At 40.3% G+C, this 51553-nt stretch overlaps 2 protein-coding genes across 2 annotated transcripts; one reads left to right on the top strand and one right to left on the bottom strand.

The window, feature by feature from the left end:
* Nucleotides 1-2868: 2868 nt before the first annotated feature.
* On the bottom strand, nt 2869-29377 carry LOC119734935. Its single transcript, XM_038208576.1, has 24 exons — nt 29190-29377; nt 26193-26280; nt 25062-25163; nt 21906-24531; nt 20856-20923; nt 20339-20467; nt 19078-19170; nt 18602-18697; nt 17671-17856; nt 17104-17211; nt 16288-16474; nt 13977-14096; nt 13016-13060; nt 11854-11933; nt 11638-11685; nt 10599-10718; nt 9542-9755; nt 8389-8534; nt 7118-7208; nt 6157-6305; nt 5490-5575; nt 4999-5074; nt 3833-3951; nt 2869-3173 (listed from the first exon to the last, which is right to left on the bottom strand). Exons 2-24 carry the CDS (start codon nt 26211-26213, stop codon nt 3014-3016), a joined length of 5070 nt encoding a protein of 1689 aa, XP_038064504.1. The 5' UTR covers nt 26214-26280; nt 29190-29377; the 3' UTR covers nt 2869-3013.
* Nucleotides 29378-29687: 310 nt separating this feature from the next.
* LOC119734975 (protein canopy homolog 4-like) lies at nt 29688-50599 on the top strand. The gene is made up of 6 exons (XM_038208639.1): nt 29688-29950; nt 32925-33045; nt 36783-36869; nt 47835-47967; nt 48199-48319; nt 49984-50599. The coding sequence occupies exons 1-6, from the start codon at nt 29821-29823 to the stop codon at nt 50265-50267; spliced, it is 876 nt and encodes a 291-aa protein (XP_038064567.1). The 5' UTR covers nt 29688-29820; the 3' UTR covers nt 50268-50599.
* The last annotated feature ends 954 nt before the right edge of the window (nt 50600-51553 follow it).

Below are 51553 nucleotides of genomic sequence, written 5' to 3'. Positions count from 1 at the left end.
AAATATGAAACTTCTAAGAAAAAAAAGGACAACAACATTTGAAACACCAATTTTTTAAAGATAAATTTGTGAATGTTGACAAAGAACAAGACCAGTTTGTTCTTAGAGAATGCATCCAAAGCTAACGTAAAATCAGACACCAACCTTCGCAACAAAATTTGGCGCAGCAGAAATACCTTGCAGCGCGAATGCTTGCTGTGACAAGAAGTTTGCATTTGCCTTAAGTATAAACTGGTCTATTAAGATTGGATGAATGAAAACTATGAGCTATTGGATTCGCTTCAAAGATCTTGAACTCGAGCAGGCACTTTGCATTGACAAAAGTTGAACGCCGTCTCAAATTTAATTATGACGAGTGTTTAAAAGGTGAAATGTCGTTCTTCCAAAAATTGAGACAATCCTTCCAAAGGCTTCCACTTTTTCACAGGATAAATTTACCTTCAACTTTTCCTGAGATATGCAACCACTGTATAAATACTTGTACCTCAAAAAATATACGTACATAATTATGTAGTTCAAACTTCTCTGCTGAATAAAAAACCCAATAGGCCAAAAAAAAAAGACTCCGGTTTCTGGTATGCGCGCGCGTCGCCGTAGCCATGCGCGTCGGCAAAATGAAAAAGTTTTTTTCCAATGAAAGATGATGTCTCAAAACCGCCAAACTCACTGGTTTGACTGGAATCCTGCTGCTGCACAATTTTAACATGTTTTTAGATGGGGTTATGATCGAGAATAAGCTTTATGTGGCCTCTCTGGTCTCCCATAATATTTGCACTAAGTTTAGTCGGACACCATTTGCAGTCATCAGCCGACATTTGAAGCAAAAAAAAACAGGTAAAAAAAAAAAGAAAGCCGCGTCGCCACACCACTTTTTGGGCAAGCTCCATACCAGAAACCGGAGACTTTTTTGTGTGGCCATAGCCATCAAAACTTGTCAGTGCTGTCATATTTAAAGCATAATTATCAGAATCAAAGCATTTATTGAGAACTACAGAACTTCATGCCCATAACTTTGTGAAAAACTTTTAGAAAATGTTACCACTACTTGAATGTTTACTTTAAACACTTTTTTTCTGAACAACATCATTGAAATACAAACTGTAGGATTTTCCAACTTTGACACAAATAATTGTTCTATTTCGCCCATTTATGCATGCATCTAGAAATCACATCAATACAGCAATACAAAGACATCAACAGACAAAAAGTTGTAATGAAAGGCACAACTGATTTCGAACTGGTGAAAATTTACCCAACTGTTCATGCAGGGAAACTAAATGATAATTGTAACTTACTGCAAACACAACACATCTCATTGCTATGGACCAGTCGAAACATTGTTCCAGCTATCGTTCGGAAAAAACTCACTGAGTAATGGTGGAAACATTGTGCCAGTGATCGTTGTGAAAAACTCACTTAGTAATGGCGGAAACACTGTGCCAGCTATCGTTCGGAAAAACTCACGGAGTAATGGTGGAAACATTGTGCCAGCTATCGTTTGGAAAAACTCACTAAGGAATGGTGGAAAGACTGTGCCAGCTATCGTTGTGAAAAACTCACCAAGTAATGGCGGAAACACTGTGCCAGCTTTCGTTCAGAAAAACTCACTGAATTATGGTGGAAACATTGTGCCAGCTATAGTTCAGAAAAACTCACTGAGCAATGGTGGAAACACTGTGCGAGCTATTGTTCAGAAAAACTCACCGAGTAATGGTGGAAACACTGTGCCAGCTATCATTCAGAAAAACTCACTGAGTAATGGTGGAAACACTGTGCCAGCTATCATTCAGAAAAACTCACTGAGTAATGGTGGAAACATTGTGCCAGCTATCGTTCAGAAAAACTCACTGAGTAATGGTGGAAACATTGTGCCAGCTATCGTTCAGAAAAACTCACTGAGTAATGGAGGAAACATTGTGCCAGCTATCGTTCAGAAAAACTCACTGAGTAATGGTGGAAACATTGTGCCAGCTATCGTGAAAAACTCACTGAGTAATGGTGGAAACACTGTGCCAGCTATCATTTGAAAAAACTCACTGAGTAATGGTGGAAACATTGTGCCAGCTATCGTTCCGAAAAACTCACTGAGTAATGGTGGAAACAGTGTGCCAGCTATCATTCCAAAAAACTCAGAGTAATGATGATGTTGTGCCAGTTTTTGTGCAGAAACACTCATTGAGTAATGGTGGAAACATTGTGCCAGCTATGGTTTAGAAAAACTCATTGAGTAATGGTGGAAACATTGTGCCAACTATCATTGTGAAAAACTCAACGAGTACATATTTTGTACATTAACAGCTACGGTAGCACAATAGTTTCACATATTAGAGGCCCTTTTGCATTTTCCAAAATCTCAAAGTGGACCGAGGTCGAACCATGATATTTTGGCTACTCCTTTAGACTAGCAAGAGTTCAACACAGTTCCTACACAGGTCCGGCGCTCTACATGGGAACAGTTCAGCCCTGCATGGGCCCAATTTCACAGCTCTGCTTACCGTTAGCGAAATATCCCTGCTTACAGTCGCAGAAAACTCTGTGCTTACGGCAAGCGTATTTCACGGGTAAGCGAGGAATTTTGGCTTGTGCGCATGTGTACATCCCGTAACTAAGGATTCTGAGCTTACAGGGTTAGCGCAGACTTTTTTCTGCTAGCACTGTAAGCACAGAATGGTGATCACAGAATTCTGTGGTTAGCAGTGCCATGAAATTGGGCCATGGTTGGGGCCAGGAGTGACAGGCTCTACCTGGGTAGAAAGCGCAAAATCTAAGGGTGACCTGTTGTGTACGCACCGGTGTATGTGTGAATGATATGCCATGTCGATCCGTCTTCAATGAACCGGGTTCTACTTGCAATGTTGATTTCAACACAGATAGGCCAGACCCTAGTGTGAAAAGGCCTTATCGGTGTCCATAAGTGTACAGTAGTTTTTGTGCCCAGACTGGTCTATACGGCTAAAGAATTCCAACTTGTTACAATTTGGACAAAGGGCAGATCAGAAAAAGCTCCATATTCTTAGGCTCTCTCCTCGTGGGTCTCACAGGCAAAGTACTCCTTGAGCGGAGCCAGTAGGTGCTTGATAACAGGCACGCTCCATGCCTGGCCAATCAGCTTGTGTCGTGAGGAGCGGCTCATGTTGGCTATGTCCGTGTAGTGCTCTGGGAAGCCGAAAATCCTACCGAGTCAAACGGAGACAGAAGTCTCATACTTGTGATCGCAGGGAATAAGCCGACTTGATTTAGCATGATTGCCCAGTACCTGGCAAACTCTAATCTCTTTGAGCGCTCATTTGATAAATTAGAATTCGCTAGTGACCTAGGTTCACCATTTCAAAAATACATTACCAGATGAAATTTTGTAGATGTACATTGTTTGCAATTTGTTCCCTAATGATTTTTTGCTGAGCGAAATACAATAAATGTTATACAAAGGAAGCTCTATGCCAAGTTTCATTTACATACGAGTCTGTTAAATGTTCACAGTGCCAGTTTGAAAAAATTGTAACAGGGGTGTGAGTGACCACTGATAAAAATAGCTGAAAACAGCTGAAAAAGGTGTAAAAAAGCTGAACTTTGGAAATCTCCTATACATTTGTACACAGCAAGTGAGGGAAAAAAGCTGAAATCCAAAACAGAAAAAGCTGAAGTCAGCTTTAAAGCCGAGATTTCACACCCCTGTTGTACAAAATCTATGGGATTCGGGATAGAACAAAAAGAAAAACAAGAAAAAACCCAAATCTGAACAAAAACAAAGGCTTTCCCGCTGCTAGCTTTTGTATGTGGACAAGTCACTGACACGTCGCTAGCGCCTTTGGATAAGTGAAGTAGAGCTCACCTCTCCATCTCTGTACACCAGAGGGCGTCCTCCTGACCATTCATCAGGACGGGGAGGACCTGCTCGCTCCTCTGCTTGATGGAGTTCAGCTTGGAGGTGACGGTGCGGACCTTGGAGAACTGGGAGGAACCAGATTCAAAGAGGAAACTCAAATATGCAGAGTGCAATGTTGTTCCGTTTAAAGCTACAGTCCATCATTTGTAATTTGTGCATTTTGTTCGTTTGAAGCAACAAGAGAGTTCAAAATCTAATGAAGGATACTGAGCAACTAACCTGATGAAGTTTCAGCTCAGCTTCAGCTGTACATATCGAGAAAAACAGCATTCTAAGATCTCAATTTCAAATCAAAAGTTACTAAATCATGTTTTGAATTGTTTTGAATTGCAGCTATACGCGACGTCGCGCACTGATCCGACGAATTATAACAACCGCGTGCGCGTGTGCGTCGTTTCCAATACTTGTGCGCGCTGCGCTGAATAACAAAACGAACTACTAATTTAAATTTTCCTACGGTGCTTCTTAAGAATCACCGTTGGAAATGCCTTCTTTCGTTGATTACTTCAAAATGACAGCTTCCCAGAAAGAATAATTTCACAGGGAGTTTAGTTCCCTTACTATCTTTCAACCAAGTTTGTTTTTCAACAATAATTACGCCAGTTACTTTTTGGATGGCTGCAAATGATGGACTATAGCTTTAAAGTAGCTTTCCCGGTGCTCTTCACCGAATTTTGCAGCTGCGAATCAACTCGGATTTCCACATTCACGGTGGTCGCCATCTTTATTTCCGTTTTGCATTTTGTCCACTTTGGCATCGTTTTACCCCCAAATTTCCCACAAAAAATCAAAACCCTGCCCTCTACATCCACGACACTATGGTGTTGGTTTGAAATGCCGCTAACTAGTTTGGTACTAGTTCCATAACCTAACTACACAATCGCCATTGTAATGTATATTGTACACCAGAATGCGTATGCGTAAATGGGGGGGGGGGGGGGGGGCTTGGAACCACTACGTACGCGATACGTACAGGGTGGAGGGGTCTAAAAAGTCGGCATTTCATGCATACATACTTTATGGACGGTCCCTTTCAGGTGGAATCAAAAAGGGGCCTAAATCATTACAAAACATCAGGAGGATGGTGTGGAAATGACCGCTACCCTTCATACCTGCGCTTGTCGGTTGCAGTTGGGTTCCAGGCAGTCTTGCAGGCACAGTGCATTGTGGTCTGTGGCCACGTTGGGTCTACATAACAAAATAAGGGAAAATGGAGGCTTTTTGAGAGGAAACATAATTTGGTAACAAATGGGATTCTCAAATTAGAAAATTTGATAATGTAATCACCTATTAAAGGTTGGCACAGTGCTTTCAAGTAGACCCAGGTGAAAAAGTAGGTGAACAGTAGAATAAAATTGTCATAAAAAAGGACAAAAGTAGGACTTTGGAGGACAAGTTCAGGATAAAAGTAGGACTTTTAAAAGTAGGCTTTAAGGGTTTCAGAGTGTGAAGAATTTTCACAGAGTACAGCACAACTGGGTACAATAATGTCGCTGATTATTTACTTGACAAAATGCTCCGAACTTAACAAAAAACTTGGCACCTATTACCCATAAAATATATCTGTGTTAGCAGGTTTTTATTCGTTGCCATGGATACTGACCTATTCATTCCTGGCAGGTTTCCCCAAAAGTAGCGTGCTCTGTGGGCCGGGGAAACATCCTTGGCATCGACTACTACCGGGTCACACTGACAGAAAAAAGAAAATCAAGTTGGGATGTTATTAGTTTTTATATGATGGTTGTGTGGACGTATATATTTCACTTTTAAATGCTCTACTTTTAATAATTTTTCGTTTAGAACGCGTTTTGTTGCCCAATTGGCGCATTCCAGGCTGTAATCCGTAACCACACAAATCCTCTTTGCCAAAAAGGAGGAATTTGGAGGATTGAGGTTACATGGCAAAAGTGCATTACTGATTTTGTAGGATGCACTTTGTCAAGGTCTTGGGCCAGACCTTGTGTTGTTTTTGCTTAGCCATGCATTAATATAGGCCTGGATTATGCTTGAAATCCTCTGTACTGCTCCAGGATGTCACTGGCCAAGCCTCAACATATCGACAGTCAGTGCCGCAGGATTTTGCAGGATTCAGGCAGTGGTCACCCCTCCACGGACCATATTCAAGAAATAATGGAGGAATTTGCAGGATTGAGGCTATATGCTATTTTTCCATGAGGCCAATTGGAGGATTTTGCAGGATTGAGGCTACATCCTAGCAAACAGGCCTAGGGAGTTAGGGTTAATTAAGGGTTAATGACATGTTCCCCTACCTGCAGGAATCTGGATATGTCCATTTTGTGCTTGTGTGGCATTCCGACGACATTCTCAAACAGCCAGAAGAAGGGGCGTTGGCTGTCTGCCTCTGGACGGACGGCGGTCAGCAGACGATAGAACTCAAAGAAGAGAACACCGGTTCCTTCTGATGTGAATAGGTATCAATGGAAGCACAACAAGATAAAAACCTACTGATGTCCCTAGCCTTTTGACAAGGCCATCATGAATCAGTCCGTACTGACTGGGTATAAAGTAAAGTCACAATGCTTACTGAGTATAAGTAAAGCCACAATGCTTACTGAGTGGAGAGACTATACACAGGCTGAGTAACTTGTCACTATGGTCTTTTGCACTTGGTAGAAAAAATTATGTGAGCAGAAAATAGGCCTAAGCATAATGACATTTGTTGAACACATTTGTTGTGCAGTAAGTTTCCCCTGGTAAATTGCCAAGTTTTAGTTTCAGTGCACACACCTTAACTTGCTGTGGGCAAATTATTTGTATAAATACAAAAAAATTGTGGCATTGCATTTTATGAATAATTCAATAGCAACCCGGGAAAAAAAATGTCAAATAATGTCAAAATAAAGTTGTTTTTTTGGGGGGGTTGTCTTATACTTGACTAAATATGCACAGCAAAACACTATAGGGCAAGTCCAAGATTATGCTCACGCTATGTCCCATACTTAACAAAAGTTTTGCCTTCTAAGATATTCATGGATTTCAGTGTTTTTTATATTCTGCTGTTGGGAATCTGCAAGGAGAATAACCATAAGAATTGTTTATGTTATTAGTCTTTGCGATGATTATGTAATTAAAGAAAACATGGCGTTATGTATGTGACAAAAAAGGGGACCTTTTCTTGGACTTACCCATACTGAGTGGCTGAGATATCAGTTTTTAGCCCTAGCAAAGTGCAATAATAACGTTTTTTGGCACCAAAGAATGGTAACTCACCAAACAGTCCCTTGCGTGCCGGGTTGGCAATGGAGAGATCGTTGCATGGACTGCCTCCGATCAGCAGGTCAAATGGCCCCAGGGATTTGATCTGTTTCATTGGAGATAAACGTATCCATTTCATAGACCTCATACTAATACTTGAATCTTAACATAATAATAATAATTACAGAAGTCATACAGGTTAATTCTTCAAGAGTATAATGATGTATGCTGATAATTGTGGGGCGTTCGGGCAAAATGTGACAGAACTGGGCACAGGCCCTAGTGGAGAAAACAAAAATAAAGATTTTCAGTTTTTTTTTTAAATTTCTAATCTGTGATATTTCTACAACACATATTGTAAATAAATACTCACAAATACCTGAGACAATTTACCCATTCCTATTGGTCGAGAGCCCGTCACGTGGCTGGTTTTAAACAGTTGATAAAACACCGACTGTCTGGTTTTAAACACTTTTCCAGTGTCACATGATATTTCGACTCCTAAGAAATCTGGTCCTTTAACCCTTTTATTGGTGGAACTTTCACAATCTCCACTAAGGCATGCGTAAAACTTCCATTGAGTCCATCTGCATAGAGCTCCTAAATTCACACTTCACTGGTACCACCGCGTTCTGCGCCACATCGCACAAGTATACGCCACATGCGCACCAATCTCCAAATAAGGAGCTTTTTAGTACTACTCGCGAGAGGCACATACCATAAACATATCTAGAGGGGTGTTTAAAAAAAAACATTAACTAAAATTGTTGAACAAAACCGTTGGAAATTTATAATTTTTGGCTTGTGTTTTTTTGACCGAAATGTATTTATGAATGGGAATAAATATGTGCTTGGCTGGTATTAAACAAGTAGGTTTAAAACCAGCTTGGGGCCTGGTCACCGATAATGTCCAGGCCCCAAGCCGGTTTCCAGCCAAGCAGATATTTATTTCCTTAGTATAAAATTGTTTTCAAGGAAAAACAATTGGAATTTCATTTTCAAGACCTCAAAACTGTCGAAACTTTAAAGGCCTTTTTCTCAGTACATGTACTTTACTTTCTTGACATGTCAATAAACATTAAACAGCCATAACTTATCAACGGAATGTCCGATTGAAGTGCAACAAACAGTATTGTGAGGAGAATTTTATTCTCTTTCCTAATACCTGCAAACTCTTATTTCAACCTCTGCCCTGATTCTGTCTCATTCTGCCAGAACGCCTCACAATTATTCTGTAAAAGATAAGATTCGGTTTGTATGAAGTGACAAACTAGCTCTTGTCCTACCTCTTGCTCTGTGATGCCCCTGACGTCGTTCAGTTGTTGGATGACGCCGTCGTGACGCACCGAGGAGACCTGCATAGCTTCCTCGTTGATCTCAGAGGCATAGTAACAGTCCACCTTGACACCTAGCTCCTTCAGGACCAACATGCCTGAAAGGGACAGGGAAGAAATGATCACTAAAACAACACAAAGTACGACAGAATTCTTGGCTCCAATTTCATTCAAACCACTATAACTTTTTCTCCCGCGATGTTTGGCAGGTTATTGGTTAATTGTAGCACAACTCTGCCCACAGGTATAAGCAGAGTTACAGAATATTTTCTGTTCTAAAAACTTTGGTGATTTTCACGATGTATCCTGAACTAAAACTGTGTGCACACAATGGGACATGTACTTGTACTGTGCACATTAATGTTTTGCATCGGGTCGGGTTGACTAAGCCAAACCGGCCGGAAACGTTATAGACCTATGTAAACCGAATTCGAACCGTCACCAATCTGAATTCCCCAAACCCGACCCAATCCGACCTCACAAAAATCTAGCAAAAAACGAACTGAACCTACCCGAAACCGAACAGTTTCGAAACCGAACCGAACTGGCTTAAATGACTCGACACAATACGAAAATTGCAAACGCCACACCGAAAGGGATCCGACCATGGGCGTAGCGAGGGGGGCAAGGGGGGGCACTTGCCCCCCCCCCCCCCCCCCCCCGGAAAAGAAAAAAAAAGAAAAAAAAAAAAGGAAGAAAAGAAAAGAAAAAAAAGAAAAGAAAAAGAGGCGCGAAGACAAAGTGGTGTAAATTTAATGAGTGTGGGGGGGGGGGGGGGCCAAATGTCCCTGCCCCCCTCTAAAACTGATAAATCGAGAATGTTGTGTTGAGAAATACAAGTATTTTTTGGCAAAAAAATGTTTTGCCCCCCTCTACAAAAAATCCTGGCGACGCCCATGGATCGGACCCGACTGAAATGATGGACAAACTGACCTGACCCGACCCAAAGTCAGTTTCGGTCCTAGCCCGGACTTGCTTCATGATTTAGCTACATGATATGACCAGAGTACAGAGCCAAAAACCTGATTGAAATGTGTCCTGTTTCCTTCATAAGAAAAAAACAATGAAAACTTATTGAAAATATGCAGGGGTTGATCATCCCTACCTGTTCCAATGCCATCAAACAACGAGAGCACCCTGACGGGTTTGCGCTGATCCATTGCCACGGGGGGATAGGTCCTGATTGGTGGGAAGTTCTGGCTGTGATCCTGCTGGAAAAACAACAGCAGTTTCTGGGGCCAGTCTTCGCGTCGAGTCAGCAGGCCGGCGGTGGGCTCTGGGTTGCACATGTAGCACTTCCATTGGTCATCAGCGAGAATCTATAGTGAATAGAGAGTAGAGCCCATGCATTCGGTTCGTGAACATAGAGGGTACTTTTTTTACCGCTAATGATGACAGGAGCAGAGATGAAACTGGTCAATGGAAAAAAAACTGAAGATAGGCCGAACAAAAATCTGTGTCCGAAATCTTGGCCCCACGCATGATGTACATGTATAAAAAGTTAGCGCTCGATTTCCAGACGCTGCCTACCATTTTATTTTACATCCAAACAAAATTTTACATGTGGAAAAATGTTCAGTGTTTCCTTAATCAAAAAGTCTGGATTAATGTCAGTGTAACTGACTCGTCAATAAACAAGTTCACTTCTTTTCTTACTTGAAAAAGTCGAGGAAAACTCCAAGTGCACCATCCAAATCAAAGAGCTTCACTAACGTACGTGGAAAAAAAAAAATTGGCAATATCGTCTTTTCTTCCAACAATCGTCAAATAAATTTGTCTTCTATGTTCTCTTCACCATTCCCAGATCATCAACGTGATTTTTAAAGCACTGCATTTTGTGCAACTTTTTGTGAAACCTCCGAAAATCGCCCGATCTTTTGGATTTCACTACCATACTTCTACCATACAATCTGTGTGCTGACAAACAGATTAAAATTGCTCTAGCGATACAGAAGTTGCTGTGCTGTTTTCGACACCTTCGTTGAAATATCATTTAAAAACTCAGACTTGGCAGGGGAAAGATTGTAAGAAAACTCAAAATGTTTGAATTAAATTTGAAAAAGTCAAATTTCCGATTATAATCGGGAAAGTTTCATCTCTGGTGAACAGTAGAGGGTGCTCTTTGACCACTTATGATGACAGGAGGCAGTAATTAAACTCACTGTTTGGACTTCGCCTGGCCCTACCAGACACTCAATACAGTCATGGCAGAAAGAGCGATAGCATTCTGGCTGGTCACATAGGATGATGTCGCTTCCCTCAGCACAGATGCAGCAGAAACACTGGTAGGAAAACAGTTATCAAAAGCTCTCAGAAAGACGACAGTTTGCTTCAAAGGTAGGGTAGATATAGGCATGCGTACTTGTGCATTTTTTTTTTCATTTGAAGCAACAAAAGTGCTCTGACAACTAACCTGATGAAGTTTTAGCTTTGTGAATGCTGTATATTCCGAGAAAACAATATTCTGGGATCTCGATTTCAATTCAAAGGAGTCATGTTTTGAATTGCGCCCGAAATCAGCATCTGGGACACGTTCGCATTCAGCCAATTGCAGCTATGCAATGTCATACAAATATTGAGTGGCTCAGCATGGAATGGGAGGAATATTATCGCAAGGTACAATCTGGACTTTTCCATTTCACGAGGCAGAGCCGAGTGCACTGGAAAAGTCCAGATTTTACCAAGCGATAATATTCCTCCCATTTCACAATTTAAAGCCACTCAATATTTGTTTTATATAACCGACATATAGATCCTTGTCATTTGATATATTTGAACTTTTATTTCAATACAAAACTGGAGGAAAATGTATTTCTCTTTTTGAAACCACTCTTTCACGAAATGTTTGAACCCAACGCTGTAGCGCTTGCTCTTCGGAACAATACGCGCAACGCTGAACCCGCAAACCAGCATGCATTTGCACACAAATACCGCGTCATGATCCTTACTGTTCAATAGTATTTCCCATTCCCCTTGGGAGAATGGGACTTTTTGAGCCCCGGCGTGAATGGGCGCAATAACGAATGTCATGTGATGTGAGTTCCACCAATCAAATGACAAGGATCTGTATGTCAGTTTTATAATTTCAAATAAAACCTTTTTAGAAATATGTGTAATTGTACTATTTTCTGAACTATTCAATATTTGCATGGCAAGTGGGGGGGGGGATTGTGGATGCTAATATATTCAACTACTGCCTACCTGGTACCCGTCCTCATCAAACACGTAGGCCATCTCTGCATATTCAATCTGCAAGAACATTGAGGAATGGAATGGTTACCAATGCAAGAGTGGATCTAGCAATGTCCTGAAATATATCTTTGTAAATAATGACACCAACATTCCTCAGTTGTTAAGAAGTTTGTAAGCCAAAAGGAATAAGGAACCTAGAGCCTAGCTTTATGACTGAGAACTCACCCTGCAGACTTCACACAGACCCCCAATGAAGAATGGATGCTGAGCCGTCAATTTGGAACTCCCACAGCCAATGCAGATATCTAAAAATTTTATCCAAACATATTTTTTTTTAATCATTATCCTATGGAGAGCAGGTACTTAGTATACAAATATTGACTGCTTTGAGCAGTGTAGTAAAACTAGCTTCCTGAGGTGATTCATTGTGCGTTCTATTTTTCTCAAGACGGAGCCGAGGGAAAGTAGAATGCTCCATGGATCACCGAGGGAGGCTAGTTTTACTACACCACGATATTCTGCTTGATTTTAAGAGATAACTGATTAATTTAATCTCGATAAATACAATTAAAAGGTACTTTTTGTTTTAATACAAAATTGTTTGAATATTTAATAGCACTTTTGCAAAATACCCATTCACGAAATGTTTGAACCCAGCTCTGCAGCGCTAGCACTTGGGAACAATACACGCAACACACAATGCGCACGCCTATATGCATTTGCACACAATACTGGTTGCTGTGCGTATATCCCCCCACTTTTTAAAGTGGGGGGGGGGGGGGGAGATATGGATATCATATCATATCATTTGTCCCCCCACTTTTTTCGTCCCCGAATAAAAATTGAAGCATTTTATTTGATTCAATATTTTATTTGATTCTTTAGCTCAGAATAGCTGATTCAATGACTCCAAACTCGAAAATGATGTTAAAATGATGATCTTTTGCTCAAACAAATTTGGTTAAAGTGGTCAGAAACCACAGAGCATCTAGAATCCAAATTTTTTTTCGGGGCCCTTAATCGTGCCCAGAATCCCACGTTGTAAGGGCTTTGTGCTTGCATTACTTCTGATCAACTTTTGAGAAGTGATTGACGCCCTTGATAGTACTTTGGTTGCTACGGGTATTGGGTAGGCCTATATAGTACAGTGGCCATACCATGTGACTAGCTCTCGGCCAATCAAGATACAGACAACATACAGGGTGGGTGAGGTGTTATAATACAAAAGAACACCTTAATATTTTCAAGGATTTAGAAAATTCAGAACAAAGTTGTGTGGGTTTACGGGTATAATTGATAATCTAGAACAATAATATCAAATGATCATTTTGCTCAAAGACAATCATAAAATGTTTAATTAAAAAAAAAATTACAACTTCTCACTAACCTTCAATGCATTTCATCCCATTACGAACTTCCGGAATGACAACATCTGTGGGAACAAATTTACAGAGTTTAGAGTGGACCATTTGCAGCTATCCAAAAAGAAACCGACCAAGTTATTGTTAAAAAGCTTACTTGGTTAAAAAGACAGTAATGACACTAAACTCCCTGTGAAATTATTCCTTCTTGCATGCTGTCATTTTGAAGAAAACAATAAAAGAAGGTCATTTCCAAAGATGTGTCAAGTGACATATTTTTGGAAATTTCTGTTTGTGGTTGGTTTGTAAGTGGGCGAATCTGTGAATGGCTGCAAGCGTTGACACGACGCACACGCGCACGCGGCCGTTACTATTCGTTGGTTCAGTGTGTGGCATCACATACCTACAATCGGCTGAATCATGTCCCGAATGCTGATTTTGGGATCGTAACACGAGAGGGCGCAATTCAAAATATTACTCAGCAACTTTCTAACTGAAATTGATATCCATAATATTATGTTTTCTTGAAATGTACAGCATTCACAGAGCTAAATCTTCATCGGGTTATTTATTGGGGTGCTGTGGTCCAATGGTTACGGTGTTCGACTTGTGTACTGTGGTACATGGGTTCAACCCCTGACGGGGAACATGGTGCTTGTGTTCTTGGGCAAGGCACTTTACTACAATTGCCTCTCTCCACCCAGGAGTATAAATGGGTACATGTGAAGGTAGAGACCATATTGCACAGATCTTGAGCTGCTGTAGGGTCTCATTCCTGATGAACAGGGATAATAATTGCGATGCGCACTTGATCATATTCTTTTGGCATTTGCGCAAAATAAACGTATAAATTATTATTACTAATTACTACTTGTTCAGCCCCCATCTTTAGACTTTGAGCACTTTTGTTGCTTCAAATGGGAAAAAAATGTACAAATGGTTCATTCTACCTTGAACATACATGTCACAGTCTAAATATTTTCTTACCTCTTATATCCTTCCAGGTACCAGACGACTTGGACGGGGAGCGGTTCGACCTCTTGGTGGGCGTGGACAACGCAGGGCTTGGGGGCGGGGAGGCTGGCCTTGGTGGTAGCTGCTGCTCTACTGTCATGATGGAACAAAAACAACCAAATTTAAGGAACAAAAACCAGTGAAAATTAACTTATTTCAGAAAAAAAAACTAAGAAACTCGTAATCAGAGTGATCCAACATTTGTTGACTGGGCTTGATAAAACCTGGCCAAGGAAACTCAGAAAAATTGAGAAAAATTAAAGCCAATTAATTGTGTACTGGTAAGTGAAAAAAAAGCTTTTCAATCTTTTTCGATAGCTGTTGGACAACATTTGAGTATACAGTGGTTAAAAAAATTACGAACGTGAAGATCTAAAACCCAAGATCACAATTTGAATTCAGAGAAAAAAGCAAATATTTAATTATCATAAGCCATCCGATCCTCCCTGTTAAACTTTAATCACCAAACACTTATAAGGCACATCCTAGCTATCACCATCTTCCTAGCATTATGATGTATGGTTTTTGCAGGACTTTTTTCCCTTGAAATACCAACTTTCAATGAGTTATTGAAAAATGACTTTCCGTGTATAGTTTTGAATTCCAGGATTTTCCAGGATTTTCCATGCCTATGGGAACCCTAATTAATAAATAAATTGTGAGGCGTTTTGGCAAAATGAGACGAAACTGGGCACAGGTCACATTGGAGAAAAATGCCAAAACCAATGGGGTGATTATTTTTCCCAATTTTCAGATATTTGTAACCATTGATATGTTTACCACACATATTTTAAATAAATAATATATACAATCATGGAATACAACTTTTTTAAGGAAAACCAACTGGCATCTTTCATTTTCACGCTTGCAAAACTCAAAACATTAAAGGCCATTTTCTCAGTATTTTACTTTTTCTGACATGTCGTTCAATTGCGAACATTAAATAGCCACAACTTGTCAATTGAATGCCCAATTACCGTAATTGTCGGAATATAAGCCGCGCAGCGTATAAGCCGCAGCACGCAAAAATCTGCAAATTAAGATTTGAAGTCGGCATATAAGCCGCACCGGCGTATAAGCTGCACCGACCGCTGCGGTTTCAATTTTGTAAGGCCTCCAAATTCTAGTCAAAATGCTCTGAACCAGTTCCATTTACACTACAGAAGCTATTAAAAGGACCACAAAAGATATATCAAATCATTTACAATCGATACTCATACAAACAAATATGGGAATTGATGAGAAATAAACACCGGGAACTGCTGCCGGCTGCCCCGTCATAGCCCGGCAGCCTGCGCCACGCACGCCGGTGAATGACAACATTTTCCCACAGCACGTGAGAGAGTATGAAACCCACCGTGTGTTGTCTGACTGGAGCGCTACAAATCTTGCTTTGTGGCAACAGATGCTGATTTGTTTTGTCCTAAGAATAAACAGGTCCGTTTTTACCTCAAAACTTATCAAATTGTTGCGATTACTAACGAGTAGTTGCGATAAAAATTCAAGTTTCGATCGTAACTTTCTTCGGAAATAGTCAAAACGAAGCGGACATTTTAATAGACAAATCCATTAATTTTGTAAGGGGTGATTTGGTCCCTCTTTTGAGTTTGACATCGTTTCTTGAATACATTTCAAGAAAACAAAATATATTGTGACGTTGAACAACTGATTATGTAATAAATAAATTTTTCGAACGCCATAAAAATTTTAGTCGTCTTTTTTCTGTTTTTTTAAACAGCGGAAATATTGGTTATTATTGTTCCCAAGAAAGAACACCCCTTGTTTACCACAAATGGTGTGGTCCACTGGGGGAAAGCATGCTGCATATCGCTGCTGCACTGTACCAGTATCACGTACGGCTGGTCGCAAGTGTCGAAGACAGCTTTCATCACCGTACTTTTTACCGCTCGACGGTACCTTTACGTGAGACGTGGTTTCGGTTTGTTAATGACTTTCTTAATTTATAATTCATTTCAGCAACACATCTCTTCTTGTACCAGTACATTAAATACACATGTGAATCTTATTTTTATTCTTCAAGGCTCGGCGTATAAGCCGCCCTGTGTATAAGCCGCAGTGAACATTTTCATGGGCAAATTCAACGTATAAGCCGCGGCTTATATTCCGAAAATTACGGTAAGTAAAACAAACAGTATTATTAGTGTAAGTTTATTCTCTTTTCTAATACCTGCAAACCCTAATTTCAAACCTCTGCCCATTTTTGTCTCATTTTAGAACGCGTCACAATTAATTGACAGTATTTATGGTCGGTCGTGCAGCAAACCTTCATCTGGCATGATAGCATCCTTGCCGCCTGGTTCGAACCCATCCTTGGCCCATCCGATCATTTCGTTGCACAGCTCGTAGAATTTCTGCCAGGCTGGGTCCGAGCGCCGGCTGCGCTTGGGAACCTCGGTCTTATACTGGGTCGGATCGCTAGCGTAGGTCTTGCCTGCACGTGTTGACGCAATCTTTATTGGGGGGGGGGGGGGAACAAAATTGAACAGGATTTGAAGGTTTGCATGGTCAGGTCAGGGATAAAACAAAGTCGGCGGTAACGGCAAACGACATTTGATCATTCTGGATTTTGTCATTATAAGTAAAAAAAAAAAAAGAAAAAGAGTAAAATAGAAAGTCGGTGGTAAAAGCAAACGACACTTGATCATTCTGGATTTTGTCATTATAAGTAAAAGATTAAAGAGTAAAGTCTGTCACGAGCCAATGTGACCAATCAAATGACTGAGAGTATTTCTATTATTCCCCCTGTATGGGATGCCAGACCATCGCAGGTTACTCCCCAGCTAATGCCAGAGTGATGAGGCGAGTGGGGGTGAAGCGGCTTGCCCGAGGACACAACATATAGACTAAATCGGGCCCATTGTGTGGACCAGTTGCAAGAAAAAAATCCCAGTGAAAAAACTCCCAGCTCTACTAGGCAAGGAGCTGGTCTCAATGCAGACATTTTTTTTTCAAATTTCAACTATTTCAGAATGGCTGTTCTGAATCAATTGAGTAGAATTGTAATAGAATTGTAATAAGCTTGACTTGTCTTATAATCAAACACATATTTTCTGTAACACAACGGGTTCAACGACCTTACCAGAAGAGCTAGGAAGACTGCTCGCCTGTAGAGGGCAGTGTGCAGAAATGTAGAGTGCGAGAAGTGGGCGGAGAACTGGAAAAAGGGGGTTACCTGGCTGAGATTCAACTGATGAAGACAGAAAAAAACATAAAACCTGATAAATTTGTGCATGAACTTTTACGAAGTATGAATAAAGGGCTAAAAAATAAAATATACCTTAGTTATTTCATATTTCACTTGAAAGAAGCAAATAAGGTTTTGATCGGCGCAGAAGAATTCTTACTTTTTAAGACTGAAAATGTTTGGAGGTGTTTCTTTTGGGACAAAGTTTGAAAAAGTTTCAAAAGGGTGAGGGTTAACAACAATCTTCTTAAAAATTATGGAAATTTGCAAAAACAATTCCCAGGTATTTTAATGCATATAGCAATCTATCTTTGCTTACAAGTTCAAGACTGCCATAAATATATGAAATATGTGTTGGAATTTTTTAAACGATGGTTTTGACTTTCAAAACTTCCCTTTTTAACAAACAATATTGCATAACAAAAAAAGACTAGAAGTTCAATGATAACAATTTTAGCGTACCTTTGAAAACTTGTCATCTCCGTACCACTTTACCCAGCATGCATCGCTGGGCGCGGCATCCCGTCCGCATGCGTGGTGGTGCACCACCGTGCCGGGCCACCAGTTGAACCCTTTCATCTTGCCCCAGATCAGCTCGCCGTAGCGGAACTTGTCTTGAAGAACAGGAGGCGGGCGTGGGGTTGAAACCTTCAAGTTAGTCACAGGAAATAAAAGATCGAGTCCAACAGAAGTTAATCACAACAAAAGTAAAAAACAACTTCTTTTACGAGTTCAGTCACAAGTAACAAGGGATTAACAACAGGGCTCTCTCTCGCGACCAAGCCTACATCTGGGCACTGCAGAGTCAGCGTCGCCATTGTAGTAGGCAAAGATCGTATAGCTCCGTGAAGTAGGCAGCAAACAAGCCAAAGTTTTGATGGATGGCAAAAACTGTTAGAAAAAGGCCGAGCTAACACCCAGTGCTGGGGCGGCACGATTATGACATCTGTATGAGCTCCGTGCGCCAAGGAAAGAGGGTGCCCTTTTACCTAGCAACAACGTCCCATGGGCGGGACATTCAGCTGGTTGACGCGCACCGTTCCTTGTACTTTGGGTGTGACGCACGTACACCAAGGGATTTGTATTATGTACACAAAGTGGTACAGCTGCGCGTCGCGGCAAAATTGCAGTCAGGCAAGATGGCGTCCTTCGGTCACTCCCAACTGTACTCTGTTTGCCGGTGAGGGGGTACTTGTGAACGGAGCGGATACACAGCACAAGAAGTGACCATTTTGCAATCTGATAAAGAATTTGCAGGTATTTATGTGGAAATAAGCCCTACTATCTAGTTTACAGCGAATGGCAAAAAAAACAGTAACGGGGAAAAGAGTTTTGAAAGGTATGAACATAAAATTTAAAAAATTCTAATTTGAAAAATAAGTGTCAATCTTACATGGGTTGTTATTGGCTTGCTCAATTCCTCTTCTTCACTTGACTTTTGTGCATGATCAGAGCCTTCATATAACTTCATCTTCTTTGACGGAGGAGGCTACAAGACAAACAGACTGGAATTAAGTCTAAATATCAGTCAGCTGCAAAATCACATTGCTTGCTGAGTGTATAAATATAACTCAGAGAGTTAAAGCAGTGTTTTCCATCCACTGGGCTGTCAAACGTGGTAAAAAAAACTCCCTCTCTTGTTTGCGCATCAAGCCTATCGGGGCGGAGTGACATCATCCAATGAAAACATCTGTTCATTTGCACGCAGGTTTTCATCGGTTGCTACGTGTTACCATTCAGCACTCCAGACTCAAGAACCATTGAGTTTCAAGAGCATAGGTCTGGGAACTAGATAAGCCAATGTAAAAACTACCCATATGTCTGCACCCACCTATTGTGAAGTAAACTGTATTTCACTGAAAAACTAACCTTCCAAACATCTCTGAATGGCGATTTGGTTGCCAGGTACGACTTATCACTGTCAGCTTTTGTAGGGCTCTGAATAATGTTCTTCGCAGGAGACTGTAGAACAAAAAGTTTTAACAAATGTACAAAAATAATATAATAAATTGAAACTGATTTGAATTATAACTGAACAGAAATTATTTTGAAAGTTCAATCAATTTATATAGTCTTTTTATGTGTACAAATACTTGTTGTCCTACTTGTCAATTGTCTTATCTGTTGCCAAGTGTTTGCATTGTGGATTTGATATTTCAGTCATGCATTGCCTTGGTCTTAATTGGGGTGGGTTTTTTGGTTTTCTAAGAGCAATATTTTCTGCGATGGGATTGGGTATTTTTCTATGAACATGCATGTTTCTGTTTTCTTTGTACTTGATTGCATTTTAGGGAGAGCCACCAGATAGTGATTAGGTTCGCTTTTGGCAATCCTTCAGGGATGTTATCAATATTGTTTTTTGTTTGTTTTGTTCTTTGTTTTTTTTGTTACACTGGTTTAATTGTTACCTTTATGTTTGTATTGTATTCTGTGTTTACGTGTGTGTTCTTACCTGAGATATAATACATGAAATGAAATCAAATGAAATACTTGGGTAGCCTTTTCACGATACCCAGCACGATATGGGACGGAGGGGTACCCCCCCCCATCTCCCTATACCCTATGCAACCCTAGACTATTGTTACCTAACACATCCCCCCCCCCCTAGATATCTCAAACGAACTCCTGAGATTCTGGTAACACAATAACCAACACGAAGGAAGGGGGGGGGGTTCCTCTGTCCCATATCGTGCTACAAATGCTTTTCACACATTCACACACATTAATTCAGTTTGTGTTAATGAGACCGGTTCGTACTCGGCGGGAAAGCAAACGCGAATGCGAATTTGTGACGTCATGGGCAGTTTTCGCGCTGCAAATTTGTAAAAGTTGAACACATTTAAAAGCGAATTTCACAGCGTTACTGTCAACAAAAAAAGTGGCATCCAACAATAAACGGGAAATATACGAGAACGGGAATTATTGTCAGGCAGCCAATAATTCGAAATTGTCAAAGTAATAATTCAATAACTAAACATGAGCCGATTATTTCAATCGATGTCTCATTCAAAAGGGAATGACTTTTGTATTGCTGGAAAAATAGAAATTTAGAGAAGGAATCTGTTTTTTTGGGATGAAACTCGAAAATAGCCTGGGTTTTATTATTGGCTCGTCCATCAGGGGTATTAACCTGCCATCTTTTCTTCTCTGTCTCTGGTTTCTTTGAGGTCTTGTGAGATTCGCCGGCCTGGAACTTGGTGACGGTTGCCGGTTTTTGCCGCAGACTTTCTTCCCAACCACTGTGACCTCTCATCTGACTCTGAGAAAAGAAAATGGAAGTGAATTTTTTTTTTCTGAAATAGCTGTGAACCTGCAATTGAAAAGTGGAAGTGAATATATTTTGGGGTTTGGCAAAAATCCTCCACATTGTCTCAAAACTCAATTTTGCAGGAGAAAAATCATGTGTTGAATTTCTAGGTGTAATTTGTGGATCATAAATCTATGTTGATGATTTAGCACAATTTCAAGAAAGTTTTTTTTTTTAAAGTGTCATTTTTAGAAAATTCTGATGTTTCCATTGTTTTCAATAAAATGCATGTCCTAGGTACCATGAAATATTAGCAGCCGTAAAATGTATAATGGAAACTACAAAATTACAAATCTATGAGCAACTTTTGAAAAAAAGTAATACATGCTTTAATGCAAACCTCTTGTGAATCATTCCGCTTTCTTTTTCTGGCACCTGTTTGACCACTTGCCCAATCAACTTGTTTAGCTGTGAAAAAAAAAAAGAATATGTCACCGTAACTTTATTAGTGTTTTGTTTCACATACAAAAAAAAGGAAAACTGGTCCAGGTCAAAATTTTCATTTAACCTTGCAACTTTAGGGGATTCCATTTTTTGAGGGACATTTGAAAAATTAATTGCACTGATTCATTGTGTCCCAACAACATAAAAGAAAATCATTGGCTGTTTCGGCAACCAGCCGAAACACCCAATGTGTCTTCGTTAAGATTTTTATTTTTGTATTTTTTTTTTCAAACAACAAACAACATCTCTGTCATCATAAAAACTTACACAAAAACATTGATTTTTTTTGGCATAGTAAATTAGTGATACAGTTCTGAAGCCGGCCTCGACTCCATGGGGGCGTGCGCGTTCCTTCACTAACCCCTGGCCTTGAGGAATAAGTAAACGACGCTGACTGGCTATTCAGAGCGTACTGCGCGCGTATTTGGAAAGCTGCATGCCCTATATACGCTTGTATAATCTCCTGCATGTCACGTCAAGCACGAACCGTTTTTTTTTTAGACTGCGCGATGCCTGTACGACATGGAGTCCAGAAGCCTAGTTTTTCGCAAAAAAAACACACCCCTGTATCTTGTTTTGTAAAAGGGACGACAGAGGTACGCACATTCAACATAAACCATTAATTGCTCTATAACACAACATCAAAATGTCATCTTTGAAAGGATCGATTCAAAACAAATAACTTTCAAAATTGAAAGCACTACGTTGTGCGTTTAACTCATCGACTGCAGTCCTTATTTAAATCTCCCAAATAGTGGCACATTTAAATTACACAATTCCAGGAGTTAAGATCATGCAAGGCATGATGGGAACCAACATGGCGCAGCAAGATTGTACCAATGGAAACAAGATTGTTCTGAAGCATTCACTGTACAACTATTACCTCAACCAGAAAGGATAAATAATAGTTTCATTTAAAAATATCAGAAGTATCGGTAGGACTTACCTAACTTAACTGGAGAGAAGAGGGGTTGATGCTCCTGTTTAAGCCCATCTTTCTTTTGGTCGGGGAAATTGGTATTGCCTTCTTGGTTTGACCATCGGTGCTTCTTTTCGGCAGCAGTTCTGATCTTCTTGGGGACCACCACTGGTTCCTCCTGCGGACGAGGGTAGTACATCTCATCTTTTACAGGTGTCTCAATGGCAACGCCTTGATCCATCTTCTTGGTCTGACCATTCAAGCTGTTCTCCGTCTTGATGTCTGTCTTAACGTTTGAGTTTTTCTCTGCTGGGAGATGTGGTGCCAGCCCAGTGCTTGTCACTGCTCCTGTATTCAAAGTAGTCAGGCTCCTGACCCCGGTATCTACAAGCCGGTCCTTCTTGATTACCGTGGCGACAGGTCTGCCTGAAGGGCTGCGCCTTTGTCTGGGACCAACTTTCTCAGTCTGTTCTACTTCTTGTGGAGTCTCGCGGTTCTTCGTTTTCCAGTTCCCAACTGGGAAATTTGTCGGGGATGTGAATACGTATCCGCGGCTATCCCAAGATCTGCTTCTGGAAGTGGGGGCAGTTTTGTTCGCTATCTCAACTTGTTTTTCCTTGCCTGTAGGCTGGTGGAGCAGACCCAGGACTGGGATAATGGGAGAGTTGACATAAGGAGGCTGACTCTCCGTGGGTAGGTTGCCATGAAGGCGCGAGAGTCCTGGAAGGTAGCTGCCGATGGGAGAGGTGCTGTCATCATCTTCCACAGACTCATCAATGACCGAGTCATCGTTGTCATTCTCAGGCTTACAATCTAGATCCTCATGCTTGGAGGAGAATCCACCAGGCATCCATTCTTGAGTCCCGGTGGTCACGTCCCGCTGAGTTTTTGTCGGATGTCGAGGGGCATCTGTTTCCTTCTGGGACGACTTTCCTTTGTCGTCGTCTTCCAACAGAGGGATGTCCTCAATTGCAGAAACCACTGACAAGTCCCACAGATCCTCGTCGCGTGGATCTTGAGATTCCTGGCCTCTCAGACTGACATCATCACTGCTTGCATTACCCTCCACTCTCTTCACTATCTCCCCAACATCAACCATGGCTTGTGTTTCATCGTGACTTCCAATCTCAGCAGGACAGCTATCTACTTGGGTTGTCAGAGAACTTGGACTGCAACCTACTGGCTCTTCCAATCTGTGAACCTCGACAGAAACACGGCGACTGAAAGAAGCAGAATCTAGCCTCTGATCACTGGCAAGTGTAAAGCTGAATGGCTGTGCATCAGCTAACCGGCTTCTCTTGCCTCCATACTCAACAGCTGCACTTTGGCTTAGATTTGGAAAGCATTTCCTTGCAGTCTGTCGAAATCTTATCACCCTCTTGGAGGCAACAGCTCTTTCCTGAGAAGGGCCTCCTTGCATCAGCGCTGTTGAGCTACCTTCCGCACTATCTGAGACAGATTCTTTTACTTCTGATTCCGAGGTGCTGCTGGGCTGTGATGTTGTCACAGTATCCCTGCTGTCAACCTTATAGCTTCCAGAGACATTTCTTGAGGAGGTGAACCTTTGACGGGTTACTCGTCTTCTTTGCTGAGGAGAAAAGGCTCTTCTGTTTCTGGTACGACCTCTCAGCCCAAGAGCTGATTGTCCAGTCACTCCTGAAATTTGTGATGACGACAGGGCTCCATCTTGGTCGTCTTCGAATTGGTCATGAGATTCACTTGCTGTCGTCATTGTGGATTCTGCAACGGCATTCAGAGCTTGTATTTTCTGAATGTCACAACCTGCCTCGCCGACAGGAAGGTCAAGTTCTGTTCCGTCAACATTTCCTGAAGGATAGCTTTTCCGGGAGCTTTTTCTCTGTGTCCTGGATGTAATTGCCTTTTGTTCCGAAGAGGGTTTATCCTCAACAGCTCTTGAAGTTTCGGGGGCATCTGAAGTAGCCGTTTCAGCATTACCTCTTGGGAGAGTCTCTAGAGACCTCTGTGTTGATTGAGCTCCGAGGCTGCCATCTGTCCTGGTATCATCTCTTTTACCTTCATCATTCCTCTCACGGATGCCTCTAGAACGTTTTGTTCTGGTAGAGATAAAAGCACCCTTGTCTGGATTGTCCTGAATTGTGGAAGCTGCCTTACTTTCAGCATCTGCCTGAAGTCTCCCTCCTTGCTTCTTCGTCGAGGCTTCTCCTGTACCTTCTGTTGTGGAAGAATCACTCCTAGAAGGGATAAATGCATCCTCTTCTCGGTCCATTACGGCAGGGATGTCTTGGTCTGTGGAAGCTTCCTTCCTCTCCCCATCTGCCTGAAAGCGCCCTTCTTCTTCCTCGTTCTTAGAGGTTTCTCCTGTCAGTTCTGTCGAGGATGAAACATCCCTGGCATATATCCATCTGCTTTGGCGTCTTTTCCTTGTCATCAATCCACTACTAGACCCTGCCTCCCTACTCTTGCTCCCATGTGCCAGTGGAGCATAACGCTTGCGTCTTGGTATTTCCTTGGTGACGGTTTCTTGAAGATGGCCTTCATCCTCAGCAGCATTTCTTGTCTCAGAATCGGAGGGCTTCTCCTGTTTTGATGATCCATTGACTGCTTTTTGCGGCTGTTGTGATCTTCCCTGGGCTGCAGTTGATTGGTCTTGTCTCTTCTTTTCAAGATTCATCTGATGTGAAAAAAAAATGAAATCCTCACAGTGTAATGAAAGAAAGTTTTAGCTACAAGCATGCATGCAGCAACAATAGAACAAAGGTCTGTTATTGGGGAATCAGGCTGGCGTAGCGGTACTTTCCTCGCCTTCCACCGCTGTGACCCGGGTTCGAATCCCGCCTGGGCCAATATATGGATTGGGTTTTCAGTCCCTACCTGATTCCGTGGATTTTCCCCAAAATATTCTTCTGGGCTTTTCCTCCCACCTCTAAAACTGTCATATCTTCTCATTGTCTCCTCTCTACAGGTTTCGTCAGGCTTTCGGGCTACAGTGCCTAGGGCGCTTTTGAGGAATCCTTGGTTTCATTATCAGAAAGAAATAAAATAAAATAATAAAATAACTTAACTTCAACAAATTTCCCACTGTATTGAAATTTTTTGTTAAATTTAGCATGCTAAAACTTTGTCGTGCTTTGGTAGTTTGTTCTGTAAGTAGAACCATTAAAACACATATGTAGCCTATGTTATTACAGAAGATAACCGTACCTTTAACTCAGAGAGGAATGTCTTTCCATAAATCACTTCAATGTAACGATCCAAGTTCCTTCTCTTGGGTGCATTCCACCTGTGGTACTCTCTCAAAAGGCTCTGTTATAAACAACAAAATAAACAATACAAAAAAATAACAATTTACAATTAGGCCCCCCCCCCCAAAAAAAATGGTTTAATTGTTGCCCTCACATAAAAAATATCAAAAGGGTCGGTCGGTCGAAGAATTTTTTTGAAAGGGGGGTTTCTTATTGAAGAATACATGGTAAGAATAACTGGACATAGCGACCGAAATATCCAACAAAACACAACCAGTGTGCAGGTATTGAACAAATCAGAAATAATTGCCATTTAAACATATGTTGGCAATGCAACTGAGCAGTTGCTTCGTTCGCAACATCGCCGTCATGCATGGACACCGCGTAGCCGTCCATCTTGGCTATCGTGACCGCACATGCGCACAAGCAGCACAACGTGCCGTTCGGGCTCATTGTACAAAGTGAATAGTGAGTACCAACGAACCATATTGTTAAAAAGTGATTTCTGGAAGATTGATTTTCGTCGTTGATTGAATCATGATATTTCCTTTTTTAATTTAATTATTTAACTTTTCATTCGACGTCTCCTATTTAATTGAAGCTTACGTGATCATTTTGACATATATTTTGTAAAGGATTCCATTCGGTTACCAGTTCCTATCTACCAACACGACTTGCACACGAAACGTTTTAGGCATAGGTTCAAATATGTGTACTGCATGCATGCACTAACTCAGTATACTGTGATGCGATACAATACGTGTACAGTGCAATATGCGCGATTATTTTGCATGAGGTGTACAACCACGCGTCATCCATTACACGTACGCGGCAAAATGAACATTTTTGTAACGAAATGCAGAAAACTGGCACCTAAGGGTGTTTCACAAAAATTAGAATTGTTGAACAAAATCTTTGGAACTTTAAAGATTTTGACTTGTTTTGACTTTTGACCTAAAGATATTTATGAAGGGGAATAAAGATGTGCTTGGACTCGGACCATTATCCCTGTCCAGGCTCCTCGCCGGTTTTAAATGTACTTGTTTAATACTGGCCAAGCACATATTTATTCCCTTAGTATAAAACCCACCTGTTTTGAATAGAAAGGCATCTTTCTGGGGTTGGAATTGTGGTCCTTTCAAAAGTGACTATATCTCTGTCAAATACAGTTACAAAATCTGCAAATGAAAGAAGCGAAAAGGTAAAAATAAATATTTTGGTAATTTTGCATCAAGCAGACGTAGGGCCGACACTTTAATATCACATTTTGACTTTCAATGCAGTTAGGTGTTTACTTTTGTGTTTTAAAGGTATATATACGACCATTTGCTTTTGCTGATGGTTTTTTCGTTCGAAGCAAAAAAACTTGCTCAAAATCTTAAGAAGGGTGCATAACTAACTTGTTGAAAATTCAGCTCAGTGGATACTATACATTTTGGGAATAACAGAGAGAACGTATGCACAACTTTTTGAGTTTTGTAACTGGATTCCATTGCTAATCATTAATGCACATAAAAACTGTGCCCACGGGCACACTTTTTTAAACTACCTTTAATGATTGTTGTCTTCTAAATAATACCACTTCAGGGGGAATAGTTTCACAGGGTATTTGATACCAGTCATATCTTCACTTTGAGCAAGGATTTTCACGTTATATCGGTAGGCACATTTCCGGGTACTTGCAAATGTTCCCAAGTGCCTTTAAATTCCATCATGCAACATATTGACTGTGGGACAACATATTGACCTATTGGTCGAAGGAGCCCGGAGTGCTTATGTACTACCTGAGGGTGACTCACGCCGTGTCACGCGCCTTGCGCCACCATAGAAAATGGCGAAGTTGTCTATTGTATGTTTGAGTCTCTCAACCCAAGCGAGTTTTCGCACAATCTCTTTCTGACGTCACTGTCTCAGTTTGCATCAAAGTTTGCATCAAGTATCAGTAAAAATGATGTTGATCAATGTCAATAAAACCTTACGTCAAATCTTTGGATATCATAAAGCTGACTTCACATTTGAAGTGCATAGCCTTTCTTATAATTGACTTGTGTCCCACAATTGGACGTGTTCCAAGGTCTTCATCAAGCCCAGATTGAAAATAGTTGGAGGGGGGGAGGCGAAAAAAAATGTGGGTTGGCACACCCCCCCCCCCAAGACTGAGACTTAGAGTGCTCTGAAACGTGCAAAACTAAATCAGGCCGACTTTACTCACTATTTTGCCAGCAAATTTCCCCAAATATTCTATTTGGCAAAGAAATGGTCCTTAGTATTTCACTAACCAAAGTCGGAAGACTCAATTCAATTTTTAAAAGCAGACATTTCTTCAACATTTTGCACATGAGAGGGAAGTCAATTGATTTCAAAATGAGGCTATAAAGACTAAACTGGTATATTGTCCAACCATGGTCCAACTACTTGAAAAGACTGACCTCTCCATTCAGTGTCATTAGTCTGGTGGCTGACTATGGAGAAATGTGTAGTAAATAGAAACCAGTTCCCAGTTTATGCCACGCGTTTCTTTTGGCACAGTTGATTGATGCAGTACTGAAGTAGTGTTGGACTGGTTGTTTCAGGTGCCAGTCTATTTTCTTGTATTGCATGTGTTCAATACAGTTTTGGGACTCTCATACACAATATTGAGAGTCCCAAATTTTCGGACTACACCCCCCCCATGCCCCAGTCTAGCACAAGGCTCATTAGCTCTGGTTACATTACCCTAAACACCTGTAGAAACAAATAAAGTTTACAAGCACAATATCTGACACAAATTCTGCACTCAAGATCACATAATCGAGCATGAACTCCATGCACACAATCTGCACCGACTTTTTTTTTTTTTTCCCCCTTTGTGAAATTTGCTACATCATTTGTGTCTTAATTAGCTGTTCCTTCATTAACTTACTCCCATTTATTGTCACTATTGACATAAATATACTTGGCCAATGAACCTGTATTAAGATCCAGTAGCATAGAGAGAATTTTTTTTCATGGGGGGGTGGTGGGAGGGGGGGGGGAACTGGCAACCCCCCCCCCCCCCCGGGACACCAAAAAACGCACCCTGCAGGGCACCGCTATATAGACCAATAACAAATGGGCGGAAGGTTGACTTTGAAAATTGCAGAGGGTAGCCAGGGATTTTTCCACAAGTCAACAACTTAGCTGCCACAAAAATGACCCAAAAAAATGGGGTCGAGGGTGGTGGTGGGAGTGGGGGGGGGGGGGGTAAAGTAGGGGGGGGGATTAAGGAGGAGGTCAGGAGTCCGACACCATCTGACTAATAGGGGTGCTGTTCAAAGCAGATAACATTGGACACTATTAAGTATTATTGGACAATAGGTGACAGATATTTGCTGACAAAAACACATTTTTCATGACAAATATGAATAATTGGTAGGGTGTGATACCCCATGCTCCCCTCCCCCCCCCCCCCCCCCCTCCAGCGATGCCCCTGCAGACGTCGTCTGGGGCTCAGATAGACTGTATGTACTTGACCAATCCCATAAACACAGTCACCGAGTCAGACACCATTTAAATAGATAGTGGAGTGGATTGTGCTTGTTTTTAAAGATTGCAACTTGCCATATTTTCAGTTTTAATCAGCATTAGCTCTACTGAGTGAAGCGTTGGAACTACGGTACCCTTGGCTTAATACGGAGGGTACTGTAGTTGCGCTCTAGCTGGCCACTCAGTAGAGCTCAGCATGTGACTGGCACAATAAGCACTTTCACGAATAAGTGCCATCTTGCTTACAGGGCACATTTACATGCGTTGCTTTGAACCCATTGTCAATCAGAAAACTTTTGCACTTCCAAGTCATCATGCGTTCATTCCAACGGTCTAGCAACGCGTGTTCTTTTTAGTTTTGGTCCCATGAACAAGATGGCACATGGTATTTACTGTGAAAGTGCTTAATGCTTGGTTAACATCTCATAATTATTATGACATTAGTCTATACTTTACACCCCCAACCGTCATGTCATCAGTCTCCAACCCCCCCCCCCCGCCGACCGCCCCGCCCACCCAACAGGCCCCCAATGCAAATTTTTAATCCGGCCTGGAAAAACCATGCAAACTAGCTGGAACTCGCCTTCTTCAAAAACTCTTCGTAAACTTGAGGCTCAGAATTTAGCTTCTTTAGAAGTGTGGTTACGAGTTTTCCACATGTTACTGTTTCTAAATCTAAACTACGCGCTGCATGCAAAAAGTAAGCAGAAAACACGTGCTTCCATGATTTGGTTCGTGATCGTCTGTTAATGTTATATAGCGCCCTCAACCATTAATTGTAACCCAGGGAGTTTCAGAAACTGCGGCATTCCTGTCATACGGCTTTATCTCTAACATGAGAATAAAATAAGAAGCATTTAATTCCGAAACTAAATGTAAATAATGTTGAAAAATGACATTAAGTATTAAGACACATTTTTTATTCCCAAAAATGACGTTCTATCAAGTACAGAACCAGAGTCCCCAAAATCTCCGAAGCTGAAGATTTCAAGCCGCGATTTCAAAAAAGTAAGAATATTCGCTTTAATAAATAGTCTGGTGCACTGCGGCTACCGTGCGTTATGCAAATGTGTCGTTTGGAACACCTGACCATATTGTTTACAATAAACTGAGGGGTTTTCCCACAGCGGACGACGTAAGGTGGTATTTTGAAGCGGAAATAGCTACTTAAATTTGTCTGTAGATGTTCGATTTTGAGAGGCAATGTCCAGAAGATGTTTGAGATGAGTACAGGGTGGCGTTTGGCTGTTTTTCTGGTGCTGTTTTTGGTGTGGAGTGGTTTCTCTGGGGACTTGGATCCGCAGGACCAAACGAACCCGCATCGAGATCCATCGAAATGTGAAGGTAGGCCGGAGATTTCTTGCATATTTTTTAGTCCGAGTAACTTGGACCCAACTTATCGCCTTTTTAAAAATTTGGACATGGTCTGGCGATAGTAGGGTCCAAGCCCATTCCGAGACCTAGACAACACAGTCACTGACAGTCCCAAAAACCAACATTTTCCAACAAAAAACATCAGATTTCACCTTCAAAACGGCCTCCAAATTACTAGATATGCCACCTGAGGTACAAGTAGACATCGATAATTAAGATGGTTGTACTGAAGTTTACTTACGATCCGGAAAAAAAGTGAAATTTTCCGTTCATTTCGGAGAGCTCCCCTCGCGATCTTGAACACGTTAAATTTGCGATCGTGTTTAAAGTTTGAACGACGCGATTTCTTCTACATGCCCAGCGTACATTCGATGGTCCCCGTATCCCGAGTGCGATTCCGTTACCGAGCGCGCGCGATGCATCGATTATGATAATGAGTAGACTGGATCACGTTTGTAAACACATGTGCATTTCAAACGATAATAGGGAGTCGGGAACTAGCGCAGCTTTCATAGCGGGTACCAGTTCAAGCTGGTTCCCATTCCCTTTTACAGTTCGAAATGCACATGTATGTGTTTACAAACGTGATCATTATCATAATCGATGCATCGCGCGCGCTCGGTAACGGAATCGCACTCGGGATACGGGGACCATCGAATGTACGCTGGGCATGTAGAAGAAATCGCGTCGTTCAAACTTTAAACACGATCGCAAATTTAACGTGTTCAAGATCGCGAGGGGAGCTCTCCGAAATGAACGGAAAATTTCACTTTTTTTCCGGATCGTAAGTAAACTTCAGTACAACCATCTTAATTATCGATGTCTACTTGTACCTCAGGTGGCATATCTAGTAATTTGGAGGCCGTTTTGAAGGTGAAATCTGATGTTTTTTGTTGGAAAATGTTGGTTTTTGGGACTGTCAGTGACTGTGTTGTCTAGGTCTCGGAATGGGCTTGGACCCTACTATCGCCAGACCATGTCCAAATTTTTAAAAAGGCGATAAGTTGGGTCCAAGTTACTCGGACTACATATTTTTATGATATAACAAATACTGCTCCCATTCTTATACCATGAGGTGAAGCTTCGTAAAAGATTAATCTCTACCATCATTGATCGACATTGGAAAACATGGCATAGGCCTATGTTTGAAAAAGTATTTATGATCGAGTTGAGTAGGCCTATTTCCAATCGATATTTTCACACTAATAAAAAAGTAATATTTTACTGATTTGCCTGAAACTGTTGGATGGATCACATGATCTAGTCCGAATAACTTGGACCCAACGTAGCTTGAGTAACTCCAGCTGACATGCTCATATTCATTCACATGTGAATGAATATGAGCATGTCAGCTGGAGTGCTGACATGCTCATATTCATTCACATGTGAATGAATATTATGAGCATGTCAGCTGGAGTTACTCAAGCTAATTTTAACGTTTAAGTGGATGGCGATATTTGTCAGATTTTTCAATGATTGAATGGGATCTGAGGTCTGCTATTCATGCCGTTGTAGTCTCGGACCTGCTGTCATGTTCTAGACTCGTGGCGCGGCGTGCAACGGCATCCACCACTGCCAAGATTTAGGAGACGGTCAAGAGATCGATTTTTTCACAAAAATAGTGAATGATGAACGATGAAAAAATGCCACCTGTCATCTGGAAGATATTCGGACGCAAATCTAAAACTTTCATTCTCATGGCCTAAAATAGTGCGAGTGACTTGGACCCAACTTATTGCCCTTTTAACATTCGGACATGGTCTGGCGATAGTAGGGTCCAAGCTAATCCGTATACATGCATGCCGAGCAACACAATTTTGTCCTTGACCCAAAAACCCAACATTGCCCAACAAAAATCCTCAAAATTGCCTACAAATTACAAGATACGCCACCCGAGGTACAAGTAGACATCGATGATTTAGATGGCTGGTTGTACTGAAGTTTACTTACGATCCAGATGAAAAGTGAAATTTCCCGTTCAATTCCGAGAGCTCCCCTCGCGATCGTGAACACGTTAAATTTCCGACTCGTGTTAACGTTTGAACGATGCGATGTGGTCTTCATGCCCAGCGTACATTCGATGGTCCCCGTATCCCGAGTGCAATTCCGTTACCGAGCGCGCGCGATGCATCGATTATGATAATGAGTAGACTGGATCGCGATAGTAAACACTAGTGCATTTCGAACGATAATAGGGAGTCGGGAACTAGGGCAGCTTTAATGGGCGGAAACCAGTTCAAGCTACATGTAGTTCCCGACTCCAACCATCTAAATCATCGATGTCTACTTGTACCTCAGGTGGCATATCTAGTAATTTGTAGGCAATTTTGAGGGTGAAATCTGATGTTTTTGTTGGGCGGTGTTGCTCGGCATATATGAATTGGCTTGGACCCTACTATCGCCAGACCATGTCCGAATGTTAAAAAGGCGATAAGTTGGGTCCAAGTTACTCGGACTAGGCCTAAATGTTATACGTTCTGGTGTGTTTTTACAGCGCTGTAACAATAGTAATTGAAAATAGGGTTACGGCTGATTTGTTTTAAAGGGAAATAAAGTGTGAGATTGTTTTACCAGTAGGTCCGATTCCCATCTCTTTAATTTAACACAAATTCACATCAAGAACCAGAGCGGAACCAGAGGAAGATTCCTCGCGGTAAACATTTTAATAATAAATGACGACTCTTCATCTGGTTCCATGCTTTCATTGTTTGTGACTGGAATTTAATATCCAGAGCTTGAAAAATTATTAAAAGGGAAAAATCTCTCAACAGTGAACAGAGACATGCACATTGTACATGTACTTTAAAACTTATTTATTTTGAATTTGTAAAAAAGAAATTTACTTGGAAGTTTGTAAAGTTTACATCGGACCTGTCATTTATTTATTCAGTTTTATTTACATTCTTTAGTAAATATTATCATTTACATATTTTTTTCCCTGTAGTTTGCAAGTTTGTGGCCCAGGAATTGCAAGAAACAATGAAAGAAACAGGCAAGAAAAAAGAAGTTCTCCGGATAGGCCATCAATTTGACAAGCAGAAGAAGGAAATCAAGTACCACAAATCGTAAGTTTTTGGAATTTATAAAATAGATTTGTGTCTTAGGCCCAAAAAAAAAAGTCTCCGGTTTCTGGTATGCGCGCGTGTCGCCGTGGTCATGCGCGTCGGCAAAATGAAAAAGTTTTTTTTTCAATGAAAGATGATGTCTCAAAACCGCCAAACTCACTGGTTTGACTGGAATCCTGCTGCTGCACAATTTAAACGTGTTTTTAGATTGGGTTATGGTCGAGAATAAGCTTTATGTGGCCTCTCTGGACTCCCGTATATTTGCACTAAGTTTAGTCGGGCACCATTTGCAGTCATCAGTCATTTGAAGCAAAAAAATCAGGTAAAAAAAAAAAAAAAGCCGCGTCGCCGCACCACTTTTTGGGCAAGCTCCATACCAGAAACCGGAGACTTTTTTTTTGGCCTTATCCTCAAGCAGAATAAAAATCAAATTTATGACTTCATCAGGTTCCTTTTTGCAGATCCCTTTTGTGTTGATACCAGCAGAAATGTGTTTATTTATTAATTTTTTTATTGGTTTTTATCCCCCAGGTTTTAGCCAAGAAAGGGGGATATTGCGATAGTGTATTCCGTCTGTCCATATGTTCCATTTTGGTTAGATTAAAGGGAATATACATCATTTGCTTTTGCTGTAATTTTCAGAAATGGATGGAATTGGGGGGTTGGAAATATATAGCAAATATAGTTACACTGACTTTTTTGAGGTTTTGGGTTCGAAAAAGCTATAAAAACCAAGAAAAACGATCATTTTCCTGTAGTCTGGTTCCCTGACTCCATATAAGAAGAAACAGAGCAGTTTACATACATTGGGGAATTGTAAGGTCAGTGAACCAGTCTAGCTGGCTTGTACCCGTTCATAGGTGTGTAATGGATTGTAAACAAGTGCGATGGTCAACTGGGGCCAGTATTTGAAAAAAGCCAGTTTTTTTCCAACGCTGGTCGGCCGATCAGCGTTGGAAATTGATACAAAAATACCACTTTTCTTGAAAATGGCAGTATACCAGGTGCCATGATTTTACAGGATGCTTTACACTGTCATTCACTAACAGTCCAGCAAGGTATTTCAAAATGATTTGGTAGTTTTATTTTTTGATGTTTGCAAATGATGTATTTTCCCTTTAACTGTTTAGTGCTGTCATATGAAAAGTCAGACTTCAATCTCAACCAAACTTGGTGCCAATAATCTTTGGGTAGGGGGACTTCAGATGACTTGAGACATTTGAGGTCAAAGGTCATCTAGGGGTCAAATGAGGTCATTGGTGTTTTTGGTTAGTTAAACTGAAAAGTGCTGTCATGTGAAAAGTCAGACTTCACTCCCAACCAAACGTGGTGACAATAATCTTTGGGTAGGGGGACTATCTGTTGGAATTTTATCTTGGTATTCCTCAAGGAAAAAAATGATAAGAAATCATTTGGAGATGGGTAAAAATGAATTTTACTTACGACCTTTCACATCCGGCATTTTCATTCCTTGGACTTCTTGCATGAGAACGAAAGTGTATTTTGACGCAAACATACCTTCCTACAACCGATGGGTTCTAGATTTAGTCGGGATGGCTTGAACGCAGCAGTCACTTATCAGCAGTCACTTTAGATTTTCTTTGTAAATGCTAATGAGTCCTTCAAGTCATTCAAGTATTCCGGTAGATGGCTAAATTGAACGATGCAAAGTGCGTATTTGCATCATTTAATTCAGCCATCTATAAGGGTGTGAACAACTGCAGTTTTTTCCTTCAGATTTTTTTGGCCAACCAACCGACTCTACTTCAGAGGCTAAAAAAATTATGAGAACCTTAAAAAAAAATTTTCTGGTATCACCAAAATACATCGCCAAGAGCCACTTAAGGTGGGGATCATAAAAAAAAAAGGAAAAAAGGAAAAGAAACCAAGAATTGAAGTGTTCACATTTCATTTGAATTGTGAAAGACACATGTATGTGTAGATAGAAGAGAAAAAACTGTTCAGCCCTCCTATGCAAACATACATACAGTGCAAAGTTGTCCTTTCAGTCAAAATCAATCAAGTGAATGTTTTCAACAGTTAAAGAGCTCCCAGCCTACATGAAGCAGGATTGACTGGCTGTGACTGTTTATGTAACTTGATACAGCTATGCTTTGACTGTAGGTGATTGATAAGGCAGCTGTGCCTACCACTTGCCTGCTTTTGTCTATTGACTGAATTTGACTAGTCACAGTGCTTGCTACATGTAGAAACATGATCTAACTGTTGGTGACTAGCCTGTGTAAAAGGCATGGCAGGGGAGAGGATTGATTTGTATTGACTGTCTGTGGCTGTTCAGACAGCAGGAGGCTGAACTAATGTGAACAATGCACACACTGGTTGACATCATCGGTCTTATTTGTGCATGCGTTTAAATTGGAAACTGTACAAAATGAATGTGAATGAATAATGTAGCATTTGCATTTGTTATATTGAATTGAAATGGCCCCAACCTGTGGAACACAAGTCACTGAGACAATTGAATTAGAAACATTTTACCTGAAACTGTATATTTTTCAATAAAAATTGTATAAAAGAATGTGTGGGGAGCAAAATTTTTTCACTTTTTGCTGATGATACGAAGTAGGGTTCGTGTGTAATTCTGCATACGGTACTTGTTTTTTACCTTGAAAATGCAAAATGTATAATATCAAACCAAGCGCAATTGTCCAGGATAATCCAGTCTTTGAGTGGGAGGAACATTCCCAAGTGGCCAGCTTGACATTTGGAAAATGATCTTCTCACGCATGTATCGTCTTCTGGAGTAAGCGCCCTGAACAAAATTACCTAAAAATGCAGCTGTGTCAATACATGTAGAACCTGAAAGTAAAAGGTCACACGCTAGCTTCCGGAATCCTCGCGCGGCTTGCCTATGGGCATTTTACACTACATGTAGGTTGCCCTTTTTCTTGCTGTAATTTTTGACGGAATGATTTTTAACCGTAATCACCCCAAGAAACATTTCATGTTGGAATTTTTATCTTGGTATACCTCAAAAAAAAATGATGAGAAATCACTTGGAGATGGATACAAACGAATTTTACTAACGACCTTTCACATCCGGCATTTCTGTTCCTAGTCTCATTGTTCGTTCTCGTTTGTTTTCACATCGGGACTTGAGTGAGAACGAAACTGTACGACATAAAGATTTACCTGCCTACAGCCGATGGTTTCTAGATTAAAGTTGGGCTGGCTTTTTGGATTTTTTTGTTACAAAAAAATGCTAACAAGTCTTTCAAGTTTATTAAACAAATTGTAATAAAAAACATTTTAGTCTCCTTTTAAATTTCAGTTTTCAGCCAATGACCGCCACAAAATTATTCCATAAATTTTCATCTTCGTGTACGAGTACACCGAGTTCCACTAGTACACATGTACATGTATTTTAGATTTTTAAAAGTGAGAGGTCAGTTTTTGGCATGATACGTTTAAATTATTGTTCACGTCAGGTGATTTTTCAGTTTCCATAAATTGAGATGCTAGTAAAAAAGTTTCCTTTTAAAAATTTTTAGGCCTTTTTCGAAGTACCAAAAATAAATGCAAATTTTAAATTTGTGGACTTTAATTTTCCTATTCAAGGGTTCCGGAAGCGGCCACCAGGGGTGAACTTTCAGGCTCTATGGATATTAACCCTCAAGACCAATTTTGTCTATAAAATTCTTGTGTTTGTTCTTAGTTTTAAAGTTAAGAAGCACTTGGCTCTAAATGTACTTTTCCCCTGTTTTTTTTCATATCAGAGAGCTTCGTCTGATTGAAGCTTTGGACGATGTCTGTGAGAGAATTCTGCAATACAACATACATGCCGAAAGAGCTTCCTCGCGAAGGTAAGTTAGCTGGAAATAAATGCCCCCTCCCACCCCCACCCCCACCATCCCACACCCCCTCCCCCATCCCCACCCTGGGGGCACTGGAAATATCTATCAACTTCTGTAGCCGATTTCAAGAAACTGTTCGCAATGGCATATTCCACTTGCGCCACAATTTGTTGCGCAAGCTGCCCAACAATTCCCGCTGTGCAACATTTCAGTAACGGCAAATTCACAAAAGTCCACGAGTTGTGCAGCAAATTATAGCGTAACCTGCGCAATCATTTTAGTTGGCGTAAATTGTGGCGTAGCGACTGAAAAATGACCTATTTTACAAGCAAGTCGTGATTGTCGTGGAGCCTGTTACTGCACAACTTATCAAGGTTGATACAAGACACTCACAGCTTAATTGTGTTTGAAGTAAATGAATTGCTATTCTACCTATGAAAGAGTTTTTAGAGTTCCCGCACGATTCCGAAGAAAGTCGGACAGAAACATTTTCAAAATGGCAGGCGGAGGTGATCCAAAACTGTTTCATAAATGTAACCAAAATCAATCTCCTTTATTTAGGAAACAAAAGCTTTTGTCTCTTGTACTAATATTAATGTCTTTCAACAAGATTTTTTATGTATAAATTTGTAAATGACCAACTTCCTGAATCGTTACACAACCTTTTTCAATTTAAAGGTATAGTCCATCATTTGTAATTTGTGCATTTTGTTCGTTTGAAGCAACAAAAGTGCTCAAGATCTAAAGAAGGGTGCTGAACAACTAACCTGATGAAGTTTCAGCTCAGCTTTAGCTGTATACTTCGAGAAAAACAACATTCTAGGATCTCAATTTCAAATCAAAAGTTGCTGAATCATGTTTTGAATTGTGCCTGAACTCAGCGCCCGAGACACGTTCTTACTGAGCCGATTGCAGCTACGCGATGTCACGCACTGATCCGACGAATTATAGCAACTGCGTGTGCGTTGTGCCAATGTTTGCGTGCGCTTCGCCGAATAACAAAATGAACTACTAATTTGAATTTCCTACGGTGCTTCTTAAGACGCACCGTTGGAAAGACCTTCTTTTGTTGAATTCTTCAAAATGACAGCTTGCCAGAAAGAATTATTTCACAGGGAGTTTAGTCCCCTTACTATCTTTCAACCAAGTGTGTTTTTCAACAATAATTACGCCAGTTACTTTTTGTATAGCTGCAAATGATGGACTCTGGCTTTAATAGAGCCATACATCATTATAATACTAGGTCCTCATCCAAATTACATACCTCAAGCCAGAACAACCCTTTCTCAACATACCATTCATGCCATTTCTTTCTCTGGACCAAAAAACTGGAACTATCTTTCACCGTCTATAACTAATCGGCCCTCAAGAATACATTCAAATATAAACTAAAAACATTCCTACTTAATTCTCAGAATACCTGATTTATTATTAAGTTGGCTTAGCCGCTATTGATATGTTATTTATTATCGTGTCTACTTTGTTTAACCGTTATACTTATTACCCTGGATTGGACATTTGGGAGACATCCCCATAGACTTGTGCACAAAATTTAAACGTGCCCTAACCCAATATTCCCTTGTCCTTTTCCCATGAATTTCGGTATGTTTACTAATTAGACCACGAGCAACAAATATAACCTAATTGCGACAGCAAAATTGTGCCTCTAAAGAGGGCTGTGACATTAGGGAGACATGAAAATGTCTCCCTAATGACCGATGTCTCACATCGTGCAAAGAAATTACGATAACGTGTCTCCTTAGTGGTACCTTTACACATATATATTTAACTATTGTTATTATTTCTAAATTCTATTATTAGTGTTGTTTGCCTTGTTTTGTCTTGTATTGTTGGGTACATCCACCACAAGCTTCGGCTTTTTCAGATGATGCCTCCACAGAGTGGAAATAAATGTTTTATTGCATTGAATTGAATACACAAACAGCCATTGTAAATGCTGTCATTAGTCTTGTCCAAGATGTTTGGATTAAATTTAAGCCTAATCGTCTGATTTTCCCCTTTTTTGCTTTTATTTTTTTATCATTCCTTAAGCCCTTCGTAAGTACATATTTTGCCTGAGATTAAGCCCAGATGTTGCCCACATTGCATGTATTTGTGATTTTTGAACAGATAATGTGTCCAGTTAGTGTGTAGTTTGTTTTGTTCTAAGATCGCATTTTAGACAATGATTTGATCTTAATGGATGTAATTTAGGGAGCTAAATATCCTTGTTGAAGTGGCTCTTCGACATCATTATCAGGGTTTTGTTTTTTCTGAAAAACATTTGTAATTCGTGTGTTTTCTATAAACGGAAAAAGCTCCTTTTTTATTTGTAGTTTTCAATGCATGTTAATTTGGATTGCTTTTGAGCCCATAATGCACAAAACGATTTACGTGTATGCTTGAATTTTTGTCAGGCTGCAAATAATTAAAATTTTTTAAAGTAAACATTCAACATCTAAACGTCGACAGATTGTTTGGTACTTATTCCAAAGTGAAAATCTTTTATATTGCTAGAAAAAGAGCCATTTAACATGTTTAAAACAACATCTGGGGGTTTTTTTTGGAAAGAAACTCAAATAGCACAGAAAGAACAACTTTAATATTGAGATTCTCTGGGGGAATGGTACGGTGATGCACAATGTAATCCCCAGTGACACTGTATTAGTTTTGAAATGATTGTTACAAATTGCTACAAATGTACAGTATTTCCCGATCCCACGACTGTCTTAGTATCTGCATTTGCCATAAAACCACTTTGTACGTGTACGCATACATTTCCTAAAGTGGCATGCAAATTTACGTCTTTTGCCCATAGCAAATTGGTTCATGTTTTCATTTCTCGTTTTTTGGAATTGTGCCGTACGTGAACGTGCCTCATCACCAGCACCGTAGATGTACCGAGTCAGTGACCGTGCTTGATGTTTTCCCCTCCCTCCAACACCTGACGTTTTCCAAGGTTCTGTCCTCGAGATAATTGACTATATGTGCTTGATGTTTCAGCATCCCTCCCCTCCCCCCACCCCACCACATCACACGTGTCTTGTGTTTCCAAGGTTCTATCTGTGATATAATTGATAATCTATGGAAGTGAACGGTATTGTCATGCAAGCAAACACTGCATAAATGCTGTGATTATTTTCTTTGTAGGGCAGCGCTTGACTTGCACTGTGAATTTTGATTATTTAAAGAGGTTGTGGAATGCTGAAAGTCGTTTTGTTTTTTATATTTTTTTATTGTTGAGTAGACCCATATATATTATAATGACAAAGTCCCATTCTTTTGTAATGTGTGTTTATATGTTTATAAAACTGAAATTCATCGAGTAATTTGTTGGTCGGCGAGCGCATAATTGAAATCAACAGTCGTCGGGTTCTTCGTAAAATGAGAAAAATCGTGATGTAATAAACAGGACTCGTTTATACTATGCTGCATCGGGAGTCCTGTTTATTACGTCACGATTTACTATGTTTTGTTTGCTGCCCCAAACGCCGACTTTTACACAAATTGCACGTTCGGGTCGAAACAGGACCTGAAAAACAGCTCTCAAAAGTACCTTTTGTACTCATTTCATGACAGACACAATAGTCGTTTTTATTTCATCACACCTTAGGCTACATATACCCGAAAAATGACGGAAATGTCTTCGAGCATTCCACAACCTCTTTAAAGGGCATTACGTCCTGAAATCCCCAAAAATCTTACATTTTGGATCGTTTACTTATCCTATGTCAAAGGTCTGGTTGAAAGAAACTAACCTAATGTAAAATGTTCCCGAGAAAAGACGAACAAATCTGGTTGTGTACATTGGACGTGACAGACCTTTTGTGGCATATGCACACGTATTTCCAGCCGTGTCCATTCAATGTACGGTACACGTTGTGTGTGTGTCACATAATACACACAGCACCAATACACAAATGTTGTTTCTCGCACGTCCGCAGAATGCAATGCACTGTGTGGCAGGAATCACAACTAGCACCCAAATAACAGCTTGATTTTTTGACCCCCGAAATTCGTTCTCGCATGGTTCTCGCCAGACTAACACAAAAACGCCTAGTTTTTAAATGATGGTTGTGTGGACGTTTATATATCCTACTTTAACGTGCTCTTTCCAATTAACATCATTTCATTTAGATAAATGTGTTTTGTGGCCCTATTGGGTGCATTTCAGGACGTAATGCCCCTTTAAGCTTTGTTGTAAAGCTCTTTACAATCCTGCCTTAAGATTTAAGTATTAAATATTCAAAGCAATATATTTTGAGTCGATGGGAGTGTACATAATTGGAGAGAAACATGTGAACAAATAAATCTCAATTTGTAATTTCAAATTGGTTAGAATTGGTTAAATTTAAAAAAAATATTGCAAGTAATATTTACTCATGTAGGGCTCCATGGAAACCATATAGCGATGTATTATTAAGCAAATGTATGCAAATTACATGCGTATGCCCCCAAATCAACTAGAACTGTGATAATATACAAATCTAATGATGAATGCATTTTTATAAGAGAAATTTCAGGTATAAACTTGAGAAAGCAGTGCAATATAAACCAAGTGACATTAATTCACCTAACCGCCCTGAATCCTTCAAAATCCTCTTTGACAAAGTGGAGGAACTTGGAGGATTAAGGTTACATGTTTTTGTACATAGCAACAGTGTGTAACTTACTGATTTCGTAGGATGCACTATGTCAAGGTCTTGGGCCGGACCTTGTGTTGTTTTTGCTCAGCCATGCATAAATATCTATAGGCCTGGATTATGCTTGAAATCCTCCGTACTGCTCCAGGATGTCACTGGCCAAGCCTCAACATATTGACAGTCACTGCCGCAGCATTTTGCAGGATTCAGGCAGTTTGTTTATATATATTGTATATTTATTGATGTATTTCTCTAAAGGAGTATGAAATAAATGTTTCTTGAATTGAATTGAATTGAATGGACCATATTCAAGAAATAATGGAGGAATTTGTAGGAGGAATCAGATGTATGCTTTTTTCCCAAGAGGCCAATTTGAGGATTTAGCAGGATTGAGGCTACATCCTAGCAAAAAGGCCAAAGGAGTTAGGGTCTTAATGATCTCAATCAACACATGTAAATATACATGTACATCGGAACACAAATTGATGTCATTCTCAGTAAGAGAATGAAAAGAAAGAAAAATCTCAAATTTGATGCAATCACGATGTTAATTATTTAGGAATGAGATTGAAATTCTGCATAAGACGTGTGCGTAGGCACTTCAGATGTTAGCATACTGAGAAACCACACTTATAGCTGTTTTTGTTGTTTCTCCCCCATTAGGCCTATATATAGACATCGCCAATGAAATTTCTTTTTATCTTATTATTATTATTAATCTTATTTCCAAATACAAAAAAAGTCTTTTACAGATGTAAGGTATCTTAGTTAATATATTGTTCAATGTACAACGTAATTTGTTTCTTCCCAGTATACATGTACAATGAAATGCCAAATAATAGCCAGGGGAATATACCTAATGGGTACGAGCCGCGCTGTTGCTATGACGATGCCTCAATAATCTTCCCATTGTGTTATGATGACAATATAGTCCATGCATTCAAATTGAGCCATTTGTGTGTATGTGTATAGAGTATAGGTTTACACTTCAGATGTTTTTTCGGTGAAATATATGAAATTCAAAACTATTCTTCGGATACTTTATGCTGTCAATATTTGTGCAGGTTTTATCCAGGCCACAAAACGTGAAAAAAAATATAGAGTATTCATCTTTCATGGCTAATAATAACTTTAATTATGTGCCTTTGCAACCAAATGCATAACAAGGGTATTTTTCATATATATTTTTGACTTGATTATTCAACTTGCTGCAGAAATTATCTGGGCAGTCATACACACTACATTTATATGCCATGAGGCTACTTTGACATCTCACTGCTTCAAAGTATTTGATCAAGCTGAATCAAACCAGCCATGCAACAACCTTGGGGTAAGGGGTACTCAAAAATGGAAAGAAAAATTCAACCTATATTCAAAAACTTGTGTTATTTTGGTCGTCACTCACGTTACGAAAAAAAATAGACATGGAATTTTCCTGCAATTTTTGTGTTAAAGTCGCCTCATAGTCTGCAATATAGAAGTAACATTGTTTTACCTTTTTAGGCAACTCATAGCTAGATATAAAAGCCCACTGTGAATCAATCGCGTGGAATTGCCAATCTCCCGAGTTCCAATCGATATTGCTGAGAGTCGATGGTTTCCATTAGTGGTTAGGACGGATGGAAATTGGATATGGGCAAATAGAAGAGGACACTGCACCTCCTTTGCAAATTTTTTTTTAAAAAGAGGAATTTTGGTATTGTTTTATTCTTTGGTTAATTTTTTAGTGTGTTTTTTGTTTGGGTCAAAAAGAATCTTTGTTTTTCAAACAGCCCTCATGCAGACAGTATCCAAAAATATAAACCCAATTTAATATCTGAAAAACAAATATACTCCTTTAGGGACGAAAGTACATGTAGTAGGCCTATATAGGTCATGGGTAAGAATGCCCCTACCTCAAACCCCCCCCCCCCTTAAAAAAAACAACTGAATCTATTCCTATCCCAGTGATAAGTGATTTTGCAGTATTAATATGCAATACATCCACAGTGACATTTGAGCCTGCATTCTAAATACTTTGATTTCAAGAATGCCAAGTCTCTCTGTAGATCTGTTTTTGTACATATATTCATTGGATGACATTTGATGTTTTGTATCATTTGGACTTTTCACACCATCCAAAATCTCCCTTGATTGAGTCCAACACAGATTTTGGGAAAGTAAACCCTTTTACCGTACAAGAATCTAACGAGTCCGCCGGTGTATACCTGGAGAAAATCCAACCATGGTCAAGACGAGGGTTAAGAAGCTGAACCAGAGGAAGAAAAATTCAAAATCTACATGGACATCTTACCAATGTACACACACAAGCCTACCTTATTGTGGATATTCGTTTGTCTTCGTGTACACTTAAGAAAAACCGCAGAAACAAAATGTATTTTACTCTCACTGTGAATACCCTTTGCATAGTAATAACATCATAATACAGTAGTAGGTATTTCTAAAGCGCAAGTACGTGCTCAAGGTGCTACATCATTATTACCCCTGCTCATTTGGCTCATGAAACATTCCAAATACAATTTCAGCTCCTTGGGGAGTATGCAGCTGGATGCTGCCTGTTAGGCGCAAGGAAGCTAATTCAATCACAATAACCATCTCTGCCCTCACAGATACCCATTTACTCCTGGGTGGAGAGAAGCAATGAGTGACAAAGTGCCTTGCCCAAGGGCACATGCACCATGAGCCCAGGCTGGACTCGAACCCACAAACTGCAGCTGTACGAATCCAATGCCCTAAGCACAAGGCCACCTAGCACTCCTCACCATCATTTAACCCATATTTTTATCGTGATTTCCTTGAGTGCTCCTCTGCACTTTGCGACAGATAACCCTAACCCAAAAATGCCCCTAAAGCTGTTTTCCAGAGAGGGGGAAACCTTGTGTGGACCTGGCTTAGTCCACAGAAGGTTCACACAACCTGCATTGTGTGGACCTGTTTTGTTTTGAGGTCCACACAGAGATAGCAAGGTTGGCACTACCTTATATACCTAGTGTGGACATTCCTTTGTCGTTGTATAGTTAAGAAAAGCTGTTTTCCAGAGAGGAAGAAACCTTGTGTGAACCTGGCTTAGTCCACAGAAGGTTCACACAACCTGCATCCTGTGTGGACCTGTTTTGTTTCAGGTCCACACAGAGATAGCAAGGTTGGCACTACCTTAATACCTAGTGTGGACATTCCTTTGTCTTTGTGTAGTTAAGAAAAACTGGAGGAAATAAAAACTTACTCCCACTGTGAACACTCTTTCAACCCAATTTTTTTAATCATGATTTTTTTGAGTGTTCCTCTTCACTTTGCGATAGATAATCTATCCCCAAAATGCCCCTAAAGTCGTTTTCCAGAGAGGGGAAAACCTTGTGTGGACCTGGCTTAGGCCACAGAAGGTCCACACTACCTGCATCGTGTGGACCTGTCTTGTTTTCAGGTCCTCACAGAGATGGCAAGGTGATAGTGTGTACAGTATGCCTGGCCTAACCGTGTTCGATTGGACCCATGCTGATTTCAATATGGGTAGGCGAGACAATAGTGTGAGACTGCGAAAAGGCCGTTTGGCATTGAACTCAAACAACTAGCGCTGTCACATAGTGGTTCGTGCACAGCAAATTTAATTAGTGTCAACCCTTTGCCGTCGTGTCACAGTGTGAAGTGAAGCTAGGTGGATGTCATGACATGTGAATAATATTGTAGGCCTACATCTGGGGCTGTGATTAGATTGCTGTCATACAAATTAAGAATTTGACAGGCCAGTACTTTGCTGACTGTGACAACCTACTTCAGTTGAAGTAATTCCCTCCTTATCCACTTAGCTACCCAATGCTTTGTTTTGTGCAATGTGTTAGTGAGTGTTATGCTTTTAATTGGTATGTTTCACTGGGGGAGGGGCAATTTGTTCTGTGACAACATTCCTGCGAGTGTTATTGTGAATATTTGTGTTGTAATATTTTATGAGATCCAAGAGCTTTATGAGATCACAAGAGCTGAGGTGACTACACACAGCTGTCAATAGCTCTACAGTGAATTGTGAGCCTAGAGTTGTTCAAATCACTGCCAATCACATACAAATTATATGCATCTTTAAAGATATAGTCCATCATTTGTAATTTGTGCATTTTGTTTGTTTGAAGCAACAAAAGTGTTCAAAATCTAATGAAGGATACTGAACAACTAACCTGATGAAGTTTCAGCTCAGCTTCAGCTGTATATTCCGAGAAAAACAGCATTCTTAGGATCTCAATTTCAAATCAAAAGTTGCTGAATCATGTTTTTAATTGGGCCTGAATTCAGCGTCCGAGACGCGTTCTCACTGAGCCGATTGCAGCTATACGCGATGTCGCGCACTAATCCGACGAATGATAGCAACCCCGCGCGCGTGTGCGTCGTGCCAATGCTTGCGCGCGCTTCGCCGAATAACAAAACGAACTACTAATTTAAATTTTCCTACGGTGCGTCTTAAGACGCACCGTTGGAAAGGCCTTCTTTCGTTGATTACTTCAAAATGACAGCATGCCAGAAAGAATAATTTCACAGGGAGTTTAGTCCCCTTACTATCTTTCAACCAAGTATGTTTTTCAACAATAATTACGCCAGTTACTTTTCGGATGGCTGCAAATGATGGACTCTAGCTTTAATTGCCATGCACATGTACTACCCTTTTTAAGGATTTCAAAGATGTAATATGTAGCAGCTACCGACTGACGTTAGACTTGCGAACAAGTCGCTAGGCAGTCGTGTTTTGTCTGTCGTTGCCTCCAATATTTACTAGCAGACTTGAGTAATATGATTTCGGACGGATAAATTCATTTATGCCCACATCACAGTGAATTGCATGTGCATTAATGTTTCCATAGATAGCACCATACAATGATGGCTCTATACTGCTCGGGAAGCATTCATTATTAGAGTGGGGATATCTTTCTCTTAATCAGTGTATGCTTCGCTCTTTTTTATCAGATTTTTCATCAGAATATTAAACTCGGTGGTATAATTATAATATATTAGAAAATATAATAAAATATAATCTACCAAATGATATAATATGATGGGATACCAAACAGCCTAGGAATGAGCTTTTGTCCCTTCCAGGAATGGGATTCGCTCCATGCTGTATTCCATTCACCACACACAGAACATGTACGGTACGGTATTTACGCACGTGACAATTAAAACGTGTAAGCTTTAAGGTGTGAAATGAATATTCATATTCTCCTGATTCTTAATCACAGGCATGCAACTTTTCCTCGGATCCGCTGATTTCCTCATTTGTTACTTCTCATGAATGCCATAACAAATTTAAAAACGCTGTACAAAGTCTTGTGTGGTTTGGATACGTTTCCTCGTTTTTTTCTAAATTCTTATGCATGCCTGTAACCAATCAGAGACTGCTCCGTTCAAATCTGGTAGCAAGTCTCATACGTTGTGTAGAAAGTCGAGAACAGATTATTTAAGTCAGTAATTAATGTTGACCTATTATACAAATATTGAGTGGATCAGCGTGGAATGGGATGAATATTATCGCAAGGTAAAATCTGGACTTTTCCATTTCACGAGGCGAAGCCGAGTGAACTGGAAAAGTCCAGATTTTACCGAGCGATAATATTCATCCCATTTCACAATTTAAAGCCACTCAATATTTGTTTTATATAACTGACATATAGATCCTTGTTATTTGATACATTTGAACTTTTATTTCAATACAAAATTGGTGAAAATGTATTTCTCTCTTCAAACCACCCCTTAACGAAAATGTTTGAACCCAACGCTGTAGCGCTGGCTCTTTGGAACAATACGCGCTGCGCGCAACGCTGAATGCGCACACCAGCATGCATAATGCATTGGCACACAAACACCGCGCCATGGAACAAGAATGATCCTAACTGTTCAATAGTATTTCCCATTCCCCATGGGCGGATAGTACTTTTTGAGCCCGGCGTGAAGGCAGTATAATAACAAATGTCACGTGATGTGAGTTCCACCAATCAAATGACAAGGATCTGTATGTCGGTTATATAATCACGAATATATTGGGGACGAGGATGCACAAAGCGTCGCTGCGAGTTAGTGCTATAGCTCACGCTTCCTGCATACCCTGGGATGGTATACTGTATCTGCCCACGCCGATGCGCGGTGGGCGAACTAGACCCGGCCAATTACTGACTTTATTTCAAGTCTAGACTGACTTATGAACAATGCTCTGCCACCAATGGACTAATCCGTTATTTGCCTCAGAAAAGAGTAAAGAAATAAAAAAATGGCCTCTTTTTATCAAAAATATTTCACGCTTGGATGGCTTGGAAATATCTTATTTTATTTTTTTTCTCAATTTTTTTTTTGCCAGATTTTCCAAGGGTCAGTCTGAGACCATGCATACCTTACGAGGACTGCAGGCCAAAGGAGTGAAAGTCGACCTGGGAATTCCTGACGATATGTGGGAGAAACCCTCCGCTCCCGTCACGAGGATGAAACAACATGTAAGTGGAATAATGATCGGGTACAACTTTTGACCGGCGCGGCACAATGTAAGATGCAAAACCTGATGAGTGAGTTTCGAATATTCGAATATTTGGTCAAACTCATTTCAAATTATCGAATATTAATTCATTCGGAAATGAACAGCCCTATTCCTAGTGGTCTCCCCGACTTGAAATGTAAAATACAATTACTCGCATTTCATTGACTGTTCTCGTATGTTTGTGCTTCAGTGTGAGCAGTTGATTGAGGAGCAGGAGGACGCCATTGGCAATTGGTTCTTCAAGACGAATCAAGAAACAAGTCTCGTCGACTACCTGTGTGTACAGAGAGTGCTGAAGAAAGACGAGCATGGTACAGTATTCAATTCTTTTATCACATACATGTACATGTACACCATGGATTTTAGCATTGCCTTCAATCCTACAAAATACTTTGGTTGCGGTACACGCTGCTATATCAGATTCGAATCAGCCAGCCGACCACATTAAACCTCGGTGGTCAAGTGGTAAGATGTCTGCACTAGTAAGCAGGAGGTTGTAGGTTCGAGTCCCACTCAAGTAAGCGTGTGAATTTTTTTATCAGGAGCCCTCGGGCAACACTGAGTATACAGTGTTTATAATGGGTGCGTTCGTTTAGCTCATCCGGGTCGACACGGGTCAACCCCATGCCATTCGATTAGCTCTGACGTCATTCTCGGGGCTCACCTGGGTCAGCCACCGCATGTGTTGTTCATTTTCCAAGAAATGGACAAATATGGCAGCTGGACATTGGAAATCTGAAGTGGACTCAAAAATCAACTTTATTTACATGTAAGTCTAAAGGTACTTTTTTTTTATTGAGTTCATTGCGACTCAAAGAGGCTATAATTCCAGCTCAACTTATTTTTTTCTTCAAGTGACAGAAAAACAGTAAATCTCAAACGAATTACCCAGGCGCATATGCATACATCACCTTGTCAGTGCAGTGGTTACAGCCGTTGCTACATGTATGGGCGTCATGTAAGGATCGCGATGGCCTGCACGATGGTGGAGTGTTCGATTAGCCCGGCTGTCGTGGCTAACCCGTATGCCTTTACCCTAGTCGATCCGGGTGAGCTACTCGAACGCATCCAAAATACGCCAATGAAGGGCAAAGTTCAATACTGGACTTTCAGTCAAAGCCCCACTAGGCCTTTCCAATCAATCACAAATGACCTATGACAAAGGTTTTCCTTCATTATGATTCATCCAGTGACTTGTAATTGACTTGTGACTGCACAGTCTTGTCCTCTTTCTAATTTCCGAACTCTTTTTTCCCCCCTACATATCAACATGGAATATATCAGAGTTGTCAAATTGTCAGAACAATATAATAAATACCTTGCCTCAGTGATGGCTTGTGATTGACTTATAGTTGACCATTGATGATTGGCTTGTGATTATTTGTGATTAACCTGTGATGACTTTTGCTTCACTTGTGATGACTTTTGTTTCACTTGTGATGACTTGTGATGACTTGTGATTGACGTGTGAGGATTTGTGATTGACCTGTGATGACTTGAGATGACTTGTGATGACTTATTATTGACCTGTGAGGACTAGTGATTGACCTGTGATGACTTATTATTGACTTGTGAGGACTAGTGATTGACCTGTGATGACTTATTATTGACTTGTGAGGACTAGTGATTGACCTGTGATGACTTATTATTGACTTGTGAGGACTAGTGATTGACTTGTGATGACTTATTATTGACTTGTGAGGACTAGTGATTGACTTGTGATGACTTATTATTGACATGTGAGGACTAGTGATTGACTTGTGATGACTTATTATTGACATGTGAGGACTTGTGATTGACTTGTGATGACTTATTATTGACTTGTGAGGACTTGTGAGTGACTTATGATGGCTTGAATTACATCTCTGATATTTTGATTTAAAAAAAAGTTGTGGTATGAAAATCACTTGCAAACCCTCTTTCCAACCGCCCAAACTCCACAATCATTGAAAGTGATTTCTCTTGGTCGATTCAGAATGTCTGAATGAAGTGTGGACGGGCAGCGAGAAAGTCGAACAAGACGCACAACCGTCCGAGGAGGATACGGACACACCATCAGAGACCACACCATCAGCCACGACAGAGACCACACCAGTCCCAAAACAGACCAACGCCAAACCTAATGTCAAAAAAACGCGCAGCAGAAAGAAAGTCAAAGCCGGAAAGAGGGGCAAAGGGAAAAAGACACGTTCTAACGGCAAGACAAAATCGGCCACTAAATCCAGTAAAACCAAAAAGAAGAAAAAAGATGAGTTGTAGATTTCTTTCATCTGAAATGAATTTTTCTCTCAATTTTCATGATTTTTTAGAAGCTGAAAACTGGTTGTTGTCAACAAATATACAGTAATGAAATGTCAATAATTTTGGGGGAAGATCATTCCAGTGTCCTATGAAATTTGGACTGCTATGAAATCTGGTGTCTTTGGACTATAATCCTCACACGCATGTGCAATGCAACTAATGGGTTGGTATTTCATTGCGTCCAAATTTCACGCAACACCATTTTTGTCAATCGTCCACGCAGCAGCTTATGATATTTTACAGTTGAAAGCATACCAGGCTTTGAGAAAGAAATGATGTCAGATAAATTGGAAAAAATTAAGATATTGTCTTTTTTGAAGAAAACTTTGGTTGAACATTTCCATAACTTTAAGTTGTGCTTGAATGACATTTTTGTGGTTGGTGCCCGTTTGACTAATTTCACTTTTTGAAAATTAGTTGGACTTGGGTCATTTTTGGTATTAACTAGTCAATTAAGTTCATTCAAATAATGAGAATGAAACGTCAGATTTTTTTGTGAGCAAGGTGGAATACAGAGATCGTAATGTTATAAACGATTTTCCAGCTTGGCAGTTTTGTGTGACTTTAGCTGTGTTCGCGTCTTACTTAATTTTGAAACACTCCATTGTGGTAATTCTACCGTACATCCACGCTTGGATTAATTTCAGCCCGCTAATAGTCGTTTGTTAAGTAAAACTTACAATGTAAGTTTTTCGCAACCCAGTTGGCACTGTAAAACTTACCACTGCGGATCGTAAACCTCACAATCGAAGGTCAACACTTGACAATTTGGGAAGTTTAACGGCTGTTCGCACTGGACTTAATTTGGTTAACTTGACAACAGTCTCCGTTATTTTTACCCAAAAAAGTCCAATGCGAACATAGCTTTAGTTAACAAATTGCAAACAGTGTAATGGTTCTGAAAACTCGCGCGTGATTTTCAACCAACAGTTTTTGATGTTGTTGTTCGCATTAAACTTTTTTGGTAAAACTAACAGAAATTGTTGTCAAGTTAATCAAATTAAGTCCAGTGCGGACAGCCGTTAAACTTCCCAAATTGTCAAGTGTCGACTGTCGTTAGTAAGTTTTACGGTCTGCAGCGGTGAGTTTTACAGGGCCAACTGGGTCGCGAAAGAATTACATGGCTAGCTTTACTCAAGTCAATGCATGACTTTCCGCAGCCAAAATTAATCCAAGTGCAGACGCACAAGTAGAATAACTGCAAAGAAATGGTAACTATCTCTTGTGGTAACTTTTTGCAAAAT

The sequence above is a fragment of the Patiria miniata genome, unplaced genomic scaffold (genome assembly GCF_015706575.1).
Source record: "Patiria miniata isolate m_02_andy unplaced genomic scaffold, ASM1570657v1 HiC_scaffold_28, whole genome shotgun sequence".
Taxonomy (NCBI): domain Eukaryota; kingdom Metazoa; phylum Echinodermata; class Asteroidea; order Valvatida; family Asterinidae; genus Patiria; species Patiria miniata.
The sequence above is the reverse complement of the archived record's forward strand: the minus strand, read 5'-3'. Positions and strand labels throughout refer to the sequence as shown.

Excerpts from the sequence above, each read along its gene's own strand:
- LOC119734935 (XM_038208576.1), bottom strand. The coding sequence starts at position 26,213 with ATGCCTTTCTATTCAAAACAG. Across the intron at positions 17,212-17,670 it reads GAGATGACAAGTTTTCAAAG|TTGAATCTCAGCCAGGTAAC; the intron begins GTACGCTAAAAT and ends TGTCTTCATCAG. Across the intron at positions 3,952-4,998 it reads ACTGCAACCGACAAGCGCAG|TTCTCCAAGGTCCGCACCGT; the intron begins GTATGAAGGGTA and ends GGTTCCTCCCAG.
- LOC119734975 (XM_038208639.1), top strand. The coding sequence starts at position 29,821 with ATGTTTGAGATGAGTACAGGGTGGCGTTTGGCTGTTTTTCTGGTGCTG. Across the intron at positions 29,951-32,924 it reads AGATCCATCGAAATGTGAAG|TTTGCAAGTTTGTGGCCCAG; the intron begins GTAGGCCGGAGA and ends TTTTCCCTGTAG. Across the intron at positions 36,870-47,834 it reads GAAAGAGCTTCCTCGCGAAG|ATTTTCCAAGGGTCAGTCTG; the intron begins GTAAGTTAGCTG and ends TTTTTTTGCCAG.